Consider the following 71,314-nt stretch of genomic DNA (forward strand, 5'->3'; position numbering starts at 1 on the left):
ACTGTCCGTCCCTGACGAAGACGGACAGGAGCACTTGGTTTTGCCCCCGGGCGCGGCCCATGCACGCTGCCTACTGTCTGCTCCCGGCTGTCCTTGGGGGAAGGACGCCAGGATGGGTTAAGAGCAGAAAATATGTTTCATTGGTGGATGCTGCAACCCTTTTGTGTGTGTGTGTGTGTGTGTGTGTGTGTGTGCGTGTGTGTGTGTTTCACCGCCTACACCGTATGATGTGTCGCCTCTCACTGTGTGACAAATAAAGATGTTTGTTTTTGTTTAAATATATGGTTATTTTTAGTATTATTGGGTAACTATAGAACCTGATCTGCAAGGCATCCAGACTGACATGGGCCTCCTGCACCACACCACTGGCTACCTTGAACACCTTCTCAGTGTGGACACACGCACACACGCACGCGCACACACACACACACACACACACACACACACACACACACACACACACACACACACACACACACACACACACACACACACACACACACACACAGGAGGTAGGAGACAGACTGCCATGATATGACCTCACTTTACTACAGAGCAAATTTGGCTTGTATTTCAAAGATAGCGTGCTGCTCATCACCTCAGATGGACTTTAGTCACATAAGCACAAGACACCAGTAGAGTCCCATACTGTACATGAAAACACAGTCTGTGCTTGTCAGAAATATTGACTTACATATGTGACCTTTGCCTGGGCATCTCTGACTTCACTGAGGCCGAACACACTCCTCATAGTTCTCCCAACAGAAGCTGTCAGTAGCGGAGGCTGTGATGATGGTCTTCTGCCTCCACTGGTTCCACAGGTTCTGTCAGGTTCTGGAGCGCGGTTGCAGTCCTCTCTCACACCACCTCAGCTGTACTAACATACTGTAGTCCCGTGGACCCAGGGGAGAATCAGCTTTCCTGCACCTCATTGAGCAGGTGCGTTTACTGTAGAGGTCACAGTACCATCATTGGGTCGTCCACAGACGGGCCTCCAATCTTCGTCTCCAGTTATCCCGGTCCTCCATACACCTCCTAACGCGTTCCTGTTTTTTCCACCTCAGAAATATTGCCAAACTCCGGTCCATTGTATCACATACTGAATTAGAAATGTCTGTCCATGCATTTATTTCATCACGACTTGACTACTGTAATTCACTGTTTACCTGCCTCAACAAATCCTCTGTGGGACAACTTCAGCTAGTCCAAAACGCTGCTGCAAGACTACTCACCAGGTCAAAGAAGACATGCCACATCACCCCCATCCTGGCCTCCCTGCATTGGCTCCCAGTTCACCTCCGGATCGAGTTCAAAGTCCTGGTGTTTACCCACCGAGCTCTTCACGGACGGACCCTGGCCTACATCTCAGAACTTTTATACTCTCACTCTCTGAGTCGGTCTCTGAGGTCATCCGACCAGGGTCTCCTGGCGGTGCCCCGGACCAGACTAAAAACCCAGGGTGACAGAGCATTTGAGGCGGTGGCGCCAAGACTCTGGAACGCTCTTCCCCAGGCCCTGAGAGAGCCATTCACTGAACTCATGTTCAAAAAACCTCTTAAGACACACATGTTCAGGCAGGCCTTCGGCCATCTATAACGCCTTGCTGCTCGCAATCTTGTTTTTTTTCTGTTCTGTGTCGTTTTAATCTTGTCTCGTGTTCTATTGCCATTTTAATGTATTACTGTAAAGCACTGTGCATCCGTGCTGTGAAGAGCGCTATATAAATAAAGCTTACTTACTTACTTACTTACTTACACCTGGTGATCTCATCTGTGGTCTCTTCTCCCGCATCCATCTTAAGTATGTCCACGAATGTTTTGGTAGGACGTCCTCGCGACTTGCATCGCGCCATGGAGATGGCTCCCATAACACAAGCTTGCTGGCCGGAAGCTCACTGTGTCTGTACATAACAGACATACCATTAGTAATTTAGCAAACGCTTTTATCCAAAGCGACTAACAATAATTGCATTTAACGTAGGAAAAGCCAATGTACTACTACAGTACTTGCCAGACCTCACAAGTGCATCTCCTTTCTACAACAAGTGTCTAAAACAAGTGACTAAGAGCATAATCCAGCGCTGAAGGCAAAGTGCAAGAATACTAAATACATAAAATACAATCTAAAATAGAGGGAGGATTGTGGTAATACTTCTTGAAGAGATGAGTTTTGAGCCTGTGAGAAAAGATGGGCAGCGTCTGTAGCAGTGCCCAGCCAACCTTATTCTCCTTGCTGCTATCTTCCGACTCACCCTTGGCCTCTCTCCGTACAGATCTTCAATCCCGACGTGCGCGTTATGACTTACATCCAGTGCTGCGCGTAGCATTCTGGTGTAGCATCCGGTACCTACCTGCAAATTGGGCTGGCACCTGTGAAGAAGACACTAATGAGTTTGATTTTTCAATTGACCACACACCTTTTTAATTTTAATTCCTTTCACTACCGTGTCTGTAGATCTATACCCCCCTCCAGGGGCATTTTTAGGGTTCTAAATAGGCAAAGTTAACTAGCCTACTGGCCATAAATATAGGGTGACCACATTTTCAAAACCAAATGTGGATGGAAGGGTCTATTTTGGAATGTTTTTACCAGAGCAGCAGAAGGCATGCATGATGCCAGAGTGCTACGCTTGTCAGGGTCGTGGAGTCTAGTGGATAATGGTCTGTTACTCCCTGATGAAACAAAGAACATTTGTGGAGTGTAGGGTACCACCTCCTTGATAAGGCAGCTTATCCTCTGAAAAGCTGGCTAATGAAACCGTTCTCTGGCAATGGGGGGCTGACACCCAACGTACAACCACAAAACAAGCAGAGCCAGTGTGGTGGTGGAGAACGCTTTTGGCTGATCCACTGAGATGTGGTTGCCTGCTAAAACGCAATGACTGCAACGTACGCAAGGCCAAGTCCATGGTACTAGCATGTTGTGTTCTGCATAACCTCTGTGAAGTATCATGTGCATTTTCACATTTTCCTTGATTCAATCCATTTGATGTAATACTGTAAATATTCAGCAGTAAGCAAGAGTTACATTATTGTTTTTACATTCACGATACACACAGATTTGGTTCCACAAGCATTATTTTAACTGCTCAAGCGCACAAGAAAAAACAGATTGTACACTGGTTTCAAATGAAAATGAGTCAAAAATGAACAAAATACAACAAAAGTATTAACACCAGGAGCTATAAAAGACCCTTGGTTGAAGTGAGCACGTAACACAGGTGTTTCAAGTTCGACAGGTACACAGGCAATAGTTAGGCATTTGGGCCCAGCCACAGAACACAGGCCTCCTTCACAGGGCTATAAAAATGAGGTCGAGAGCCTGAAACATAGACAGTAAATCCACAAGTCCGTGAGTGTGGACATTGAGATGCAATTGGAGCTCTAGAATCTGATATTGTAGATGTGTGTTTGGATGTGTATGTGCGTGCATTGACTGTCAGTAAAAAGGCAGCGAGTGAAACTGAGCCAATCAGTTCTCTAGTCACAGTACAGCACAAACCCAGTCTGTTACCTGCTGTTTGGAACAAGCCAGGTGGCCACAGTGGTGCGTGGAAGTGCGTGCCAGACACAAACCTACATAGAGAAGATAAACGGAAATGTTTATCCCCCAAAAGTAGCCTACCTGCCAGTCGTAAAGCCCAGGGACATATCCCCCTCACATTTCAAAATATAGTCTTTATAATATAGTCTCTAGTATATATGGTCTTTAGTTGTTAGTATATAATATAGTTTATAAGATGTTTGCAAGGGTTTCCTTCCTAAGAACTCAATAGGACAAACATGCAGAAGAACAGAGGCTCTTCAGTTCTGTCCCTGACCAGGATTTGGACTGAGCACTTGGACTTAGTTAGGCTGCCCATCGCTCCTGGCTGCTGCTGGAGGAGGACGGCTAGGATGGGTTAAACGCAAGGAAGAATATCCACCAGCGACCGCAGATGCATGTGTGTTTGTGTGTCTGTGTGTGTATGGTTATCGCCGCTCATTCACTGTGTGTATTTGTGTGTTGATCACTGTGTGGCAAATAAAAGAGGTCCTGAATTATATTATACAGTATATTATAATTATTTTCAGATTTGGCTGTTCTCACGCAATGAAAGCGGAATGGATTCATTTGGAGATGTGATCTTTTTTCTTACCACTTCATCAGGATATATGCTAGTAGCTAGTTCAGATAAGGAAAAATAGAGTTCCGCACACCAGATAGCTCCCATTAAAAATATTTTTTTCATGCGAGTGCAATGACGTTTCGAGCAGGTACAACTTTATTTTGCTCTGTCTTGTAATGCTGTTAGATTGTGACCAACACCAGAGTAATCCTAAAATTCTTAAATAAATGAGCATTTAGTAACACAGGTATTGGACATGACTAGGGGCGTTAAGGCATCCAGAAAACCGTCCTGCATTCCTGCCTGGCGCTGGCTTGTTTCCTGCTCCTTGGCGTGTCTGGCATCCAGCTGGAGGAATTCAAACTCAAGTCTCCTCGTCTCAGCCTCCATCTGTATCACCTCCATGAACTCTTCATGCTGCTCCCGTCCGCGCTGCACATTAGCATCATCCAAGTCCCTCCGTGTGCCGAGGAACTCAGCAGTGTCCTTCCTCTTCCTCTTTTCTAAGGAAAAACAACACCCTAGCACACCACAATAAATACACAAGCACAGTTTGAAGGAGCATAGAACATCACTGTGTGCGCTGACCTGACTCCGTCCATGCTGGCCTTGTAGGGCTTGGACACAAGGGTCAGGGTGGGACAGGGTAGTGTGTGTGTGTGTGTGTGTGTTGACCTGACTGTCCACATCAGCCTGGTAGCGGCTGGACAGTCTCTCTCTCCCTCATGAAGATAGTTGAAAGTCCATGCTGCTGTGGGTTGATAATGCAGGGATACAACGAGGTGATGCTATGGTTGGGAGGGGACACCTTCACCTGGGAGATGGCACAGGAACAGATGTTTGGGTTGTCGCTTCTGCTGACCTGGCACTAAAACGCCACAGTCATCTAAGGCAGGGAGAAAGGCTGTGTTCTAGTGCTAGAGCTGGGACTTTAGAATGAGGCCATTTGGCAGTTTTACGCAGAGATGAAAATCAAAATGGAGTCAAGCTCTTTAACTGGCAAAGACAGTGTTCAGGTCCTTATATCTCTATTGGCTTGGACAGCTTCTCCGGAGCGCTGAGAAGGTTTAGACCTGCAGGCTCCCCTCTGGCCATAGAGACACGGACGACCCGTCCTCTTTCTTCCTTCTCTCCTCCCGCTCTGACTCACAGCCCTTAAAAATATCTCTTAGACGTCTCTCCTTCAGACACCAGAGGTGAAAGCAGAGAAGGAAACGAGCTTCGTGTCAGCAGCCTGGCTAATTCCCCCATCCTACACGGGTCTGCGTTAATCCGGCCGACTCCATCACAATCTGTTTACTCACGTTCCTCGCGCGCGTGTTGAAGAAAGCTCTCTGCAGACGATCGATCTTTTACAGAGAGGGAGAAAGAGGCCGAAAGAGGAGGCTGTCTGCGCTGGTTTAAACAGCTCTCTCTGAACGAGCCGCTAGTTCTTCACACAGCACCGGGACTCCAATCAGTATTCATTGGACCTCTTCAGTGCCCCCCATCTCAGAGACTATCATAGAGTAGAGATAGGGGTCAGGGGGGCCGTGCGTTTTAACAGCTCCATAAAGGAGTATAAATTGGGGACAGAGTGTGAGCTTGTCCAGGGCCATTGTTTGGAGGCTGTGCTCTGATTTTCAGCAATATCTTTATACTGTCAAGGAACTACCCTTTCCAACCTGCTGACGACCTCCTGTCCTGAGACGCCTCATGTCCGAGCCAAGATTAACCCATTAGAAGTTGTCAGCTGCCATTTCCTGGTCTCTCCCAGTCGGCACCTCTAGTAATGGAACACTTATGTCAGGTTATAAACACATACATGTTAGGACAGGATGGTGATTATGATACATTACAACAGGATATGATATGTTATAATGAGATGCATTGACAGGTTATGGCAGGTTTATTGTTTATTGATTTATTTTAAAAAAGGACAATGCACATTGTTCAACAGACATGCTGTAAATGAGCCAGAGTTAGCCTAGCAGGCTAGTTTTCATCTGCTGTCCCTGGAGAATTTAAAAGGCAACCTAAAGTATCATGGACAACAACAAACAGAATTACCACAGCACAATAAATGACAAACTAGAGCATGCTCAAACAAAACAAACAAACCCATAATTAACACAAAAGACACAATAGCACAATACTGTACAATTAGCAAGATGGAAGGCTACTGATGTACACATGACTGGTTGTCAAGCAGCCATATTTATGGCTTATGGTAAATGGTAAATGGACTGCACTTATATAGCGCTTTTCCACCTTAGCGGCACTCAAAGCGCTTTACAATGGCCTCTCATTCACCCATTCACACACACATTCACACACCAATGGCGGTAGCTGCCATGCAAGGTGCTAACCTGCTCATTGGGAGCAATTTGGGGTTAGGTTGTCCCAAGAGCCTGTATCCTCGGCCCTCTTCTCCTTCATCTGACACTCCATTAAACCCAGCCGAACAAACAGCAGCATTGAGGCCAGCCCCAGTCTGCCCAAGGTTAATGTACCGAGTGAGCCTGCACTAAAAAGGCTCCTGGTTAGAGGACTGGAGGCTTTAGGACCCTAACACATTCTGCCTGAGACCAGAGCCTGATCTCTATTCTCCTTCAGAGGAACGCTGTCAATATTACAACCGTATGTAGCGGCCTTTCCACCTGGTAGGTGTTACTCTCAAACTTTCTTGCCTGTTCCAAGCGAATGGCAATTTTAAAAAGTTACTTCTTGAATTTCTAATCTATCATGAGAGTGTTGTAACTTAATAACACAACTTTCCTGGTGGAATGCTACATTTTTCAAGCAAGGTTTTGCTCCCTAACCACAACTGACAGTTTTGCCGAGTCATCCTGTAACTGTTGACTCAGGAAATTTCCGATGGATTAAGAGTGAAATCAAACCCTGCCGACAAGACACTGCTCTGTCACCATGTGATGTGTAACTGTGGAGGGAGACACAAGGGGCTGCTACTGTCTGAATTATTCACAGGCCGTGTTTGTCCTCAGAGGGCTCTCCAGGGATACGCACCTGTCAATCTCCTTCCAGCACCAGGTAATGGAATACGTCTACTGTAAACTGTGTTTATGAGCACTCAGACGGCTCTCTCTCTCAACCATATTATGAGTCCGCCGAGACACACACACACACACACACACACACACAATCAAAGAAATGTGCACACACACACACACACACATACACACACAGACAAATACTCAAACACACATACGCGCGCACGCACACACATACGCACACACACACACACACATAAATCAATATGCCTCATGAAGAGAGGCTCTTAACTGTGTGTAATGTATGCAAAGTGACTCAGCAGGAAGTCATGCAGCCCATGGCGATGTTACCTGTGAGCTATAAGAGGGCACACACAAGATTTGACTGAAAGATGTTTGATGGTCAGATACAGTTTAGTTTCCTTCTATTGTAACAGGTAGAGTAGGGCAATATGCACACATTTGTGGTCATGTTTTCGCCACATGCAGATAATCTGTACATGCTACCAGGGGAGAGTCTGTGCATTTGAACAGCTCCATAAAGGAGTATACATTGGGGACAGAGTGTGAGCTTGTTAAACAGGGGTTCATTATAGTCAGGGATATTCAGTTAAGGAGAGTTTTTAGATGATTCAGGTGTCAGGACATGTCAAGCTAGATGATAATTGGACAATCCAAGATGCCTGCAGATTATCGCAACCTACTTTGCATTTTGTAAAGCACGCCATTCCTTAATATGTTCCACTATTCGCGTGGCCATACTGTACCTCAGCTAAATCTCCCAACCTTTTTACTTTTCTCTGTAAGAAATGTTCACTTGTAACCTACAGCACATTGACACTGTGTCTATGAGTCACCATCACGCACCAGCTGCCGATCACCATGGGTCTAAACCAACCAATCTTTTTGCTTTTCTCAGTAAGTGATTTTCACTATATAATCTTCAGGTGAATTGTGTGACATTTAGGTAAAAAGAAAGAAAACCCAGCACAGTGTAGTCGGCACTTTGAATATTGTGATATAGTGATTATTCACTTTGAGACTAGGACTAGTTTAGAGTAACCTTAATAAAAGTAACTGATACATTTATAAAGCATTTAGAAGTGCTGGAAAAAAAACGTATTACATCCCCATCCCAAATGCGCTATAGCTAACAATAGCTAACAATAAACCCAACCCATAACGTTAGCTAGCTAACACAGCCAATTTCAACTTGCATACATTAACAATAAAATTAGTATGAAAATTTAAAATCTTTTACATTTAAATTAAATTTAAAAAATTTAAAACACTGTGGCACACAACAGTGCTCATTGGAGCCGGAGTCACGGCGTTGGTATTTGAACAGACGTTTTTGTTTCTTTTGTAACATGGTAGCAGTCTGCTAATAATGCTAATGTTTACGAACGAATGAACGAATGGCCGGCGACCGGAAACTCTTATGCCAAGCGACGCACCCGGAAGTTCTATAGCGCTACTTAATGCACCCAGCCTATTGCTGCCGGACGAAAAATGCGGCCGCCATCTTGGTCCGGTACGGAGCTCCGCAAGTAAACTAGTGATTCAGTCAGTCGCGAACGATACGGCTCTATGTGCCGGCTCTTTTAAGTGAACAATGATAAATACATAGTTGTTAGCTGATAGATACAACTAAAACTGTTGGATGCTGCTGTTTTGCACTTTGTAATTTTTTATTTTATGTATTTATTATTTATGTTATTTGACTGTTATGGATAGTTCAAAGACAAAAATATTTGTTTCTACTTATCTTTTAGAGTTATCTCTTGATGCAGGGTTACTTTTACTGACTGAAACTGATGAGGAGAGCGGTTGTCACGTGACAGCAGTACCGGACCAATATGGCGGCCGTATTTTGCGCCGCTCAATCCATTATGAGTCATCTCGTGTTCATATCTATGGTCTGGACTTCAGCCGCTTAGAATTTGTAAAAGGAAGTTCTTAAAAAAAACGCATCACTTCCGGTCCGGTCTGTTTACTAGTCTCTACGGAATTTTGACGGGATAGCCGCCCGTTTTTTCCCCAACTTCCTTCAACAAAATTTCAGCACCTGAATACCAGACATAGTAGACAATCCGGACCGGAAGTCGACTCGTCTGGCCCGCGAGACTAGCTAGCCATGCATGTAGCTGCTGGGCTGCACCAGGCCCCCAGGATTCGAAATCGAAAGTGAAGCCCTATTGAACCGCGTCATCTTTGAAAAAAACACGTCACTGATACCTTTGACATGCGCAGTCAAAGGTATTAATGACGCGTTCTTGTAGTCCACGAACAGATTGCATTCATGGCTCTCCCTGCTCTGAGTTAGCGATGAAAAGCGGCTTGCTTATTAATCTACTTTCATCAAATATATCCGTTGGAAAACATATTTTTTTATCCAGGCATCTTAGTTTTAACAGTATAATTGTGACTGAACATGTTTTGTTTGCTAGTAGGTGGTATTCATTCTGTTCACAACAACGCGATGGGCAGCCAGGCAAAATAGCTCCAGGGGACCTGGGGCCTCATTTATAAAGCTTGCGTACACACAAAAGAATGCGTACGCCACTCCTGAGCAAACTTTGGGATTTATAAAAAACAAACTTGATGGGAGAATGGCGGAGAATGTGCTCACCTCCAAGCACACTCTGCGCACATTTCTGGCGAAATGAGAAACTGCGATCCTAATGGCAGAAAGGTGAAACCTGAGAAACGCTTTGAAATTGACACCATTGTGAACAATAAATATATCCGATATTGCAAAATAACCCCTCAAATATGTTGCACAGTCCAACCGGGGATCATAATCAACTGGATCTGTCAACGCTAATCAATTGATTCATTTATTTATTCTCATAAATAATTCTTGTATTTATTTATTCTCATAAATGATTCCTTTATTTGTTTATTCTCATAAATAATCACGTGGACAGTGCAAACTATGTGCTCGAAGCAATCATTATAATTCAAATAGACCTACTGTTGTGAATGACTTGTGAACGGCCTTCATATTTACACTGCTATGTGAATCCCAATTTTGGTAGAGCAACAATCACTCTAGTCGTAGAGAAGGCCCTCTCACCGCGGGGAAAATGACAGTGCCAACATGCAGCCTAGCCTTCTGCAACAAGAAATCTCTAAGTGTGCACTGTTGTGCATGACATATTTACTCAAGCAATGTGTAGGCAAACATAATTATAAGGATAGCCTAATATGATTCACTGTAAACTGTGTTACACTGAAATAGGCTGTGTTTGTTGGTGGTGTTTCATTGCCTCATTGTTTGAATCCACATTCAAAGGGCGCCCTATTTAGAAATCGCCATGCATATTTGATAAATGAAATAGGCTAAACTGATCCTGTGTTCAATGCCTCAGTCGGGCAGATAAGAGTGTTGTTAATTGTCTTAGATGTTATGGATGTTATGTGTCATCGGCTGTTCTGTTTTCATGACATCCACCATTGTCGGTAATAAGTGCCCTCGCCTGTACATGTCATCACTGTATCGTCTCCTATACCCAGAAATGAAATCAAACAATCACGTGCGTGGTTCATATATTGTCAATGACAATCGCACCTGTTCCATATAATCATAATCATGTCCGTGGGTGGGTATAAAAAGGCATGCAATTACAATGCGTAATGATGCACAATGGCTGCTTTATATGTAGACTATTGCTTTTGGATGATGTGGATGAAGGAATTTGGAGAGAGCAAGTCGCAGGGACCGGCTGGCCAATGACGACGAGTGGCGCATGAGCAGCCTCCATGTTTTTGCTGCCACGTTTGCCGTCATGTTAGATTTGGGCTGTATCAATTTCTGTGAATGGGAGGCGTTTCACTGGCCATTTATAGGCATTTATGGGCGTTAAGAGGGTGGGACAAAACGCACGTTCATGTGCGCCAAGTTTAGAGTTGATTGAGATTTATAATAGGAAACCGGCGTGGGACATGCGTGCGCACTTCGTTATAAATCGGAAAATCGTTGTGCGTACCTTTTGGAACTTGCGGATGTCCGCAACCTTTAGTACGCAAATCCTGAGCAAGGTTTTATAAATGAGGCCCCTGGTCCCAGGCGAGTTGAACAGCTGTCCACCCAGAGACGGGATCTCTCGTTACGGCATGAAGTTCGCAGCTAACCCGCCTAGCTCAAAACAGAATGAATACCACCTACTAGCAAACAAAACATGTTCAGTCACAATTATACTGTTAAAACTAAGATGCCTGGACTGCCTGGACAAAAAAATATGTTTTCCAACGGATATATTTGACGAAAGTAGATTAATAAGCAGCTTTTCATCGCTAACTCAGAGCGGGGAGAGCCATGAACGCAATCTGTTCGTGGACTACAAGAATGCGTCATTGTATCAGTGACATGTTTTTTTCAAAGATGGCACGGTTCAATAGGGCTTCACTTCTTCGAGCAGTCAGTGAATGGAGTGACCTTATCCAGTTCTATTAATACATCCATGGGCGGCACGTGCCCGCTACTCGCGGCGATTATACTCTTTTGTCATGATTTTATTGATTAATATGTTTTATGTTTTGTTACAGAAATTATATGCAGTTGCCTCGCACACCTCACTGATACGAACTGTGTGCTGTTTGGTTTGATCCAGGTAGGCTTTAGTAATAATAGGGGTTTCACCGTGTTCCATTTAGAATGTGTACAGTATGTTTCAGAATGTTGAAAGAGAATGGCTCTCTCTGTCTGGGTGTATTGAAAATGATATTGTGACCACTATACGATCACTTGGTTGTTACTGTATGTACTGAATGTGTATGTAATGTACATCTGTATTCATTATTATTTTGAAAAGGAGAAGCAGTACTGTTCCATGACGGAGAAATTATATGCAGTTGCCTCGCACACCTCACTGATACGAACTGTGTGCTGTTTGGTTTGATCCAGAGAATAAAATACCCAGAGAGAGCCCAAGTACTGTGCGCCTGCCATCATTCATGCACCCTAGACACAGCCTCTGAGGTCAACCTAAGGAACCCATCCGTTACACTGGTACCACTGCCGCCACCTGCTGCCCAGACACTATTGGACCCCATCCCTCCTGGTAATTAAAAGTGTGGTGCTTGTGCACAGTGCAATTGCACACAAAAGTTCCATTCATTTAGACACCCTCAGATGGGCAAAACAATCCCAATGAAACATTGCTTGCTCCACAAAACGGCTAATATACTTGATTTTTTTGTCCCTGCTCAAAATACTATGTAGGAAAGACATCAGGTGAGTTAAAAGTGAGGATTGCGGAATACCGCAGCACTGTAAGATGTAAAAACCTGACCTGTCCAGTTGCTGCCCACTTCATTGAAGCTATCCATCCTGTTTCCTACGCTACATAGGTATCGAAAAAGTCAACCGACCCAGGAAAGATGGTGATTTTGAGATCCTTCTGTTGAGAAGAGAGGCCGATTGGATTAATTATCTTCAGACTTAAACTCCTCGCAGCCTTAATGTACACTTTGATCTTAGGCCATTCATCTAAATGTCATTATCTTTCTAATTATCTGTATTATGTTCTGTACTCTGTAATAATAGGAGTTGATTGTTTTTGTAATGCAATTACGACTCTTCGCAAAATGTAATTGTTGTCATTGTAAAGTATGTAGCCTATATTCTTCTATTTTGATCCTTAATTGAAAATGTAATCAAAAGTTGTGCAATATTTAGGATTAGATGAATACATTTTGATATGTAGCCTACTAAAAAGCTGTTGATACGATACGATAGAACTTTATTGTCAGCAATGCTGAAAATGGTCTGAAACATTTTAATACTATTGTTGTAATTCAATGTCTTTGTCTATTGTCCTGATTCACATGTTTAATTATTATTATTATGAATTGTGCTGACCTGATTGATTCTGTATGATAATTGCTATACTATTGATTGCCACAGGTGCAACACATCACTTGATTGAACCTGTGTTTTTAACGATTTCAGGTGCAGAGCCCTCCTGTGAAACCCCTGAGGAAGGCAGCTTGCTGCCGAAACGTTGGCTGAATAAGGTATACTATTTGCATTGAAGCCATGGAGTGTGCGACCCTGCCGTCTTAAATTTGAGAGTTGTATGATACTGACAGCCTTGTCATCAGTCACCACCAAGGCCCAGCCGACTGCTGTGTCGATCACCATGGTTTTATTCAGAGATATTGATCACGCTGGCTGATCCGTAGACCCCCCAGGGGACTGATGAACTCTTGGATCCATACTAGACCCTGGGAGGCGTGTAGATCAGGCTGTAACATATCAAATCAAAGATCATATATCAAAGGATGCTGTCAACTCTCCACAGCTTTCCAGAACCAGAGTGTAAATCAAACCAAAGCATTCTCTAGGTTTGGTCTTATTTATTTACTTATTTAAAGTTTGTGTGATAGGCTATGAACTCTCGGGAGAAGTCTTTATGAATGCTCATTTATTAATGTGCTAACTCATTTTGGCAGTTTAGCATTTGTGCTAATCCATTTTGGCAGTTTAGCATTTGTGCTCATCCATTTTTGCAGTTAAGCATTTTAGATGTCTAAATGTTTACACTCTAGACTTCTCAATAAACTGCACTCCTGTGGTTTATTCCTAGACAGTAAAGAGTCATGCTCACACTTTTGTTATGTCAGTAATAGCTATCAATATTGTCAACTTCAAGTCTCAGGGTTTTAGGTCCCTTGTGTACTAAGGGGAAAACAGCACCAACAATAAATCCTGTTGATGAGTTGTGGTAAATAAACAAAGCACATCTGTGCAAACCATCTGTGAAAGTAAACTCCCCACTGTAAACACAAATATATTACTTTATAATCCTTTTTGATTCGGGAACTCCCTTATTCCCCTTCTTTCTTTGAATGACTGGTTAGTTGAGCATGTTCACAAGATGACACATCTCTTTCTATGGCAGACAGGATATTCAGGTACTGCAGTCTGGAAGGTCAGACCATTGCAAATCCACTTTGATCACTGTTCCATTTGCGTAATGGCTCTTCATCCATTTAGACCATTGGGCTGCCTGTTTTATGTGGATAAATTGTTTTTATTATGGCTTTAATATTTAGATGGTTTTTTTTGTTGCTGAGTTGGTACTTCAATCTACTAGTGTTTATAGAGAACAGATGCAAAGCCTCGTTAACTAGATGTTTTACATGACAATATGGAAGACATAAATAATACAACATCCACTGTTTACGCCCACTATACATAGCGAATGTTCTGGTGAGTGTGCCGTTTATCTGAGGATGATTTACTGTAAATTGGCATCACTGACACACTTCTGAACTCATATGAACCTGTCAACCACTCACCAAGCAATTAGATGCTAGTCAGTTTGAGAGGACAGGCTAGAATAAATAATTAAATATCATTTCTACTGTTTGTGTGTATAAAGAAAACCATGATATGTATTAGGGCTGTCTGCAATACTATCCATCACCATGCTGTGACAGCTCATCATACAGGAAGAGTCTGCTTGGGAGGAAACTCTAAACCCTGACCCTTCAATGTAGATTTGAATCTCTGTCAGCCAGCAGAATAACAGAGTAGGCTACACGCACAACAAAAAATGAAGTGACAATACTAAAATAAGAAGTGACTGTTCCAGAGCTCTTCATAAAGTGATGTTTTTTTTTATTGCCCACTGTCTCAGTATGACAGATATGCCTTCAGCACAATGTTTCCATCGGACAAGAACATCGCTTCCCATTTGGCCTCCTAAGGCCGTGTTCACACTAGACTTCTATTTTTATTTTTTTGCCTTCTGCGCCTTTTCAGCACTTTCTGCGCGAGTGTTCTGTAACCTTAACAATGAGAATCATAGCCTACTTTCTAGCCAACGTTGACTCAACCGTTAACGTCAACTGAATTAGTAATATTATATATGGCCTAGCCTACTATAAATTAATAGCCATCAGCTAAAATTTTGGCAAATTAATTAGTACTCGCATTGGCTTTGGCATTTGAGAGGGAGGAGGAGGGTGTACCTGACCAACCAAGGCTCCGTTTGTGGGTAGCCTACATGATATCATCCGCGGCCGACAGCAGTAGGCTACAGGGCATATCACAACCTCGTATAAATGTATCGTTTTTGAGTCATGTTACGCGTACGAATTCTCCTCGTCCTGATTGGTCAGCTGTCAGAAAGGTGCTTGACATCGTAGCGCTTTTCTGAAAAGTTAAACAAAATTCAACTCAAAAGGCGGTGGCAGCTGCGCTTTTTAAAAAGGCGTCCCGTCTCTTGCCTTTTCCCATAGGGTTGCATTTAAAAAAGGCGCCGGCTGTTAAAAAATGCAGGCGCGTGTGCGCACACACACACACACACACACACACACACACACACACACACACACACACACACACACACACACACACACACACACACACAACAACACACACACACAGCAGCAGTAGGCTTCTGATCGAGGATCAGCCAGGTCTATGAGTGTTTGTGTTATCCTGAGGGCTCTGTATGTCACTCAGCTACTCTGAGATCAGCACTGCAGAAGAGCCCATTCGCGGGGGGACCACAGGCTGATTAATAACAGAGAGATGAAGAGAGGGAGGGAGAGGGGAGGAGAGAGGGAGGGAGGGAGGGAGGAAAAAGGACAGACTTGTGGGAAGAGAGCGGGAGCCAAAGAGGAGGCGGGAGGGGAGGGAAGTCTGAGGGGAGAGGGGGAGGAGGGCGAGGGGAGGGACGGAATGACAGAGGAGGGAGGGAGGTCAGGGGGGAACTTGTGCATTTCCATCAGGTGAAGTACTGATTAGCGATTTTTTTACATTTTTTATTAACTGTATTTATACTCAAATTACACATTGAGGTGTGAACCTCATTTTCAAGTGTGTTGAGTTCACAATAAACAAATACAGTCAGTAATACACAGTCACATACAGTACATAGACAAAAACATTATGAGATAAAATATAAAATGAAGTAGTAACAAATTAATTAACTAAAACAATTACAAACAGAAACACAATAGTCCATAATCAGAGTCCTGAATTGTCCATGAGAAGGAAGTGATTCCAATCTCAGAGAGTCTTGTAGGCAATTCCAAGAACTAGGAGCCAAAGATGAGAAGGCAGACCTTCCCAGCTCTGTGGTCACATGGGGTACTTTAAGTGTGAGCCAGTCACTAGACCTAGTTGAGTACGGACTAGGTTTCTGGCTCAGCATCGAAGAGATATAAGGAGGCAGCTTCCCAGTAAGAGCCTTAAAAATGAACAGGTACCAATGCCTTTTTTGTCTTACGTCTAAAGATGGCCAACCAACTCTGTCATATAAAAGACAATGATGTGTAGGATAACTTATCACCTGTGGGTAAATCTAATCGCAGAATGATAGACAGAGTTGAGAGGTTTCAGGGCAGAAGCAGCAGCATTGCCATAAATTATATCACCATCATCTAGTACTGATAAAAATATAGCTTCCACAATTCTTTTCCTACACAACATGGGGAAGCTGGATTTGTTTCTATATCAAAAAAAACAATTTTCTGGCGTAGTTTACCTGCTAGGATGTCAATATGATATTCAAAACTTAACCAAACTCATTAACCAAATGCCAAGATATGTATACTCTGAGACTCTCAATGCAAGACCCATTTACTGTATTTATAGACTGCTTACTACAATCAACATTTTTGGCTCTAGTAAAAAGCATAAACTTTGATTTGTTAGCATTGAGAACCAATTTAAGGTTGGCAAGAGTTACCTGCAAGGTGTTAAAAGCATACTGTAATTTCTCAATGGCTAGATTTACAGAGTCAGCAATACAATAAATAACAGTGTCATCAGCATAAAGATGGGCTTGACAATGAAGATGGGAGACAACATCATTAATGAAAATGGTAAAAAGTACAGGGCCCAAAATTGAACCCTGTGGAACACCCTTTGAGACAGGTAAAAATGTAGACCGAGCATTTCCCATCTTCACACATTGACGCCTCTCAAACAAATAGTCTTGGAAGAAAGCACAGGCCTCATCACACATACAAATTCTAAATAAAGTCTGCAATAATAATTGGTGATCAACTGTAACAAATGCTTTAGATAGGTCCACAAACAGAGTAGCACTATGTTTCTTTTTGTCTAGTGCCGATATAATGTCATTAGTGACCAAGGTGACGGCTGAGATTGTACTATGATTCACTCTAAAACCAGATTGATGCGGGCTTAATATAGAATAACTTGAAAGAAAAAGCTGTACCTGGTTATTAACCAAGGTTTCCAGAGTTTTAGCTAAAAATGGAAGCTTGGAGATTGGGCGGTAGTTGTTGAGCTCATAAAGGAGTCATACAGGCCGTCTTCCATACCATTCGAAATCTGCCTGTAGCAGTAGAAAGATTAAACATATAAGTTAACTGTTCTAAGACAATAGGGACTGTGACTGACAATTTTAGAAAAAAGGGGTCCAGTTTATCCTCTCCAGTTGGACACATGGGGTTCAAGGATTGTATAACTTCTAAAACTTCATCAGAAGAAAAAGGTTTAAAGGTGAAATGAGGGGTACACTCAGGAGGAATAATAGGTATGGGATCAACAAGAGGGGGGCCATGATATTCCCGGTCAAATAGATGGCCAGCACTACTAAAATGCTCGTTAAAAGATAGGCAGATTTCATTTTGTTTAGAGATCAGGCAGTCCTCTAATAAAATAAGTGTAGGAAATGAGCTTTGCTGGGTCTGAGTATGAGCTACTGTAGTAATCAGATCTAAGTAATGTCATGGAATTTAACACACAGTCTCAAGACTATTCAGATGCATATCCTTTCTATTCATCAAGTCCCCTGAAAACCCCTAGGTTTCAATCTCCCTTTATGATTATAAAGACCCAACCCTCCCTTTTTGTAATTGTAAACAGACTCCTCTGCCTCGCTCTTCATCCCTTCTTTGTTCAAGTCAGAAAGGCCACACCTTGTCCTTCCTGCCCTGACTCAGACCTTTGTCTATATTCAAAGTATATTCAAAGTGAGTTTTCATCCCCCGCCCACTGGGTGATATCCGACTCAGCCAATCAAATGACACCTACTACCTCGTTGGTTTGAAGCAATATAAGGAGCAGTTTGGCGATCTGACTTTGACTTCCCTGATAGAATCACTCTGTGTTTTATTATTTGAAGTCCGTTTGCAACCGTATTGTTTCTTAATAAACCTGACTGAACATATTTTGAGCGAACCCAAGCTTTGGCAAGTACTCTCATTTTTCAAGCAACTACAGTAATAACTAGATTTAGCTTTCCTCACAACACTGGTACACTTATTTCTAACTTGTCTGAATGACAGCCAGTGTGCAGGGTAATTTGACTTCCTGGCAAGAGACCAGGCATAATTTATTTCTCTGAATAGAGTTAAAAGCTCTTGTGAAGCTAAGATGTTACTCTGTCCATCACTCTGAGCTTTTTAAATGGAGCATGTTTATTAACTACTGAGATAAACCTGCTTGAAAAGAAGTCCAGAGCAGTTAGAGCATCCTTGATCTCAGATGTGTGACTATATCTGCTAAAAAAGCTTGATCATCAAAGTGCTTGAGATTCGTCCTTGTAACTATATGAGATCTAGGTTTCTCCATACGTGTACATCTAATGCAGGCTATGGGGCAATGATCACTAATGCCCAATTCAAATATTCCACTGGCCACAATTCTCTCGACTCGGTTTGAAAAAACAAGGTCGATCAAGGTAGATTTTGAATAGTCTGTCAGATTTGGTCTTGTAGGTTCTGTGATTAATTGATGAAAAGCCAAATTACCACACACTTCCTTAAGATAGTTTGAGTTGTCATTCAACCAATTCAAATTAAAATCACCAATTACAATCAGTTCATCATCTGAGTATTGAGAAATTAAATCAAAAAGTGCCCAGATGTACTCTTAAAGTCGCACTGAAACGGACGTTTGAGATCATATAACTTCCGTAGTTTGACGTATTTCCGACGCAAACAAGCTATGAGGGTGGGACATGCGTTTAGAGGAATTTGATTGGAACTTTGACAAGTGGACGGGTTTTAAGAACTTTAGACAAATTCGATAGAAGGATAGCGTTGATTGACGGGTGGATGTCGTGAAATTATTGGCCTAAAATCTAAGGTAGGCTACCTGTTGTCGTCACGGCACGTGACCTACCGTTTTCCAGGAAGTAAGAAATTATATACTTTGATATAAGATTACAACAAAAGTCGAATTTAGTAATTTTTTTGGCATACATCGTTGAATAGGTGAACACTATGACCAATTATGTGAACCAAAATGGGACAGAATGCTTTTTTCATTTCAGTGCGACTTTAAGCATATGTATTCAAAACACCTTGGCTTAGTAACTGAATCCAAGACAGTAACTGAGAGACCAGTTTTAACATAAGCTATAACACCTCCTGCTTTCCCAGTTCTATCCGCTCTGTATAGATTATAACCTGATAAAGCAATCTCAGAGTCAGCAATGCTTTTTTTAAGCCATGTTTCGCCTATAATAAGAATATCTGGATCTGTCTGTTGGACTAAAATCTTTAGATCTGTTTAAGAATGTTCTAGATTCTATTATTGTCGGAGGTGCTCGCCTCTCCTTGTCTCGACGGCAGCTCTGTTGCCTGGCAGCGCCGCGTGCAGAAGAGCTCTTAAAAGACTCGCCGAGCCATGCGCCAGCTACTGAAAAGGGTGGCACCCACTAGCACACTCTCACACACACGTGTGCGCAAAAACACACGCTCCTCTCATCCCAACAGCGTACGGTATCTTTCCCGTCGTTGGAAGGTAGCCGACCTAATTGAGTCAGACCCCTGCTCCTGCTCACTGGCCTCCACTCCTCCGCTGTCCCTCCCCTCTCCTCTCCTCCGCTGTCCCTTCCCTCATCCCCCTCTCCTCTCCTCCGCTGTCCCTTCCCTCATCCCCCTCTCCTCTCCTCCGCTGTCCCTTCCCTCATCCCCCTCTCCTCTCCTCCGCTGTCCCTTCCCTCATCCCCCTCTCCTCTCCTCCGCTGTCCCTTCCCTCATCCCCCTCTCCTCTCCTCCGCTGTCCCTTCCCTCATCCCCCTCTCCTCTCCTCCGCTGTCCCTTCCCTCATCCCCCTCTCCTCTCCTCTGCTGCTGCCGTACCCGTTCTCTCTGCTCTACTCAGCTCAGACAATGGAGGCTCTGAACAGTTCAGTCTGCAGCACACAAACACAGAGCGTACTCCCAACCGCAGCTACAGTACTTGAAGCGGGATGTGGATGAGTGTGTGTGTGTGTGTGTGTGTGTGTGTGTGTGTGTGTGGCTGGGAGGGCATACACAGAGCTGACCCCCACCTGCCAGTGCCCCCGCTGGTGGCGTGGTGATTAGGAGGGGACGGCACCATCACCCTGCAGGCCTCATAGAAAACCCCTGTGGATGTTGGAAACACACTGCATCTCCGTCAGACACACACACACCCTCACCTTGATAGACTGGTAGACGTGATACTGTGTGTGTGTGTGTGTGTGTGTGTGTGTGTGTGTGTGTGTGTGTGTGTGTGTGTGTGTGTGACGATAAACAGAAAATGTGATTTACTACGGAGAGGCTGAGAGAGAAACATGTGGGCTATGTGTGTGTGTGCATGCGTGTGTGTTCCTATCACCACAGGGAGAGGACTGTTATGTCCATGTTCCTGAGTAGTGTGTGTGTACCGGGCCCAGGGGATAGGAGACCGCTCGTCTCAACATGGAGATTGATCCTGCGCTTCAGGTAGACCGCCTTACCGCTAGCACTTGATTTGTATCAGCGTTGTCACACTGTCTATGTGCATTCCTCTTACTCACTTTGTTTTCCCCTTTTATTGCGTGTGTGTGTGTGTGTGTGAGTGAGTGTGTGTGTGTGTATGATAGGCTAAGCCTTCTGCTTTGCTTATGACTGATGGCCTCAAAGATCATATGACCTTTCACCGCTCACAGCACAAACATCTATCAGAGTAAATTATGTAATAATGCTATCTGAACACCATCTGTAGGACTTCGTTGTCTGTGGCATGGTGTGAGGTCATTCTTCAGTGGAGGTCATTAGGAGAGAGCTGTATGCTCTTCATCAACACTACTTGTTCACCAAGCCCAGTGTAGCAATGTTCGGCTTTGTTGCAAACAAGCCTGTTGCTTTCCCTCCCTGTACGCATGTAGTGCACACATAAACCGAAGCACACTCACATAAACAGCAACATAAATACAGCATACGCACACACCTGACTGCACGGTAGTTAACCCTTTCGATACGACCATGTCAGCGGCAACATTTTAAAAATATCTAACAAATATTTAATATTTTTTTTAAAAATATCTAACAAATCTAAAAAATTCCTCACTCCAACACTTGCTGAAAGCTGAGAAACTGCGCTTTCTAGTATTATAGGGAAAATCCAATAAATGTTGTCACTGTACTTTCAGGGTTAAAAGGGTTAATTAAAGTGCTTTAGCACATATGCAGTCACACTGCAGATTGGAGTGTGAGGAAAATGGCTATTTTCAGAGAAATGTTGTGGTTTAATCCGATCCTGTTAGCTGTTTCTAATTATGATGTTAGCTCCTGTTAGTGTGGCTGTCAGCCGGAGTTTTGTGTCTCCCTTCCATAGACTTATGAGATAAGGGTGACATTCCATGGTTGGTACATTCTGTGGACAACAGCAATTGTTGTGGTTAGAGATAGAGACCTGGGCGCCGAACCATCGCTACAAGGCCAGAAGCTGCAGGAGAGACCAGACCAGTCCAGACCAGTCTGATCGGGGGGGGGAGGGGGGGTGAAACGCCCCGAACCATAAGAACCGTGCTCGAGCACAGATGCTTTGATTTGGGTTAGACACCCATACAGACAGGTCAGCTGAACATTAGACTAGATGCCATTGTCTTTTGTATGCTATAACCTTCTGTAATTAAACAGCTTTTGATTGTCGCTCAAATCCCGTGTTGGAGAGATTAATTTGGAATACATCAGAAAAGGGACACTGGACTGTATGGTATTGTGTGAGATTGGGGGCCGTCTTTTATTGAAATCAAAACATCGCAGAGCTGAATAAAGACAACAAAAGTCAACAAGTGGAAGCAAACAGCTCCGCTCTAGCTGTTTAGGCATCAACCCAGTTTAATCATGGTTAGACTCATCGCTGAACACAGCTGGTAGAGGAGGACGTGGACTATGTGTAAGAGCGCAAAATCACGATAACCAAACAAAGCTTCTGTCTGCAGATATTATGTGGTCTGGTATAGCAGCACCTATATGACGTGACATCTCATGAAAACGCATGAACATTTGATGAGTGTCTTATATAAGTGTGCTTTATGATAGCAGGCTGTCTTCCTGGAGCTGGTAGTATAAATGAGTAATGTCATCCTGGCAGCAGCGCAGCAAGGACCAGGCCTGTAGGCTAGTGCATGTGTACCAACTACACGTGAAACCCAGTGATATAAAGTATTGATTCTGCCCCATCTTTGAACCCACAACCTCAGACCCCAATCCCGGCCTCAGGCCTTAACCCGAACCTGAGTCCCCAGACCTCAACCTCAGCCCCCAACCCCACACTGAGCCCCCAACCCCACACTGAGCCCCCAACCCCACACTGAGCCCCGAATCCAGAACCCCAACCTACTCATGTTCTTGTTTAATTGTTATTATTGAGTCTATTTCTACAATACTGCACAAATGGCTGTTTATTCATTAACTAATTGCTCAGAAGACAAGGCGAACCACAGGGGCTGCGTTCTACTGGGGGGAGAACATCAGTCAGAACCTCCCAGTCCCTGATTGGCCCAGGTCAAAGCGTAATATTGAGAATAATCGTTGGAGATAGGGGGAAGTCCAGACTGATCTGCGGAGGCAAACTGAAAGTGAGCTCATGAGATCAGGATGGTCTCACGTGGCTACCCAACCCCAGCCTCAGCCCCCGAGCCAAGTGTGTGTGTGTGTGTGTGTCTGTGTGTGTATCCGTGCATGCGTGCACGCATGTGTGAAAGTGGTATCTCCCCCTATTGTTCCCTCTCCTGTCAGGCCTCTCCTGTTGTGTTATTTTAAAGACGGGCTGAAGGTGACCTCTCCATGGGCTAGTTAGAGAGCCTGACCCAAGGTTAAATGGCCTCTGCTCTGAGAGAAATTGTCTGGTATACCACCGCTCACACAAACTAGACTCTACCACACAGAGACAGGGAAAGACCACCACGCCATCGGATAGCTACTGTAGCTTTCATGGACGGGCAGCTCTGGGCCTTGAAAGTCCTTTGTTATAGCAGAAATCACACAGTAATCTGGTTCTACCTGGTCCCATACTGTGCCCGCAGTCACACTGGCATCAGTCGAAGGTCATATCATATTACTAATCAGTCTTTCCTCACCCCAGCTGGAAGAGACTGGCAGCTAGCTCTGGGTATCATGGTAGTTATTGTCTGTATTCTGTGTCAGGGCACCATGTTCTAGTCCAGGCATTCCCAAACTGTGAGGCGCGCCTCCCCTGGGGGGCGGCAAAGAAATTCAGGGGAGGCGCGGAGGTGGTTAGAAAAAAAGGAAGAACATGTTTTTTATTTTTGAATTTTCTTTGTTTTTTATGAATGAAACGTGATTTTAAAGGTCAGAAAATCTAAATAAATAATTGGAGAGATGTATACTACATTTGTGGATAGTGCAGAGAGAGCCTCCCCCAGCAGGCATGAATGAATTGTGCGAAAACGTCATAACGTTAACTAGCAACAGGCGCCACTGAGCTAACTTAGCTGTGTAATGTTATGGGCTAGCTAACGCTGCCTTGCAAAATGGACACATTTGGGGGGTTGGGGGGGCACGGGTGTGTCACTGTTTTCAGAGGGGAGGCCCAAATTGATGGAGTTTGGGAACCCATGTTCTAGTCAATGGGTACACCATCCCATCCTACCCATACTCAGTCTTAAAAAGGGATTGTGTCGTTGAAGTCTAATTAAACACCATGCCAGCTCATCTACAGTGACACTAGCCTCAGTAACCCTGTCATGTTCTGGTTCAGTCTTACAACACAGCATGCTGTACAGTCTGACCAGAACCAATGAAGCGAAAGAGAGAGGCCCATCAGTCTGTCTGTGCAGTCCAGAGGGGAGCAGACAGGGGGAGTGGTCTCCTCGTTAGCACATGTCTCGTCTCATTTATCTGGGCTGTTTGCGCTGGACAGAGACTGCTGTCAGGAGTTAGCGCCGGTCAGTCATTTCTATGGCCGTGTTAAAGAGAGAGAGATATAGGGGGACAGAGAGAGAGAGAGAGATCTTTAATATCCTCCTTCCTCTCTTCCTGCTTGCGCCAACTCAAGATCCCCAAAATCTGGAGAAGAGCCCTAGTTGCCGCCAAAGACATATTACTGAACGGGTCTACTGGGCCCAGGCCCAGGGGCCCAAGACCTCACGGGGCCCTTTGCATTTATTGTTGCAAGGACACCAATATAAATTTAGGGTGAGATTCCTTACACAAACATTAAAAAAAACATTAATATTTTGAGCAGTTTATAGGGGCCCATGTCTTAATAAAAAAGAGAAGCTTGTGTGGGCTACATGCAGTATTTTCTATAGCCTACTCTTTACTCTAATGGGTTGGAATGTAGGCTACCTTTCCATAGATAAACGAGTAGGCTATAAAACTAGTCTATAGAGGGCACTCTTAAAGTTTGTGAACTCGAGACAGATCACAATTATTTTTGAAAGAAAACAAACGCTGAGAACAACAGTGTTGCGGCGGAGGCTGTAGGGGGGGGAGGGCCCTCTACACATCCAGGCACAGGGGCCCATTTTTTCATGATCCGTCTATGGTTGTCGCCATCCCTAAGCCAACAAAAACAAACCTGAAGGGGACCCCAAGAGTTACCGCCCCATCTCTCTGCTATGTATCCCCTTCAAGATCCTCGAGCGTCTCATCTACGCCCACGTCGAACCAATCATCGGGCGCAGGAGCACCACAGGAGCAGGCCGGGTTCCGACGTGGGAGATCGACCGTAGATCAAGTCACCTTGATGACTCAAGACATCGGGGACAAAGGGGCCAAAAAGAAGGCCGGAGCGAGCCGTTGTAGTAGTCTTTGTAATCCAATTGAGTAGTAGTATTTGTAATCCAGTAATGAAAGAAACTGGCAGACAACAGAACTGCCAGTGAAGCTTGGTGGTTTATTGGTAAAGCATCAATAGCACTTCGTCCCACACGGTACCATGCAACAACTTTGATCAAGTACAATCCCACATTAATATATAATTTGATAGTGACTTAAGGACACAACATGATTAGACTACATGAGAGGTGTGATAGTCATGAGTACACAGAAACCAGACCCAAATTGGGGTTTTGATCTTAGTCTATACAGAACTGCTGATGTGTATTCATACAAAGGTTACATAAACAGAGATCCATTTCCAGTAATCTGAGGATGAATCGGTCCAACATGTCAATGTGACCAGACAGGCAGGCACTTGCCATTTACCTAAGGCACTTCATCAGAAACTAGTTAGAATGGTACATCCGATAAAGGTCGAGGGCTTGATGCGTGCCCACAACACCGTCTTTATAGACCTGACGGCTGCCTTCGACACCGTATGGCACCGCGGCCTCACCTGCAAGCTGCTCCACCTGCTGCCGGACAGGCACATGGTCAGCATGACCATGGAGCTTGTCTGAAACCGCAGCTTTACCCTCACCACCGGTAGCGGACAGCGAAGCAGGTTGCGACGCTTTGAGAACGGCGTCCCCCAGGGATATGTCTTGGCCCCCCTCCTTTATAACATCTACAACTACGACCTGCCGAACAGTCTCCAGGAAATATGCCTACGCAGAACACCTCGCGCTGGTGTACTCCGTTGGAGGCTGGCAGGCCGTGGAGGAGAGCCTGAGGCAGGACATGCAGACCTCTGGAAATAGAGATTGAAGCTCAGCAAGGCAAAGACGGTGTCGGTGGCCTTCCACCTTAATAACAAAGAAGCCAAACGTGAGCTTCGAACACACATCGATGGAACACTCCTGGCATAAGGGGGTCATGCCAAACCGTCTTTCCAAAATAACTGATCGTCCTAATTCTCAAGAATTCTCTCCAACAGCACTTCTATTTGGAAAAGGCAGTTCCCAGGCAGTGACAAACACCAGCAAAACACCAACTGACTCTCTGTCTGTTTACAACTGAGGCCGATATGATTCATTTTAATATGCTCAAAAGTCAGTTATAAGCCAGTTCCATAATGGTTATTCTAAAGCTCTATTGGTGCTAGTCCCTACCAGCCCGCACCAGTCCTGCCTGCCCCCCTCCCACAGCCCCAGACATGGGTTTGCTGTGGCATGGGCTGAGATGATGACACCCTGGGATGCTGGGAGGCCATCTAACGTGAAAATCAGTTTGAGGGAGATATTGTGCTATAACTCAGAATGTATACTGTGCAGCAATCAGAGCATATAAAAGCATACCTTGAAGCGAAGGACTTGAATAGGTTTAGGCCAACGCAGAGCCTATACCCCCCCCCTTCACAGGTATCTGGATTCTTCCCCCAGGGCAGCGGAGTCCACCATACTACTCCACACAAACTTTAATATCTGACTCACTGAGGATGGATTTTTTTTTTACAAAGGCGTTATGGGTCAACTGACCCTGACTTCAATCCTTCTTGTGAAACTTGGATTTCTGTTCTCCACACTGACTTCAGTAGGCTTGGGAGATACATATGGTAGGAGTGGGAGGAACTCATGGTCAGATTTGGGGCACTTGGCTGCCTCAGAATAGAATATGATGTTCTGTCCTAAGCCAGTAAACCCTGTGTTAGACCCAGCAGTGTTGAGCAGTGAGTTCGTGTTATCTCAGTCCTGCCTGCGGGGTCACTCTGGGTCAGTCAGGTGAATTTTCCCTGCACTCATCTCCCCCGGCGATAAGTTCTCTTTCACTTGACCTAACTCCTCCTAAAGCCCTCCGTCACCATAACGACCTTCCCACTGTGTTAGCTGAGATCGGGTGGAACACCCGACGACTCCAGACACGCTGGGCTTCTGGACTACACTTCCCACAGGTACAGGTTTAGCCCTCTGTCTGATAGTTCGGCCTGGCTGCGTTCCAGGACTGTGCCGAGGACGTACAGGGGTCCCCAGGTAGAGTGGGTCAGATCTGGCAGAAATACCTCTACACGCACATATTACGGATCTGGGAAAGAGTGTGTGTGTGTGTGTGTGTGTGTGTGTGTGTGTGTGTGTGTGTGTGTGTGTGTGTGTGTGGAGGGGGGGGGGGAGATGTATGAAAGTAGAGAGAAAGAGAGAGAGAGAGAGAGACATGTTGACAGTGTGGACATGATTGGATTAAGGGGGGTCATGCAAAACCGTCTTTCATGTGTGGAGTTCATTGGTTCTCTCCACAGCCAAACAGCCATTCTTATGTGTGGAAGTGGAGACGTGGAGCAACATCACCAAACGGTCATTACCTTCTCTGTGTAAATATCCATCTAGCAACATGGTTTCATCTCAGCTCATCTACATTCAAACACCCATTAAGCTCATGTAAATATGACCGTCTAATCCCCTCAGTCCATCACTACTGCATTCACGCAACACCTTGAATATCAATATCACAATGGAAAGTGTGGGAATACCAGCTAGGGGGAAACTCTTCCAGATACAGATACAGACTTTTAACCGCTATGGGAAACTTGAAAACCTGTACTTGATCTATGCTGCTTGTCATAGCTTTGGTAACTAATGAACTCAGCACACACCAGTTCAGTAGCAGGCTGGGCTACCACTGCAGGGAGACCCCTGCTCCGTTATGCTGCTTGACTCTGAAACAAATATGGTCAGCAATTAGAACAGAGTTGCAGATGCTTGCATCACACACACACTTACATGGTTCATGCTTTACCAGCATACAACTGACACCCGAGCAGGGGGAGGGGGCCATGAGGTGTTGCCTGCTGTCTCTCCAGATCATGTTGTCTGTCCTGATCAAATATGATCTAGAAAAGTTCTGTATTCCTGCGGCACCTTCATCCTCTCCAACAACAGCCCTGTAAGAGCTGATAATGTAACAATGCATAAAAATGTTTTTTTTTTTACTTTTAAACTTTAAACTTATAAACTTATAACTTATAAAAAATATTGAAATATCTGACCGATAATGTAACAAAATGCTTATTACGTATTACATTTTGGGTCAGTTATAAAGCTAGTAAAATACTTTTCTCCTAAAAGTGTCATAATTTTACTACATTAAAGGGATAGTTCAGAATTGTGGACATAAAGCCTCATTTGCGACTTACCCGTAATGTTGTTGATTGATGGAGAACATTTCCAGCTGATTCCATGCTCTCTCGTTCTGGCGTTAGCATGCTAATCTTGCCCTACCACCACCTCACCTACCCAACGCCCCAACCCACACTCCCTCCCTCCAGGCCAGGGTTGAGTGACAGACAGTCAGTGTTGCTACCTAACACTATACAGGCTGTAGGAAACTAGGCATGAGTTATTAGGTGCATGTGAGAGAGGGAGGGAGGGAGGGAGGGAGGGAGGGAGGGAGAGAGAGAGATAGAGAAAGAGAGAGAGAGAGGAATATCTGTGTTTTCTCTGGAGTGTTGGCCTTTGTTTTTATATTGCAGCTGGTTCATTTTAACATTGATTCTACATCCTTCACCTTCATCAATATCTGCCATGGGACTAGGTTAGTAGGTAAAGTGATAGCCTAGATACATCTAGTGCTTCCTGCTCAAACAAAAACCTATTTCCTATTTGGACCTATTTCTGTGTTGGTCCCACAACACTGTGTGTGCATGTATGTGTGTGTGTGTGTGTGTGTGTGTGTGTGTGTGTGTGTGTGTGTGTGTGTGTGTGTGTGTGTGTGTGTGTGTGTGTGTGTGTGTGTGTGCGTGCGTGTGTGTGTTCAGATTGATTGTGCTTCGGCTTCCCCAGGGTTCCAGCATGCTAATTGTCCTGTCAGCCCTGTAACAGAACCTGAGCATTTCAGCTAGTCATGTTTCAGTACAGCAGAAGCTGCCACAACCACTGGCAGAGCAACAGAGTCCCCTAGTGGTCGTAGGGGGAATGGCAGCACTCACCATGGCTGTTACACAATTACAAACAATTAGGTCTACAATTGCTTAGTTTCTAACACATCATTGCCAAATGTATGCATCTCTGAGTTGACCTTCTCTCTCATCTAGGAGACACCAACATTGGCTACAGTTTATTTTCAAAGGATTTCACTTCAACTATCCTTGGTATTTAAAGCAACTACTGGTACCTTTTTCCTCTAGCCACCTTCTGTGACATTCATCACAAGTCTTTTTTTCTGTTCCTGCCGTTTCCAAGACTATAGCAAAGAATGCATTTATGCACAAAGTTCCATCCGACTGGAACAACTTACCGGTCAATATTTGTCTCATCACTCTACCTTTTCAAAAATGCTCTCACTTCCTTCTATGCAACTAATTGTACATGTACCTGATCAAATATTGTGATAGAATGTCTTAACTTTGTATTATCTTTGTAGAAACACTATCACTTACTTTACTTTGTATTCAACAGCTATCTACTAATTTTGCATGCAAGATTCATGTTTAAGCGCATATCATGTATGGGTGTATGTGTGATTGTTGTCCTGTGTTGTCATTTGTTTGTGTCTTGGTGTTATTTGTTTTATTGTCTAAATGTGTAATTATGGAATGTTCTGTTGTGTTGCTGTTGAGGGACTCCCTTGAAAATGAGATGATTAATCTCAAGGGGTTATTCCCAATAAAGAATTTCAATCAATCAGTTTCATAGAACCACAAAGAAACATATTATAAAGAAAATACCTTTGCTTGCCTCAGCACTCTAAAGATTATTAGTTTTAACAGAAGTTTGAACTGTTGGGGTGTTTATTAAGTTTGAGGTAACAGACATGAGAGGCAGGTTTTAAGGAGAGGATAGTGTTAACAGCTCTAAAGTAGAGTTTGAAATGAGGTAAATGTTAGGCCTAATATAACTACCATGGTGACTATGAAGTAATATACTATGACAATGCACTTAAGGAAATATACACCAGGCAGAGGCCGCCTCCAGTATGAATCTATGGTATGAGATTTGAAACTCTCATTCACTACCTTTCATATTCCTCAGCTCATTCACACGGCTCTGTGTGAGCTGTGTTTAGCTGGTGTGATAGTATGGGGTGAGACAGGCCATCTCAGAAGACTGCTGCTGGAGGCCACAGGGCTCATTAGCAGAACTGCTATCTGATCCTCCCACTCCCCCACTCTCCCAGGAAAGTGCCAGTAATGGAATTTAAATTAGTTTCCCGGCTGAATTAATTTACCGACCATGAACACACACTTGAGTTGAGAAGGCAGGCTAGGCAGTTACATGCTGAGGACACAGCATGTGTGTGTGTGTGTTTGTGTGTGTGTGTATAAATTCCTATCTATGTAGAGTACAAATGGCAATTAACGAATAAACATTCTGATTCTGATAAAAGAGAGAGAGAGGAATGTGTGTGTGTGTGTGTGTGTGTAAAATTTCCTATACAAATTCTGATTCTGATAAAAGAGAGGAATGTGTGTGTGTGTGTGTGTGTGTGTGTGTGTGCGTGTGCGTGTGTGTGTGTGTGTGTGTATGTATTACGGGCTGCTCACACGCTTCCTTTCCGTCAACGTATGGCGGAAGGCGTGTCTGCTGCACGCAACAACAACCAAATCCCGCCTTGCGATGACGTCTTTCTCCGTCAAGACATCTGGGGCCTCATTTATCATTGAGGTACGCCATATTTTACACGGTCTTTTTCGCGATTTCAGGCGTACGCCATTTCCCCCCCCCACATTGCGATTTATCAAGCCGAAAGGGCGAAAATTTAGTCGCCTTTCTCCGCGCTTTTGTACGACACCTCTCAACTTGTCCTACCGATTTACACGGTGTTCTACGCCCTTTTTGAACACAGGGGGAACTGGCGACGCAGGTGGTGCGTCGGTGAATTACTATGTTTGACGGAGAGAATAAGAGCGACAGTTCATGAACGCACAATCATGTAGGCTATAGCCCAATTCAGCACTAACATATATCGCAATGCAAGATTAGACGTGTCCTCTAACCGGCTCATTCATGGTCCGATATGGATTTGTTCCCCAAACTGAACCTATGCGCTGTCCCAAACCTTTCCGCGCTATATGTCACACACCTAATGCAGGCACTCCATCAAACGGCAATAATTGACCAATTAGATTGTCAGTAATATGTGATCATGTGGACCTGTTTGCTGTTTGGTAAGCATACAAATGACATTCCTCCTGTGCGTAATGCGAGCCTAAATGAATCCGGCGCTACTCGGCCTACTGGCCGAGATAGAACTCCAAAGAGGTGACGGCGATGGCGACTGCACCCACATAAGGGTACCATCAGTGAATGAATACGTCTATGTGAATCGCTAAAATGTGCACACTATAAATACCCAAATCATATGTGACATGCTCATCACAAGTGTAGTGGCACGGTGGCCTGGCTCCACGCATGACTCATTCATCCTGGCGCACAGCAGGGTAGGGGCTAGACTGGAGGCAGGCGCTGCGCGTGACGGCTGGCTTGTTGGTGTGTGCATAGCCAAGATACATATTCTTTGTCTTATTTACTTTAATCTTTATTAGCATTTTCCATCCATACAACGACAATACAATAAAACATAAAAACGAGGAAAGAAAATCATCTTCGGAAGGTAAGCTATTTGTACGAGCCTACATTTGTCTGATCGCTCCTACAGTTTAGGTAGCCTACTGTACGTTTCGTGCATCCTGTATGTGGCGTAGGCTACACGGACATGCTGTATTATGTGGCTGTGAGGAAAGCAAACATTCCACACATTCTGTGGTAGGCTATGATTGATTCAGGACCAAAAACAGGGAACGATAACACAGATGACCACTTCATAATGTTAGACCACATCTAAATCACCCGGTAAATCACGCTTAAGCATTTATTTGGCTGCCAACAGAAAAACATATCAATTGAATATGGCTACACAATAAAATGTTTAATGCATAATCAAGTTAACAGACAAACTCAAAGAAAATGACTGAAATTGTTTCTCCAGACTCTGACGTGGGGTGGGACTCAGAGGAGGGGGAGTCTGCAATGATCCTGGACCTGACGGTCGTGCCCCCGCCGGTTGCAGCCTCTACATCCAGTGCCACGACCTCCAGTGCCTCCACCTCCAGCGCACCGGCCTCCACCTCCAGTGCCATCTCCACCACCAGTGCCTCCAGCGCCTCCGTCTCCAGCATGGCGTCCTTCACCGCCCACGCCTCCACCTCTGGCTCCACCGCCCGGTCCATGCCTCCACCGCCCGGTCCACGCCTCCACCGCCCACGCCTCCCCCGCCCGGTCCACGTCTCCACCGCCCGGTCCACGCCTCCACCGCCCGGTCCACGCCTCCCCCGCCCGGTCCACGTCTCCACCGCCCGGTCCACGCCTCCACCGCCCGGTCCACGCCTCCACCGCCAACGTCCACGCCTCCACTTCCCGGTCCACGCCCCCACCACTGGCTCCAGCGCCCCGGTCCCTGCTGCCAGCGTCCCTGTCCCTGGGGAAGACCGTCTGGGCTACATCTCTGACGCGGTGCTGGAGGCCCAGACGGACGCCCTAGGGGCCCAGAGGGACATGGCAGAAGGGATTGGGGCGGTTGTGCAGCAGTTGGTGGAGGTCACAACAGTTCTCCACCAGGGCCAACAGGACATTCTCACTGCACTTCATACACTCACACATGCTGTCACGGCCCACACACAGTCAGTCACTTCCACACTCACGGACCTCACACAGTCACTCACTACCACACTCACAGACCTCACACAGTCACTCACAAACGCACTCACACACCTCACAGTCACTCACCAACCCCCAATAAAATGGTTAATGTGAATCTTACTTGTCAGGTGTTCATAGTTGTTGCATTGCCTCAGCGCGGGCCCTTTGGCCCCGCTGGTACCCCTCATGACGTGGAGGGGGCTGAGGGGCTGGGTCCACATTCTGGCGTGGGAGGAGGGCCGGAGGGAGGTGCACTCCGCGCCGTACTGCCACGTTGTGGAGGATGGTACATGCCCGGATGATGGTACAGACTTTGGTCGGGTGGTAGAGGAGTCTACCACCCGACGAATCTAGGCAGCGCCATCGGCCCTTGAGGAGGCCGATGGCGCGCTCCACGACATTGCGTGTCCGGGCATGTACCTCATTGAACTGGGTCTCCTGCTCATTCTGAGGGGCCGGGAAGGGAACCAGCAGCCACTCCCTCAGGTAGTAGCCACTGTCGCCTGTGGGTGACAGAATCATCAGTCAGAACTGGTTCTCATTCTTATCAGGTTTGAATATGTATATTGGCATATGCACTCACCGACAAGCCAGCCGTCACGCGCAGCGCCTGCCTCCAGTCTAGCCCCTACCCTGCTGTGTGCCAGGATGAACGAATCATGTGTGGAGCCAGGCCACCGTGCCACTACACCTGTGATGAGCATGTCGGCGTCACATATGATTTGGGCATTTATGGTGTGCACATTTTTCCGATTCACATAGACGTATTCATTATTGGATGGTGCCCTTATCAATATGTGGGTGCAGTTAATGGCCCCAATCACATTGGGGAGACCGGCCATTGCTGCAAATCGCCTTTTGGTGTCGGCCTGCTCCTCCACAGAGTAAGGGAACCGGATGTACCTAGCGTGCATCCTGAGGATGCCATCCCAGACTGCAGGCATGATGGCGCTCAGTGACGGCTGAGATATTCCAGACCTATGGGGGAAATATTTAGCAGGATTAGATCATACCCAGCAGGGGCTTCGGTCCCAAGGATGAGCAAACTAATGTTGAGTTATCAGACACATTACACACCTGTCGGCTAGTTCCCGCTGGTATGTCCCGGTTGCCAGGAAACCCAGCGTGGTCAGTACCTGTGCCAGGACAAGTGGATTTACATCACGCATTATGTCCAAATGTTCACAGCACATTCTTCATTATTATTGGGAGTGCTGCCTTGGCATCATTATTCTATATGGTATGTGGTCCGTAGGCCTACCTGTGTTGGCACGGATGTTGCGTGGGTGCGCCGGGTGCTCCGTTCCAATGCTGGACCCAGTTCAGCACATAGCTCCAAGAGCACGGCTCTTGATAGTCTATATCGGCTTATTAGCCAGTCATCATCATGGGCCAACAGATCGTGTTGGTCGCGGAACACCCGCTCCCTCCTAATCCTCCTCCTCCCACCATCGGCGCGTGCATGCTCAACTAGCAGTAGTAGTAGCGCAGGATTCATGTTGTCTAGCTTTACGCACAGGGGGACTGTCATTTATATGCCTAGCGGACAGCAAACAGCTGCACATGATCACATATTGATGACAATCTAATTGGTCAATTATTGGCGTTTGATGGAGTGCCTGCATTAAGTGTGTGACATATAGCGCGGAAAGGTTTGGGACAGCGCATAGGTTCAGTTTGGGGAACAAATCCATATCGGACCATGAATGAGCCGGTTAGAGGACACGTCTAATCTTGCATTGCGATATATGTTAGTGCTGAATTGGGCTATTAGCCTACATGTTTGTGCGTTCATGAACTGTCGCTCTTATTCTCTCCGTCAAACATAGTAATTCACCGACGCACCACCTGCGTCGCCAGTTCCCCCTGTGTTCAAAAAGGGCGTAGAACACCGTGTAAATCGGTACGACAACTTGAGAGGTGTCGTACAAAAGCGCGGAGAAAGGCGACTAAATTTCCGCCCTTTCGGCTTGATAAATCGCAATGTGGGGGGGTGAAATGGCGTACGCCTGAAATCGCGATAAAGACCGTGTAAAAGAAGGCGTACCTCAATGATAAATGAGGCCCCTGATTGGTCGGCAGCTCCAGCAACGCAGCTGAAAGTTGAACATTGCTCAACTTTCGACGCTAGCAACGCAACGCACCGGGACAACAACGGAACCAGAATGCCATTCGGCTGCAGCCATTGAAAGTGAATGGCATCCGTCAATGTTGACGCATCAAACGGAAGCGTGTGTGTGTGTGTGTGTGTGTGTGTGTGTGTGTGTGTGTGTGTGAGGGGAAGGGGTACCCTTGTGAGTTCCAGCATTAATTGTCCTGTCAGCACGGTAACAGAACCTGAGCATTTCAGCTAATCATGTTTCAGTACAGCAGAGGCTCCCATAACAACAGCCAAGGCTGGTCAGTGCACTACACTGACTACTGCACTGACTCTTTTGTAGTCCAATTGCACTGCTAGTTTTTGCACTTTGTTTGTATCTTGCACTGTCCTATCTTGTCCTTGCACTTGTCCATTGCTATATTACTGTAAAGCACCGCGGTGTTGCAAAAAAAATCCTCTATGTATAGTACAAATGGCGTACAAATGAATCTTCTAATCTTCTAAACTCTTGTCACTCTCACACCGGTCGATGACATTCTTCAATCTATCTCCTGTCTCAGCTAGGAGCTGTTTTGCCACTGTCTGTCATAATGATGTTTGTAATTGATCTATATGGGTGGAGGAACTCCATAAGCAACAACAGATTATAAACAGGATGGCATCCATACAGCACTAGGATTTTGAGTAGCTACATGGGGGGGGGGGGGGTAGATTATTGACAGCAGGAGATGGAATTAGAGACAGAGGGGGTGTTAGGCTACACCAGAATATTATGATTAACTCCAATGCAATTAGGAGAAAATGCTTCAGTTCTTCTAGCCTGTAGTCTGTGCATCTATTTTCTGCACTAAAATTAAGTACTTGAACATAATATACTTGCATAAATACTTTGATTGAAGAGTGGATTGTCTCAAGCGCCAAATTGTGGTATTTCCCCCCAAAAAAGAAAATAATTGATAAACATGCTTTGCCACCTGTTTTTTCTTCATTATTGTAATGTCCAGTCAGGAGGAAGCGTCATGGGTCCTGAGGAGCATGCAGGCAGCAGATGTGGAGCAGCAGGAGCTGAGCCGGGCACAGCATGAGCGACATTTACAGATGGCCCTCGATGATGCAGCACGGAGAAGAGAATTGGAAGCGGCCTTGAAGGGGGAGAGGAGAGGTAAACATTGTCAGTGTTATCAGTTGACACAGAGAATGCCAGTGTCTGTGTTTCAGTAAATTGGTCTAGACTCAGACACAGGCACAAGGTAAGGCTGGCTCTTTCAAACTCTCTCTCTCTGTCTGACATTTATTCATTCAGTGTAATGCTATTCATTTGTTAGGACTGGCTAAAACATCACATTTTCTGTCCTTGGGAATGTCTGTAGGACACAATTCTGGAAGCTAACAGGTCATTTCTAAAGCCTGCAGTAGAGTGACTGTGCATTTTGTGTAGGCCTACTATAGCTACACAGCTTACCTGCTTATTTGAACCTTCATTGATTTTCAACGATCAACGATCGATTTCAACCATCTTTAACTTGGTCTTCTATTCTAGTTTATGAGGCAAAAACAAAAGGCAGGAGTTTATTTTCCTTGCAGAAGGCAGATAATCTGTCAGTAAAATAGTGAAAAAAATCAATGGTTAAAGGTCAACACATTTCTAAGGAGGTAATTGTCTGTGCAAATTGGATGATTCATATGAATATAACTCCTGCTTGAACCCAATGACGCGGTCACCAGACCACTTTAAAACATTTAGTATTCATCAGGGACTTGTCAGATCATGTGAGAATGACTGTTCATTTTCCTTGTGTTTTGGTATTTCGATAAAGCTGTAGTGTGTAAGATTTAAACATTTAAATATCAGAATAACTCGAGAGGGAAAAGTGATTGAGCTCCTCTGTGAAAACTGTGTCTATAGACAGCACACTGCTGCTTGGCTCTGTAAAAAAACAAAAAAACAAAACAATTGGGCGTTACAGCAGCGAGAATAGATCAGAGTAAAAAATATATACATTAGGACAGCCTACAGAATTTCCATTGTGTACACAAAATATACAGTATGTATAAAATATAGAATATTACATAATACAATCTGTATAATGTAAAGGTCCCCAGTTCGATCCCTGCTCCCGGCAATGTTCCAAAGTGTCCTTGAGCAAGACACTGAACCCTAAAATCACTCACGTGCGGCACAGTGGCGTAGTAGACTACTGTCACCTCACAGCAAGAGGGTCTTCAGGCCTTTCTGTGCGGAGAATTGCATGTTATCCCTGTGTTCGCAATGGTTTCCTCCCAAAGAAGCCATGAACAATGGCTGCCCAATGCTCCTGGCTGCCCTTGGAGGAGGACAGCTTGGATGGGAGAAATGCCCCCGGCTATGTGCCGTGTCGCCTTACAATGTGTGTCATGTGTGGCCGAATAAAGCCCCCCCACCCCAGGTCCTGATTTGTTTTTTTCATTTAAATAATATATAATATACATGCACACATAATACATGAATGTGTATACACGCATAGGCCTACACCCACAATATAGGCTATAAGGGTAAAAGTAGTGATGTAGCGTAAGGTGACAGCTAGCCTCAACGCCAGACCCATGAGAGTTATTTTGCTGATACACTACATAAGCTAACTACGTTACTGCATGCTGCAGATCTCTCTATGGGTCTGGGACACTTGCAAAAATCTGGTGCTCAAATCCTGGCAATTCATTGGTTAATCTCCTCACAGCTCACTCTGCCCTTTCATTTACTCCTCTACTTCATGTGGATCCTTTTTGTTTGCTTGTTTGTTTATTTATTTATTTTACCTGACATTTGATTTTGTATTATTTTTGTCACTCAAGCACTGTTTAGTCTGTAGTAGGGTGTATCTGCAGAGCCGCAGAGCAGGGTCTACAGCTTGATGTGGGTCTACAGCTCGATGTGGCTAGTGCGCATGACCGAATTTGGGTTGCCAGGTTCTGTTAAATAAGAACCACATATGCTGTATTATTGTTTTGATTTTGAACATTCCATGAAATGTTCTAATAGTGTAGACAACAACAATAATAATAATCGGGTTGCCAGATTCTGTTAAAGAAGAACCACATATATGGTGTTATTGTTTTGATTATGAACATTCCGTGAAATGGTGTAATAGTGTAGACAACAACAATAATAATAATACCTATTATATATCTATATTACTTTTCTATATGGTCTATATTGGGTGGTACGTACACAGATGAGATTTGTGGTAGAGTTATAACTATTGCTATTGGGTTATACGTACTATATAGAAATGCAAAGGTATGTACAGAACACCATTTACAGCAGGTTTTTAAATAGCATTGATTTACAGCTGATTTCCAGTGTATGGAATTATGTGCATAGTGTACAGTTGTGGTGGGTTATGTACAAACTATAAATACTCACAGTGAATTATTTAACATCAATCATAAAAATAAGGTGCTGTTAGTTCAATTTTGCTGAGGGGCAGGGGTGAGATGCACCCTGATGAAAACTGGCAGTGCATTCCACAACTTCGGTGCACAAAATGAGAATGCAGCCTTCCCAAATCTTTTCTTGTGAATGTGTAGAATACAGAGAAGGTCAGCATCAGAAAACCTGATGCTGGGAAGTGATGTTCACTAAGCTGGTAATGGGATGATCTTGCTGGGAGACCAGCTTGGGTATACTGGTAGTGTGATGTAGTAGAAAGAATCCTCATGCACTTCATGTTTTTTTTTTACGTTTAAAAAAAATAAATAAATAAACGTTTTATTTTTTGTAAAGCCTACCTGACACATACACGTAGGTTACAATTTCAAACAGTTACAAGGAAACCAAATGTAATGTAAATTTGAGGATAGCAGGAGGTTAAATTCACACAAAATTACTTAAGCCTTTCCTTTCCAGCTAGACATTATCAAACAGATCTATGAGCAAATTTATGGATGTCTGCCATCTTCATGTCATGACAGCTAAAACTCTAACAAGGTTAAAGGTTAAAGTCCCACTGATTGTCACACACCTGAGTGCGTGAAATTTGTTCTCCGCATTTGACCCATCCCCTGGGGGAGCGGTGAGCAGCAGCGGTGCCGCGCTCGGGAATCATTTGGTGATCTAACCCCCCAATTCCAACCCTTCCAACAATGGGCTGGAGTTAAAATTACATATAGCTGTAGCAAGCTGCTGACCCAACAAAGTGGAAAGATGAAGACAATCACAGGTACTCTGACTTGTTCAGTGCTTGGCGAGGACCAGGAGGACATGTTCAGCTCTGAGGATGAGCCACATACAAGGGGTCTGCCTGGACACATGACATCAGTGGTGGTCTACCTGTCACCTCTGACATGTCACTTTCCCATGACTGCACAGCAATCTGGCACACAACATGCTTCTGCCCATTCCACAGGGTGTTCACACATAATTTTGCCTTCACTGTATAGGAAATATGTCTCACATAGACCCCCCAGTACCTGTCTTATCTACAGAGTGTATTGATGCTCTGCTACAATATATCATTGTAAAGCCATTGACCCCTCATGATCATGATGTACAAATTACCTTCACTTATTACCAGATTTAAAAAATAAAAAACTTCTAAGTTATCTTTTACACTATCCTCTTTATGGTTTATTCTGTATAGATGGTTGGTCAGTAAATGGCTGTGATTGTTTGTGTTTCTTATTGTTTTGATAAGGAACTCAAGGAGATTCAAATAGGTAACAGATCTGGAACACATGATTGTTACAACCCAGCTCTTAAGAGCCAAAACAAGGTGGAGTCACACATCAAACTTAAGTTTAACAATCTATTTACATAAAGCACTGTAACAATAATCAAAGAGGTGGGATGTGAGTATCAGTAATATCAGTGGTGTAGTGTAGTGAGTAATATCAGTGGTGTAGTGTAGTGAGTAATATCAGTGGTGTAGTGTAGTGAATGGATGCAGTAAGAAAGTGAGTGTGACTTGGGGAGAGCGATGGGAGGCGGTCATGGGAGCTGTAGATGGACAGCTCTTCTCTGCTGGGCCATGGTCAAGGTCAAGGTCAACTTTATTTATAAAGCACGTTTAAAATCAACCGAAGTTGCACCATAGTGCTGTACAATATATAAAATAAACTAAAACAAAAAACAGAATAAAGTGCACATAATCACAGAACAATAAAAGGACAGGACACAAAACAGGACAAGGGTTGTAGGCTATCAGGCCTCAAAAGCCAGTGAAAACAAGTGCGTTTTAAGCTGAGACTTAAAGAGCCCTAGGTTCTGTGTGTGTCTAATGTGTGGAGGGAGGCTGTTCCAGAGCTTTGGGCCAGCCACCGCAAAAGCTCAGTCACCCTTGGTCTTAAGCCATGGGTCGGTTTCCACCTCCGCTGTCGCGTCGGGCCTAACAACGCCCCGTAGCTGTGGTAAAATCCCCTGTAACCCACTGCCTCTCGTGGTCAATTGCTTAATTTTACTCTGCAGCCTTCGCAAAGCCCTGTGGGTGTATTATTTTTGAAAAATGTTTATTTTAATCCGCATATAACATATTATACCTTTAAAACCAGTAAAGATTACTTATATACAAAGTAAAGTGTTTTCAGACAGGTCAAATAAAATGCAGGTAGGCTACTCTCTACTTACTCTCTATTTAATACATTAAAATAAAAAAATTACACTTTCACAAAATAACGTGATCATACCAGTGGGCCTCACAGGTAGGCCTACCCAAAACTGAGCTTTTAGCTGATCAAATTTAGTCTGTAGGACAGCTGCCATTGCTAATTTGTAGCTAGGACAGTGTCCATGAACTTCTGACCTGAGTGTCTGAGTGTCATAGACATCTTTGCGTAAGTATCCCAACCTAATCTTTACCTTTCCACTCTACACACACCCAGTCTCCATTAGTTTACTGTTTATTGTCCCTTTTACTGTTCTGTCTGATTTGTTGTCTGTGCTTTCTTTGTCGATTGTCAATTTCCTGATATGTTTGTAATATTATTATTATTATTATTATTATTATTATTACTATTACCTGTCTGTCCCCCAACATCAGCACCAGAGCAGCCTTGAGCACGTAAGCCCCTACCAAATGGACAGAGAAGGTAATGGATTTCTCGTATCATTCAGTCAACCTGTTCATTCTATAGGGATTAAAATATTGTGTTAATATACATCTCTTGTTCAGGTCCCTTATTGGATGATGCATATGCATATGGCCTATCTCGAGCCCTGGTGAAGGTGGCTCCTCCCTCCACTGTGGGGCTGTTTTCTCAGTGTCCCAGCCGTACAGAGACCCTGCTAAAGAAGATCAAGAGTAAGCCCTAAATTACCATGATAATAATATTATGCCATTTAATATGCCGCAGTAGATTATCCATGAAATAAACTGGAAGAGCAGAACCATCTAATCCCCTAAATGTTCAGCTTTGCATGTTAAAAAGTTGAAATCTACGTTGTTGTTTTCTTTGTCTGTCTGTCTGTTCCCCTGCCAGTCTACATGAACAGAGAGGCAGATTGGAGAGAGCAGAAACACAAGATGGCTGCCGCCTGTCTGCCACGCCTCAACTTCCTGTACCTCCTCCTCTGCATCCTTTTCCTGCAGCCTGTGTGGACTGAGGAAGAGGAGCGCAGGAGAAAGAGGGTCCGCTGGATCTTTGTGCGTTTCAATGCCTGGCACTTTGCTGGCAGCGACAAGCTGTGGGCTGGGCTGGTGGTCCGGCTGTTCAAGGCCATGCAGAATGACTTTGGGTCTCTCCCCCTGGGTTTGTACCGGGCCAGCCAGGCCCCCTACCCTAAGAAGGTCCAGAGTGGACGGTCCGCTGGAAGCTGGAAGACCAGGAGGCTGCTGTGCATGCCTCTGTGGCTGGCTGTGCTGCTGGCTATTTTCCTCTGCCTGGGAGCCTGTCTGCTCCTCTTCGTGTCAGGCCTCCAGATCATGAGACAGCAAGGGACCCAGGTCTCGCTGACTGCTGTGTTGGAGTCCCTGGCGCTGGCCACGCTGGGCCCGCCTGCCCTCCTGGGCCTGCGGTTCTTCCTGAGGACAGCCAGGAGCCTGCTGCACTCCCAGGGAAACAGCATCCTCCACCTCCTCAACCGTTCCTCTGTCAAGGACCAGCTAGGCTTCATGGACAAGGTCAGAACCAGAGCCAGAATCTGAACAGAGAGTCAGAATTAAAGTCAGAATTAGAAAATGATTGTACAAGTGGGTAGATATCATGCATTGGCTATGCTTGATGTTCAGTGTGTTATATGGTATTTATGGTATTATACATTATGCCAGATATGTTATATTACTCAGTATCTATCCTTCTCTTCCAACCAGGTGCGCAGGGAGATTGGGGTCCTGGTGGACTTCCTACACTTCATGGAGGTGTTTGAGAACCGGAGGATCCGAGTGGTTCTTGAGGTGACCCACCTGGACCGCTGTCCTCCGGCCCGGGTGGTCAGTACCCTCCAGGCCATGAACATTCTGCTGACCGGCGAGAACATCCCCTTCGTCACTATCCTCGCCGCTGACACCCGTACCCTCGTCAGCTGCCTCGAGGCGTCGGCCTGGCTGACCCCGCCCATTTCTAGTGGCTACGACTTCCTGAACAGGATGGTGACACTGCCGTTCTCCGTTCCGGACATGAGCCCCGACGCCAAGCGGCAGGTTTTCAAAACCCTGGTGGATAGCCATCTTGAGATCTGGTCGGTAGAGGAGGATGGAAAGAGGACTGAAGGAGGGAGGAGAGAGGGAGGGAAGGCTGATGGAGGGAACCCTGCTCTAGAGAAAGGGCTGCGGGGTAAGACAGTAGTTCCCTTCATAAGTAGATCCAGGAGTGACTGGTTGGAGGATGGTCTGAGCTGGGTCATCTGGGCTAAGAGGGTCAAAGCTCACACTTACCAGGCCCTGCAGGTGGTCTGTAGCAAGGACAACCCCCTGCACCTCTACCTGACAGGAGACCACATCCATATGAGGCGGGTCATCAACTCCATTAGGGTGATGGTGGTGGTGATGGAGGCAGTGTTTCCTGGTGGAGAGTGTCCAGCCAGGGAGCTAGCAGCCTGGGTAGTTCTGGCTAGCCTGTGGCCTGGTAGGCTGAGCTGGCTGCTGCTCTGTCTGGAGGACGAGCAGGGGGCGGACGTGACAGGACCAGGCTGCGACAGCTACCGCTCCAGAACGCTGTGGGAAGAGTACAGCCGCACCAGGTTGAAGCTGCACATGCTGAGAGGGAGGCTGGGAAAGGTTCTGGAGCAGGACGGAGGCCCAGAGATTTTGGAGAGGTTCCTGAAAGTGGACTTCAGGCTGACAGTTGAAGATGTGGAGCGGCTCAGACCGTGTACGATCAACCTGGACCCTAGCATCAGACAGGAGCTGGCCAGGGCGAGAGAAGGGGCTGACCTCAGGGTCACAGACACAGCTGACCTTCGACATCTTGCTATGGAGACAGCTGCCAACATGAGCTCTCAGAATGTTTGCACTGAGGTGAGTTCAGCATCATTGGATAAAAAAACAAGTGTTAGAGTATAGGTGTACTGTATCAGAATCAAATTTATTAACCAGGTAGTTTTTACACATACTAGGAATGTGCTTTGGTGAATGGTGCATAACACTGATGTAGACAACATTAGACAGGGTGCAGGGACTAGACAGGATAGTGCAAAGACAGGATGGAAGATTGCAGCCAATCCCCTTCTCACCGGAGTGGATGATGCACTGAGGTTTTTTCGGAGGCCTTTTCTTTGGTTGGTACATAATGCTTCTCGTGTTTTATTCCCAACACCAAGCAAATCATATTTCCCCTAAATAGGTGTGGTGACGGATCACTATCTAGTCACCAACATACAGTACATCAGCCTACAGTATATGTTTGTTTTAATGGTCTACTGATGGAACCTCTTTGTAAAATATGTCTGCTGCCATAAGCTGCCTGTCTGGAAGTAATCTCAGAATAAAGTATCACTAGAATCATACAGCATCTTACTTTGAGTGTTTATTCTATGACATCATGTTCTGTATTTAAATGTGACTTTTGAAAACTCATACCAAGTCCATTAGCTGGCAAAATAATGATAGTGCAGTGATCCATTTCATATAGCTCGACGACCCCATCAGACCATCAGTTAGGCAGTCAGTGGTTAACAGCTTATCTGCTGGAGCTAAGAACACAAAGATAATGTCAGCAGACGAGGATCTGAGAGTCTCCGGGGAGATGTTATTACTGCAGTATAGCCTACTGTACAGCTCTGTAAATGCACCCTCCCAGCGACAATGCTGCATGTCCTCAATTACTCTCCCTAGGAGCCGCCCACACACACTAACCTCGTCCATTAACCCTCCGTCAAACAATTAGAGCCAGCCATCAGAGCAAATCTGCGGCTAAAGGCATCAAATTGTAGTATAGAACAAACATGATGCATCTGAAAAGGTCTCCAAATGTTCTCTATCTTGAGCACACTCGGAGAGGCTAGTGGGTGCAAAGCAATCATCATGTAAAGCTTTTTCTCCACTTAGGCCTACATAAAAATAAATGCATGAAAACAGACTTTAGCTTAGCATCACAAGGACACCAGTCAGCGGCATCCAGACCGGGACCTAATGAAGATATTAGGCATATACTACCCTGGAAGGCAATTTTTAAAACTGTTTTGAACACTCACTCAACAAACTGTCCGTGTGGCGTCTGTCCTGTACTTCAGATGGTGAGAGACTCTGGTGGCTGGTGAGAGCTGCAGCTAGATGGAGCCTTGCTGGTCAACATGAGCAGAGATGACCTCCAACACAACCTACACATGACCCCAGAGGAGTGGCTCACTTTCAGACATCACTTCCTGGGAGTCCAGCTTCACAAAGACCCAACTATCTGCTTCTGTCTGAAATGACTGGTGCTATAGCTCACAGAGAAAGCTAATCTTTTTTGACAAACATTTGTTCACACATTCGTTCTTCTTGGTCTCTGGTAATATCCACCAATTTACCTACACCATGCTCAATTAAAGTGGACTTTATTGAAATTCAGTGGACTGTTGTTGTCTTTGTTTCGGTTCAAATACATTTTATGAACATAGCCTATACAGTATATAGGGCATTTAACATTCTGCATCTTCTCTAATGTCAGTGGGATCATCATACTACGTTGTTATATTATACCACTAAAGGGATAGATGCACTGATTGTAAAGGCAGAGGGGTAGTCATATGGCACAACAATGTCATAGCTGAACCCATGACCAGGCATTTCATACCTTTTCTTTGTTAACAATACACTTCAATTAGTAGGCCAACATTTCATACTTTCTGTTAAATAATACATTAAAAGTTTTAAGTAAACTGAATTAACCCATCCATGCCCAGCCTGCAGTAGCCTGTAGTAGGTAGACTTCATTGTCCGTGTAGGCCCACAGGGCTAGATATAGTGATGTCTGGCAGCAGGTGACAGCTGGTGATAATGTCTATTTTCTCGGAGACAGATTTGAGGTCGTCTAGGATAAGCCGGATGCTGTGACTGGCGTTGATGATGCCGCTCTGAGAGTTGTTCAGGTGGCCAGTGGCCACGCGGATCTCTTTGGTGGCGTTAACGTAGACCTGTCGGACACTCTGGGACACGTCGGTGCACAGACGCGCGTTGCTCTCCTGTAGTTTCTGCTGAAGTAAGGTGTTGTACTGTCCTGTAGACTCTGCCCTCGACGCTGGGCGGCCCTCCACCACCGACGGGATGTCCGGGTTGTCTCTGATCACGACGAGCGGGGGCAGATCCCTCCGTAGTATCTCGGTACTCGCAGCTATAGCGACTTTCCGTGCCTTCTCGACTTCGCCTTCGCTGTCGGTCTCCGAGGCCTCGCCGGGAACCTTCCCCCCCCCGGGAACCTTCCCCCCTGCAGCGGCGGAGGGAGCGGAGAGGGAGGTGATGTACACCTCGTCGTCCGAGTCCGTCTCTGAAGCCTCACCCTGAACCACTATCTGGTATTTGTTGCTCGCCATTCCACTTGGAAACCAAGTTACTATAAATGTGATAATAATCTGATGCAATTTATTTTTCTCAATTGGAAACAAAGTACTAGTTTGTAGCTAAAGAAAAACGTACCGTCACTAACTACAGTCACGAGCAGGAAGTGAAGCTGCTTGTGAGGGAAAAGCCAATCGGACGCGGAGTAGGATGACATGTGATCAGAGGAATGTCAACAAACCCCAGTCAGCTGACAGCTACGCACGCCGTCGCCGTGGACCTTTTTTGACGCATCCCTGTGTCCTGCGTAAAATAGCCTACTGTACATTGGAATGGGGTCTCCTCTGTTGCTGACATCGTGCCCGCTTTTTGTAATTATATTGAAAATGGTAAACCAAACTAAAAAATAATCATGGCCGCAGAGTGCCATACCTTGCCGAATGGTATACGTTACCTCTTCTCGTCATCAGTCACCTGTGATGGCCGCTGCAGTCACCGAGCCTCCGCTGGACCTTCCGTAGCTACCGTTAGCTAGCCACTGCTGTGACTGGTCAGTCTTGACTGACTAAGCATCAGTCCTGGTCCTAGATCAGATGAGTTGTTATGTTTGTGATGATTTACTTTGGGCAACATGGGGACACCAAACTTTACATGCGGATCTTGCAATTGAGATTGTCACGTTGTAAGGCGACGTGTGTGTCAATGCAGTCAACAATGCAATTTCACGTAGGCCCTATCCTAATAACAGAAACGACATGCGAGGTGCAGAGCTGTCAGATGCATTCTTTAGAGAACATGGTAATGAGCTCTTGGAGTTGCTTGTCACGATTCTTTTCTCATTCTCAGCTCTCAGGATGCTGTGACATCTTCTCTAGGGTGAGTTAGATCTTCTTTTCTGTTGCACAAGGCAACTTGACTGCTGCTGCCTGAATATATTTCACCTGGGTGTGAGTGTGTAATATATATATATATATATAGAGAGAGAGAGAGAGAGAGAGAGAGGTGGACAAAATTGATGGGGCCCTTCCGTTAAAGAAAGAAAATCCCACAATGGTCACTGAAATAACTTGAAACTTGAAACTGACAAAAGTAATAATAAATAAAAATTCTCAAAAATAAGCCATTACTTTTGAATTGTGGTTCAACAGAACAATAAAAAAAATTAAAAAAAATAACAAACTGGCCTGGACAAAAATGATGGTACCCTTAACTTAATATTTTGTTGCACAACCTTTTGAGGCAATCACTGCAATCAAGCGATTTCTGTAACTTTCAATGAGACTTATGCACCTGGTCCATAGGTATTTTGGGCCATTCCTCGTGAGCAAACTGCTCCAACTGTCTCAGGTTTGAAGGGTGCCTTCTGCAGACTGCATGTTTCATCTCCTTCCACAGATGTTCAATAGGATTTAGATCAGGGCTCATAGAAGGCCACTTCAGAATAGTCCAATGTTTTTGCTCTTAGTCATTCTTGGGTGTTTTTAGCTGTGTGTTTTTGGGTCATTACCAAGCTTTCAGACACTGGGCAGAATGCCTTTATAGTCTTGAGATTTAATTGTACCCTGCACATATTCATGTCACCCTGTGCCAGATGCAGCAAAGCAGCCCCAGAACATAACCGAGCCTCCTCCATGTTTCACAGTAGGTACAGTGTTCTTTTCTTTGTATGCTTCATTTTTGTGGCTGTGAACATAGAGCTGATGTGACTTGCCAAAAAGCTCCAGTTTTATCTCATCTGTCCAAAAGACATTCTCCCAGCAGCTTTGTGGCTTGTCAATATGCATTTTGGCAAATTCCAGTCTCACTTTTTTATGATTTGCTTTCAACAGTGGTGTCCTCCTCGGTCGTCTTCCATGAAGTCCACATTGGCTCAAACAGCGACGGATGGTGCAATCTGACACTGATGTACCTTGACCTTGGAGTTCACCTCTAATCTCTTTTGAAGTTGTTCTGGGCTCTTTGGTTACCATTCATATTTTCCGTCTCTTCAATTTGTCATAAATTTCCCCCTTGCGGCCACGTCCAGGGAGGTTGGCTACAGTCCCGTGGACCTTAAACCTCTGAATAATATGTGCAACTGTAGTCACAGGAACATCAATCTGCTTGGAGATGGTCTTAAAGCCTTTACCTTTAAAGAGGTAGTAAAGGGGGAAATCATGTTTAGCCCTATTTTAAGGTTACTTATGATCATATACAATGGTTCAGATCAAAAAGTTGACAAAACTAGCACTTTTGAGAAAGTTGATAATTGCTCTACCACCGTTTAGGTCATATAATGGATGTGGGTGAAAAATCATTCAAAAACATGTTAAACTCTCGATTTCAAAGACAAGAAGCTCACCGAGGGGGTAATTGGTGTCCGTTGGTGTTCTGACATAAAATTCGCCGCAAAGTATGAATCCTGTAGGGTTTTATTGATCATTTTATGAAATCCATGGACTTTTATTGATGTGACCGTTGTATATATGTAGATCAATCCGCAGAGGGGATTCAGGAAGCGGAACTACTTACGGTAGCTATTGTTATTGTTTATGTTGCTAGGCTACATAGTTTGCGGAATTTTACACACGTATGTGCTGCGACTAAATAGTTCTATGCTAAATATTTTTAAAAAAGCCTTTCCAGATGAACTAGAATCTTACTTTATGGCGAATTATATGTTAGAACGCGAACTAACACCTCTGTGAGTTTCTTGAGAGTTCAACATGTTTTTTGAATTATTTTTCACAGTGCCCACCAACATCCATTGTATGACCAAAACGGTGGTAGAGCAATTATCAGACTTTATCAAACGTGCTAGTTTTGTCAACTTTTTGATCTGAACCATTGTATATGATCATAAGTAACCCTAAAACAGGGCTAAACATGATTTGTCCCTTTACTACTCCTTTAACATGCGTGTCTATAATTTTCTTTCTAATCCCCTGAGACGACTCTCTCCTATCTCTGTGTTCCGTGCTCAGTGTGGTACACACCATGATACCAAACAGCACACTGACTACTTTTCACCATCAATCTTTTCTAGGGGAAATCATCACCATCATTTTTGTCCAGGCCAGTTTCATTAGTTTGCTTTTTAAAATTATTCAGTTGAACCACAATTCAAAAGCAATGGCTGATTTTCATTAGTTAATTTTCAGCAAATTTTTTATTTATTATTATTTTTGTCAGTTTCAAGTTATTTCAGTGACCATTGTGGGTTTTTCTTTCTTTAACGGAAGGGTACCAACAATTTTGTCCACGTCTGTATACACACACACACACACACACACACACACATACATATATATATATATATATATATATATACCAACCACATATTTTACTCTAACTCTAAACCCAGAAGCCTTGGAACAAGTACCAACGGAGATAAATCCAGACAGTCAGGAGAGAGAGCAGGAGACCAGGGGGCGCCGCCATGGAGAGAAGGCCCAACAAGTGGTGGACGGAGTCAGACACGTTCGCCATGCTGACGCTGATCCAGCAGCTAGACCTGGTCCATGAGCTGGACAAAAAACGCCAGCGCAACCACTCGCACTTCCGCCGCCTGCGCGGCGACCTGGCCCAGAGGGACATCCACTTCACCGTCAACCAGATACGCAACCGCTGGAAAAGCCTCAAGCATAAGTACCGCAAGATCAAGACGGCGGGCTACCGCTCCCCTGCGGCGAGGTCGGCCGCCATCGAATCTTTCCGCTACTTCCGGCTGCTGGACCGCATGCTGGCCAGGAAGGCCCGGGTGTCGGGGAGCGCCGCCGCTCCAGAACCGGGCTCCGCAGAAAGGCACAGCATGGTGGAGCGGCCCCTGTCGGACCTGGAGGACCACACTGACGATCGCACTGGTGATTTGCGTCGTCTCGTCCGCTCCCCTCCTCCCCTCCCTCATTATCCTCCTTTCCTCCGCAACCCCATTCCTTTGACCCCTGTATGTGCGTCCATTCGTCCGTTTGTCTCTCTATGCTGTGCACACGCCCTTCACACATGTACCAGAGCCCCCCACCAGAGGAGCGCTCGCCACAATTCTTTTTTCCATTGCCAGGTACATTTTGCTCTGTACATAAAAAGCTATGATTGGTCTCAAAAAAAGTATATTCTGGATGTCTTAAATGTAGATGCTTCGAATGAGATGAAATGGAATATAAGCAAAAATGCATCAATCGATATCAACACAGTTGCATACACACCGCGTTCTGTTGTATTCATACACGCTAATTGTAGATGTTTTGAATGAGATGCAACCATAAAAACACAATAGAAGACTGAAGTGGGCTATAAACTAAACTGCTTTGATAAAAGCAAAGCTATTGCGTACAATAAGGGACAGTAGCATCTGCAAATTGCAACATTGTCACTACAATAAACAATGGATTATCGTACCATTTTATCGCATGGCTTTTGTTCTTTATGTGGTGCTAGATCAACGGCAAGATGGCCAATTTCGTTCAGCATCTCTACATAATGATGAGATGCATCATCACAGGTGCGGGACGACAAGTTCACCGTGCGCTCGTTATCTTCTCCTTCCCCAGGTGAATTCGTCCCACCGTGGCAGAGTTCCTTGGCCCCTCCACTGGGCCACGATGATGAACCCCAGACCTCCCCAGAGGAGGGACCGGCTAGCCCCAGGGCTCCAGGCTGGGGGGTGCATCCCCCGGAGGAGGCCTGGGGGGAACCTGGCCTAGAGGATCTCAGCTTCGGTGTCCCTCGCTGGGCAGAGCAGGGGTCGGAAGAGGTCATGACCCTGGGAGAGTCTGGGGAGTACCTGTTTCCTGTTAAGACAGAGCCTGAGCCTCTATCCTGTCTGGCTGGAAGGGAGGGAAGCAATGAGCATGTCACCTGCAGCCCAGGCCTTCACTCTGGTTAGTGTTGTTTGATAACTGATATCTGAAGTTATTCATATCCTGTTTTTCACCCTGACTGCACACCATTACATTACATTAAAGCCATTTAGCTGATGCTTTTATCCAAATTGACTTGCATTTAACGTAGGAAAAGCCAATGTACTACTACTTGCCAGAACTCACAAGTACGCCTCCTTTCTAAAACAATTGACTAAGAGCATAATCTAGTGCTGAAGGCAAAGTGCAAGTGAAAGATGGGCAGAAACTCTGCTGTCCTGATGTCAGTGGGCAGTTCATTCCACCACTGCGGGGCCAGGACAGAGAAGAGCCATGACCGTGTCGATCGACCGCAGTGGCCTCGGAGTGACGGGGCAACCAGTCGCCCCGAGGTAGCAGAATGTAGCGATCGGGAGGGGGTGTAGGGTTTGACCATGGCCTGGAGGTAGGAGGGAGCTGTTCCTTCAGGGAGCTGTTCACTTGCCCTGTAGGCTAGTACCAGAGTTTTAAACTGGATGCTAGCTGCTACAGGGAGCCAGTGTAGGGAACAGAGAAGGGAAGTTCTGTGGGAGAACTTGGGGTGGTTGAACACCAGGCGAGCAGCAGCTTTCTGGACAACGCTGACGCTGGGGCCCCAGCACAGAGGGAGTTGCAGTAGTCCAGGCGGGAGAAGACAAGGGCATGGATGAGCACCATTTTGTCAGTGAGGAACGGGCGAATCCTCCGTATGTTGTAGAGCAGGAATGTGCAAGAGCGTGTGACGGATGTGATATGTGCGGAGAACGACAGTTTGTCGTTACACCCAGATTCCTCCCAGTCCAAGTCGGCGTCACCACTGTGTCACATTTCCCTTTTGGACTATCAAATATTGAAAAAAAAAAAATATATATATATAATATTGAAATTTGAATCTTAGTTGATGCTGGTGTATTATGTCCCTGCAGGCAGCTGTGAGGACAGCCCCAGCCTGGTCCTGCAACAGCTGAGCCTGTTGAACCAGCAGGTGGCAATGCAGCGAGCAGAGCAAAGGGCCTTCCACTGCAGCCTGCTGGACCTCCTAGACCGGCAGACCCGCCTGCTGGAGCAGCTCACAAACTGTAACTCAGACCGACCCACCGGACACTACACGGACCAGCACACAAACCATTCGCCTGACGAACCTACCGACCGGCCTGCCACCCGCCAGGTCAAACCCGACCCCGACCGGAGTGTCACTGCCATCAAACGACAGACTGCCTCCTCCCCACAGTCCTCCACACCTGTGTTGCAGACCGATCCCTTGTTGCAGGCTGAGCCCCTCATTTCGCAGATTGACCCCCCCCTGCAGGCTGAGCCCGCACTGCAGACTGACCCGTCCTCCATGGTCCTGCAGGTCCATAGTGCTCTGGTCCAGATCCTGAGGGGGGTGGAGCAGGTCCAGACCCAGAGACAGCAGCCCTGCTCCTGCAAGACCTCTCCATCTCAGCCCCCGTCTTTGGTACCTTCTCCCTCACAGCCTTCGAGTAAGGCCTCCCCTTCCCGGCCCAGCTCCCCCTCCAAGCCTCCCTCGGAACCCTCCTCCCAGTCCCCCTCCTGACAGATCTCCCCCTCCAAACCCTCCTCACCCTTTTGAGACAACTCTACTGGCGGTGCCGCAAGACCTCAATCCACAGGGAAGAGAACCCAGCTATAGAAACCTCCAGTGCCCTGGCCTTGGATGTTGAGAGGCCTGAATTGGACACCTCGGACCTGGGGTGATGGATCCCCATACCCACTTTCAGAGCAGCTGCGGACATATTGTAATAATGTCATGGGGCCATTATGGACCTTTGTTTTATTTTGCTGGCTATTGGCTATTTACAGTTCCAATGACGAGAGTATATGTGGCTCTGACCAGTGAATGTTGTAATGTTAGGTCATGGAGGCACCTTTTAAAACAAGTCAAAATATGTAAAATAGAAGGACCCACACACACACTTGATTCTAACTGTACAGCAGAGTATGCTTATTTATGGACTGAGTTGTGGAAATTGTTATGGAAATTAAGTTGTAAAAAAGAGAGAGAGAAATAAAAAAAAAATACTATTAGAAGGCAGCATCATTGTCTCTGTTTCCTTCGATATGAAATCCCTCTTTTGACATTTGATAGTGCCGAGTACGAGAATCCTTCGCAGCTTCCGTAGCCAGGAACCACTTTGTTTACATCGCTGACGGTGCTAAGAACCCCACTCCAAACATTCAGGTACACGTATGTTATTGCATGAATTTGTTTGCATTTTCAGAAATGAGAAAACTCGTCGTTCAGAAGAAACGTTGCGAGCAGTTAATCGGTGCTAAATCATTAGTTAGATTAGCTAGCTAGCTAACGTTAGCTAACCAGCTAGCTAACGTCACAGTTGGCCTGCCGTCCCTTGTCATTTTCATTTATGTTGCATCTCGTGGACGTCAAACGTGTAACGTTAATACGTTTTAGTTTCAAATGTATAATCTTTGTCATTCCAGACATGGCAGACGACGCCCTGTTTGAATTCCTCCACATGGAGATGGTGTCCCATATTTACAAAGAGCAAGCTTCCAGAGGAGAGACGGAAAAGGTAGCTAGCTATATTTCTGGCTGGTTGATCACCTCTCCTAGCTAAGTAACCATAATAACCAAAGACATTCAGATTACAACATGCATGCATAGCCATCTGATCTTGCCAGGTCACCATTGTATCATATCACACAGCTATAGCTAACTCTGCTCTGTACAGTGTCCAACCTTTCTGTTGTCTTTCCCACCTCTCCACAGCACGACAGGGCTACGTGTGTCTCTATCCTGGAGGGCATGGGCTTCAGAGTGGGCCAGGGCCTGATAGAGAGGTACACATAGGTACTATGTCATAAGTACCCTACCATATGCTACAGCAGGCCTGGTTGGGAAGTAGGGTAGGGCCTAGAGACAAATGTATAGTCTACAGTCTGCAGACATCTAAATCTTACACATGGGGTGTCTGATGATCCCTCAGGTTCACCAAAGACTCCCCCAGCTTCAAGGACGACCTGGATGTGATGAAGTTCATCTGCAAAGACTTCTGGATCAACGTCTTCAGGAAGCAGGTGGACAACCTCAGGACCAACCACCAGGTGAGCCCCGGACACAGGAAATAGCACCACGTCCCAGAAACACTATTTCCCATACTGCCCTTCCCCTTCCTGTTCTCCCTGACCACTACATGTTCTTGTTCCTCTACAGGGAACATATGTTCTCCAGGACAACAAGTTCTCTCTGCTGACCCAGTTCTCCAGTGGGAAACAGTACCTGGAGGAAGCACCTAAGGTAACACACCATAGGCTCTGCTTTTTCACCCCATGTTACCGGCTCAATTCAACTTGACCCTACTCGTCTTTTTTCGTTTTCCATCGGCAACAATTGTGGATAGTACCTGGTACATAGTACTTTTTTGGAACCTCTCCATCGAGGTTCCAAGCAGGTTGAGGCGATACCAAAGGGTGACATGAAAACACAGCAGACTACTGGTCAAAAGTTGATGGACAAAAACAAAGAAGGAGGCTTGTCTTTGTGGAAATATAGTACAAAAGTTATGCTTATGTTCAATACAATTTACAATGTGTGTTCAATACACATGACAGAGAAAATAGTACACTCAGATCAACATATACCTCAATATCACTTTGTGATCATATTGCTGCTGCTGTTGTTGTTGTTGAGGATGTGTGTTCTGTGTGTCTTCTCCACAGTACCTGGCCTACTCGTGTGGGCTGGTGAGAGGAGCTCTGTCTAACCTCGGGATGGACAGTGTGGTCACAGCAGAGGTCTCTCTCATGCCCTCATGTGAGTATAACTTGTAGTACTACTATAGTTGTCTGTCTGGAATCTGAATCTGTCTGTCTCTGTGTGTGTCTGTCTCAGTTTGGATCTGTCTGTCTCTCTAACTAGATCATGGGGGCCCTATGGGGTCTCTATTACTAAACTACACACCAGCTCAGGCCTGTAGTTTACCATGTGAATAACCACCAAGCCGTATCTCCCTCCCAGGTAAGTTCCAGGTAGTGATTCAGAAGATGTGACCTTATCTGGACCTGGGCTGAGCTGACCTGGGCTTACTTGGTCTGGACCTGAACTAACCTGGCCTGGACTCCTTGTGGACAGGAGAAAAAGATAATAATGTGAATGTCAACCTTTAGCTCCTTGATTGTCCTTAGATCAAGGAGGGTTTACAACATATTATTTTTATACGCAGATGGCTTATTTATTTTGCTTTATATGTCAACAGTAGATTGTAAAGACAGAAAACACATATATTAGAGTTTTATAGTATACCTGAAGCAACAGTCTGGTATCCTATTCAATTTCATGTGGAACCTGTAGTAATTTTTCATCAAAACATCACTGCCATCTCCTGTTTCTTAATAATTTTCAGAATCCCAAGTAGTAAGTAATTTAATTGAAAGGCATTTTCAGGGTATTTTTCTATCAACACAAATAAGTGTCAGTTTACTTTTGCCGCTTTACATGGCTTACTGTTTATTGATATAATTTCATTGATTTTATGTTCTTGATGTTAACCTCTTTGCTGGCGAGTTTATTTTGTGGGGATGCATGCCCCTTTCCTACCACTAGATGTCTGTGTTTTCTAGATCCTCTCAGCTGCATGCCTTGTAGGTCAGCAGCAGAAGCCAGTAACATGTTTATGCTGTGTCTGTACAAGAACTCTCTGGGCTGAGTTTCCCAGAGGCATCGTAGCCCTACGATGAACGCCGTAGCTTACGATGAACGTAGCGCTACGATGCCTCTGGGAAACTCAGCCCTGGTCTTTAAGGTGACTGGCAGGGAATATCTGTCTGTAGGTCTGCTTCAGTGTCCATCAAAGCAATATGCCTACATTTTAAACAAGATTTACCATGTTGTATAGAAAGCCTTGTGAACAAAGTTGTCTTAAACCCTGTAGAGGCATAGTTTTCAACATTTAACGGATGCAACCCTAGGTCTGCTAGTCTTATTATACCTGGCTTAACTAGCAATCATATTGCAGCCTGGTACTTGTATAGGTAGTAATTGCTTAAGAAAGATACAGTTTCCATTTATTCCCTTATCACAGAATAATTATGGAGAGCAGTGGGAGGTGGTTGATTAAATCTTTGAGTTGTGTGTGTGTGTGTGTGTGTGTGTGTGTGTGTGTGTGTGTGTGTGTGTGTGTGTGTGTGTGTGTGCGTGTGTGTGTGCGCGCGTGTGTGTGTGTGTGTGTGTCGGTCAATGTCAACTTTGTCAATGTCAACTTTATTTGTATAGCACATTTAAAAACCAGTGGTTTGCCAAAGTGCTTTACAATAAATAAAACAATAAGTACACACATGATATATACAAACAATACAATAAGCGTGTGTGTGTGTGTGTGTGAGTGAGTGACAGCACTTTGCTAGATAAGTCCTCCCTACAGTTCAGGCTTCATTCTTTTGACATCCATTTCAACATTTCTCACTTAACTTTTTACCTGCATATTTTTTTTTCATATTTTTTTCATATTTTTAATTATGTGCCGGTTATTTTAAACAACCGCGCTGGCATTTAAAGTAGAGGCATTCAGAGGAGCACATGATTAATGTCTGTTTCCTCTTCACCACAGCAAACGCTGTTGTATTATTCCTTTATTTTTGTGAGTTTAATCTCCGACCTGAACTTTAAATCTGCTACCACTACGCCATCCATCACTGAGCTGAAAGGAGCTTTTTTACCTTTCTGAGGAGAAACGAGCGCGGAGCTTCAGCTGTAAAGCCGCACAATGGAGAGCGGAGCGGAGCAGAGCTGCCTAGGGTGACCCTTTCATTACCTCCTTTTGTAGAATACTTTCAAACGCTCCCTCCCTCCATCCCTCCATCTGGGGCTGGGCCGTGTTCTGGTAAACAACCTCCACGGCTCTCCCTCTTTTCTCTCTCTTCATTCATCTCTCACTCTTTCATTCATTTCTCTCGGTTCAGAGGGAGGTCTGCGAGGTGCTTTTGGGAGACTTTCCCAAACGCCGCTGTCTGTGCAGAGAAGACTTCTCTCTCTGAGCTGCTGAACTCTACTCTGTCTCTGCTATGTCTCAGTCCCATATAGTTACTTTTGACTTTGTTCGTTGTTTAACTTTTTAAGTAACGCGAGTCGAAACTACTATGCAAGTTTTCTAACCAAAGTCTGTTCACATTGCTATTTCACATGTACATCTGACCACTGTAACAGCCGTGATGTCATTGTAAATCGGATTTGTTTACCTCTTATAAAGATCGCTGATGTAACTCTGTCTCAGTCAATGCCTCTTTGTTCTGCAGTGTAGCAGTGTGACCATAGCAGCGTTCATCTCTGCATGTAACTGATAGGCGAACTCACCGCTTGCACACACGCTCTCATAGATGAGCCCGGAGAGACTCGGGAACAAGAGGACAGTCTATGAACGACCCATAAACAAGATGGGTGTCATAACATTTACACAACAAAGTGAGAGAAACAGACAGCATCATCTGGGAGATGACCGTCCATCCCCTGGACACTCTCTTTCTCCGGCCTGGGGGAGGAGAGGAACCGGATGGAGGGATGGGGGAGGAGTGGAGGAGCCCTGTTCTGGTGGATCCGGGGGCAGAACCAGCGAGGGGGAGGATGGGAGGAGGGAAGAGAGAAAGTGGCGATGGAGGGAGAGGCTGTGGCCTGCTGGAGGTCCAGGTTGAAAGGGGGATGGCCAGGGGGAGGGATGGAGGAGAGGCTGTGTGGGACAGCTGCTAGTCTGCATAGCGCTGCATGGCCCTCTCTCCCCGAGCCAGGCTGCCCCGCCTGCATCACAATGTCACCCATAAACCCACGAGAGGGAGGCGTGGGGGGCGGGGGTGTCTATTGGTTAGGCTTATTACGAAACAAACCGCCCCCTCCCCACCCTACACCTCACAGCAGGCCCAGTCAGGGGAAAGTAACCCCCCCCCCTCTTTTCTCTTCATCCTACTCTTCTTTCTTCCTCCCTCTCTCTCTCTCTCTCTCTCTTCAGTATCCCCCTCTCACACACTCGCTCACTCACTCCCTCACTCGCTCACACAGACACACTCAGGCTGGAGTTGGGAGATTTAATCTCAGTATGGGAACAAGAGCCCTAGAACCACTCTGCAGCTGGGGAGTGAATGAGAGAACACGGTACTCCTGATACAAAAGCTGCCCCCACCCTACACACACACACAGACACACTCACAGACACTTACACACACACACTGCTCTGATGCTGCTGGAGTTTACTGATTGGCATTGCTGTTACTAGTTCCCTCAACAAACCGCTCTAACTGATGGCAGAGGAGGAGAAAATATTATTTTCTGGGCCCTACTCCTCGTAATTGCTCTCTCACTCACTCTCACAGCGTGTATGTGTGTGTGTGTCTGCGTGTGTGTGTCGGGCTGTCACCGTTCCTGCTTTACCTCCAACTCGGTGACATGTGACATATGGCCTCTCTCTCCAGACCAGGAAGAGTTTCCACAGGCACACAACACACACATAGACATAAACACCCCTGTTTCCACTCTTTGTCTGTGCTATAACTCTTGCCCCATAGGTTTGGAGCGAGTGAATGAGTGAGAAGGAGATTGGGTGAGAAGGAGTGAGAGGTGAGGGAGCGGGGTTGAGGTTGGTATCTGAGAGCGACGTCGCGAGGGCGCCCCTCCCTCTCCTGCTCCTGCCAGGCTCATACGGCCGTTTCTCTGTGGCTCAGAGAGGAAATCTGGCTACAATACCAGGATGCCTGAACAACACTCCCCCCCCCCCCCTCTCTCTCTCTCCCTCTCTCTCTCTCTCTCTGCCGTTGGTGAAAGGATTACCATTCTTCTTTTCTTGTTTTCTAAGTAGGAGCTTGCGGCTAATCACTTCCCTCAGAGGGAGAGCCTGGCCTGATTAAAAGGTGGTGGTGGTGGGGCGGGGGGCGTAGCGGGGTATCAAGGGGAAGTTGGGTCTTTGGGGGGGGGGGTGGTACATGAGCACCCTACTGCATGGGGTAGGAGCTAGTGTTACACCTGGCTAATCAAAGACTTCTATAGTCAGCGACCTGTTTAGAGGACTCAGTAGAGCAGAGACTGACAGACACCATCGCGCTGTAAAACATGGACCAATAAAGATCACTCCTAATGATGAACTAAACACCGAAACATCTGTTTTTGATTGCCTGAATAAAGCAACATAAAACCCAACTTTCAATCTTTGTCTAGCAATTATGTGATTGCCTTGCTAATTCAGTTTAGACGTCAGCCGATTATAAATCCTGATCCTCCACAACAAACCTGGATTATCTGATGTATGTTGGTGCGAGTGGTCACATGTGGTGAGCCTGCTCCCGCTAATGCAGGGATTGTTTAGGTCGTACCACAAGCCAAAACGCTAACAGCAGAGATTAGCATTCACATTGTTTGGAGTCATTTTGGGTCTTAAGACAGTTAGGCAGTTATCAGACATACAATACAGTATTGATATTCAAGTACATCACTGTAGAACGTGTTTATGGATGTTTATATGCACCATATCCTCTCCACATGGGCTTGGACAAAGAGCTGGTATGGTTAGTTTTGAGTGTTTGGGTCTGGTGGGTTGGGGTGGTGTGGCCTGGGATCAAGCTACAGGCCACTGGGCTAAGCCGGGGCGAAAAGAACACCTTTTCTTTCAAATCACCTTAAGGCGAGACACGGCAGGTGAAAACATCGTTTTTCAAAGCTCTGGTCAAATTTGAGATTTTGTGCTATTTTGCTTCCATAACATGTCTTCTTTCAGACTAGTGGAAATAAAACATCAAAAATACGCATTTAGATGTTTATTTTACTTCATTTAGTCTGTTTGCATCTGTAGATTCTTCCTAAAATCACCAAAAGTTAGCATTTTTTCGCAACGAACCAGAGCCCGGCCGTCTTTTGGATTCGCTCATGTGATATATCGATAGAGAGATCTCTCTCTCGAGCATGATGTTATCGCAACCAAACCTGATAGTTTCATTTGTATCAGCAACCAATCGTGGAAATACAAAGGCGGGTTTGATGCTAAACGTGAAATCTCATTGGCTGTTGTTGATTTCTGAGAACGTGATTGGTTCAGATTCGTCACGTGACGTGCTTGACACTTCCTGATAGCTTTCAGCGGGACCTTTAAAAATCTCAAGATGCCGACGCCAATTAGTGTAAAACGCTCACAGAAAAGATGACAACAGTTGTCACTTGCAAGGTGTAATCGGAAAAAGGGAATGGAAGAGAAGGGAAAGCAATCGAATGAAGCAGACGGTGAAATTACTTCACAAAGTGCATCGATGCGCAAGCTGTCAGCCGGACAACAGGAGAGAGATAGCGGGAGTGACCAACGCGCCGCACAGCAGTGGCTCATTCATGTCGCGCGTTTGAATGAACTGATCGCCGGGTTGATTTGTCCCAATTGTGCAGGGACAGGGCTTAAAATAAACATTGATCCACAGAATCATGGGTTCTGTTGCAGTTTGCTTCTAGAGTGCAGTTTGCGTGAAAGAGATTGCTACCGCAAAAGTGTGTATACATCTCCGCGCCTTGAAGACGCAACCAGGAACGATGTCGCATTTGATGTCAATGTGCGGATGGTGCTCTTAGCACACGAGTTAGGATTGGGATATGCAGCTCTCAACAAGATCACTAAGGTGTTGGGGATTCCCAGGCTTCATCTTAAAACCTACCAGAGGCATGACAAGAAAGTGACAGGTAGGCTATGGAAACAGGACTGAGATAGATGTCTCACTTTCTCTCTCTCTCTCAAGGATTTGTAGCACATTTCATACATAGCCTACTGTAATGGCAACACAATGCACTTTATAGATAGAAGGGAAGGGGTGTGTGCATACTAATCATACCCCTAATAGGGGAAAAGTAAAAAAATAAAAAGAAGTTCTCTCTCTCTCTCTCGCAGTAACATTTGGCTTTCCCCGCAGTGTAGGCTATTTGTCTATATTATGGCAAGGCTCCACTGTTGCGTGTTGTAGGCTATAATATGGATGAAGTAATGACCCACAGAATAATATAGTGAATAAAATTTCATTCAGTATTTTGTGTATTGTGGTCAGTTTTACTTTATATCAATAAAACACAACCAGATGAAGAGTTAGTGATACACTTCATTTTAAAATGTATGAGACAAATATGACATGACGAGAGTGACGGGTAGTCTATGGAAACAGGGTTAGATAGACCTCTCTCTCTCTCTCTCTCTATCTCTGTCTGTCTGTCTGTCTCTGTGTCTCTCAAATCAAACTTGATTTATACAGCACATTTCATACATAATGTACATAATGGCAACACAATGCACCTTAGAGAGAGAAGGGAGAGGGTAGGCTATGTACTGTATATACTTATCCTATATCAGTATATTTTTGTCTTTTTTGAATTGCATCAATAAGGCTTGGTCAGATGAAGAGAATCACTATACATTCCATTTCAGTGGCAGAAATTGAGAGAGGGCTGGAGTCACTGCACAGAACCAGGGAGCAGGTCAGCAAAAGCTGAGGCCATCACGGTCAGTGTGAAACGTAGGCGCAAGAGCATGAGCACAGCTAAGAAACTGAAAAGGCATCAGCAGGAAATGGATGAGGGGCCTACATATGGAGCAGGCATGGAAAACTAGGCTGTAGACAGGCATGGTCAACTAGGCTGTGTTATAGAGGTAGACATACAACAAACTAGGTTGGCAGTTCTACTGGTGGCAGTGTGTGTGTGCGCGTGTGTGTGTGTGTGAGAGAGACTGGTTCTATTCAGTTCATAAATGCTGTGTTATTGTCATCAGTTTTTATGTTTTAGATGTTCAATATTGTTGTTTCTAATGATTTGATTAGATATTGTGTCTGTAAATAGTGCTTTCCAACAAAATGTATGGAATCATATTTTAAAAGCCTGTTTTCTCTAAATGAGTTTTTTCTCATACTCTGAGATCGAAATCTCCACTTCAGTAGCACTTACATACACCAAACTTTCCAGTTGTACTTCCATCTATGTTCTGAAGGCTTTTACAGAGGGGTTTGTTCATATGTCATTCAAAGCCTGAATGATATAACATTTTATTACTAAAAACATGGCGAAAATAGATTTTCTTATGGCTGTTGAACTATTTTCTGCTTTATGGAGTGATAAAAAGAGATATCAAAAATCTCCTCTGTAAAAGCCTTCGACTCTAATATGTCAACAAAATGAAACAATAATTTTTAATCTGGCTTTATCCAAACTTCAGATTTCTGTTCTGGAAAGTTATGCAAATTAGCACATATTTGATAAGATAATGCCTAATTTGCATATTTAAACATAACATTTCATAAAACTTGTAATACAAAAAAACATTGTCTTATCATAAGTAATCAACTGGGTAATTATCATGGTGATACCTATTAAATCATTTTTTTAGCCTATTCACCTGGGGTGTCTCGCCTTAAGTGCTACTTTCTCAACTCCCAGACGATTGTTACACACACACACACACACACACAAACACACCTAACAGTGGTGCCAGAGTTCTACATGTCTGATGGTTTCAGGTTTCTCTAAGCTCAGGGTTAGGTTAATGGATTGTTTTGGTAAATCAGACCCTCTCCTGTGGCACCCTTATTTTCATCAGCAAGAGGACAAAGCCCCTAGTGCCACAGGCCAGAGAGGTGTGTCCCCATACCTTTGAAAGGAGCATCAGTCTATCTGTAGAAAGGTGTGTCCGTCTGACAGATATGTGATTAGAATGGCCTTTGGAACCCGCAGAAAAACTGTAGCCTACAGCAGGTAGCTTTGATGTTGAGTAACATTTTGAGACCATGGTGGGATTTACAGTGCAATAACTATGAGTGAGAGAGGTCAGCTTCTGTTCCTTTATCATCCAATCAAACTGCGACCGGATGTCTCAGGATCAAATCCGGAGAACAAAGGTCTAGGAAGGATTTAACTTGGTTGTGTTGCCTATGTTGCCCCCCTCAGACCACCTCAACATGATGGTATCCTTGTTTCATTAAACGACTTGTATCAAGTTGATACGTTTTGTTATGAAATGTCGTTTTGTCTGTCAAACCTTTGTCTGAGTCGATAACAAAGGACTTTGTAAACTGTAACCAATGTATTCAGTGGCTAGCATCTATTCAGTTCTCGACCTCTCGTTGTGTTTTGGGTTAGGGTTAGGGTCTCCCATTGTTAGCAGGCTAACCGAACCACAGACCCTCCTCCTGTCTTTTCTCATTTTCTCCTCTCCTCTTTTCTGCCCTCTTCTTCTCGGAGCTGACAGGGTTTTATGGAGGGTCTCCTCCCCCAGAGTCCCTCAGCTGCAGTGGACCCTGGGTCCTCTCCTCCATGTTCACCTAATGTCATGTCCTGCCAGGGTAATCTGTCTATTGGTGGTCAGTCGACCTCACACAAGCCTTCACAGCTGACTCACCCTATGTCATCGCTGCCAAGGAACCAATGGGCTGCCTGCTGAAGAATTACCCCTTAAACTTATCCTGCCCCGCACCCCTTAGCCTCATTCTACCACCCCACCCTGTAGCTCCCATCTCCCTCCTCCTCCCCCACCTCGCCCCCTGTTTCTCTGGCTGATCACACAGCGTTTGTATTCCTGAGCCTTGCTCTGGCTGATCCTTCAGCAGCCTCTCCACTTAAAAGCTAGCTGTCCCCATCATCTCTCTCTCTCCCTCTGTCTCTCTCTCACTCTTTCTCTCTCTCCCTCTCTTTCTCTCTCTCTCTCTCTCTCTCTCTCTCTCTCTCTCTGCAGTCTGATGTTTAATTGAATCAACAGGGCTGTTGTTATGAGGAGAGGAATGGCCGGGGGTGGGGGGGTCGGAGTAGAGGAGGGGTCATGTCAGGGGTCAGAGGGCTGGTTGGTGACCTCTGCCCTCTGTGTGGTACCTGCTGGGCCTGCCCGGTGGGGGCTGGGCTAGAGAGGGCTGGATGAAGCTAGTGTGTGTGTGTGTGTGTGTGTGTGTGTGTGTGGTGTGTGTGTGTGTGTGTGTGTGTGTGTGTGTGTGTGTGTGTGTGTGTGTGTGTGCGTAGATAGTCCTAATGGAATCCAGCTGGATGGGGGAGGGGGGAGGCGCTTCACCCTCCACCTCTGGCCTACTCCTCCTCTACCTCTCCATCTCTCCTCTTCCTCCACCACTCCATAACATCAGGATGACCTAGGCAGCCCAATCACCAGTGCTTAAGGAAGAGAGAACATAAGGTCTGAGGTGAAAGAGGGAGAGAAAGAGAGAGAGGAGTGATGCTTAAGTCTCAGGATATATGAGTTATGATTTGCAGGGGCGTGACCACAGTGAGCCGCAGGCGTGAGTGACACTGATGCCTGATATGAATTAGCATATCTATGCATCGTACATTCCATTGGTCGAACATCATGCATTCCTCCTCGGTCACTGACATTGCAACAGGCTCCCTGTGAGGCCTGTGGAAAATGTGAAAGTTGAAGGAAATGTATGTAGACATTACTATGCGCAGTAATTGTTGTGCATGGAGGCAGCCTAAATTATACTCTCAGAAGATTATATCTAGAACAATTATTTTGTTCTCTGGTTGTCCCTGTAAAGGGAACCCTCTGCGACATTATTGGTGGCAGTTAGAACTATTAGTAGGTTCTAAGGTTCCAGCTTGCACAATTTCATGAATAAAATGTTCTACCAGGAACCAAAAATGTTCTAAAATAGTTTTTCAGAAGGTCCCCCCACCAGCATAAGCTGCAGAAGCCTTTTGAAACCCGTCTTTCTGAGAATCTGAAATTGCAGAATGCAATATCTGTGATAAATGTTTTGTTTTTTTGTGTATGACATGAGTCACAAGCACGACCCACTCTTTCTCATGCTTTTCTCTAGGCTCCACTTTCGAGCAGAGCCTTTCCTCTGCCAACTCAGACCAGCTCTGGGCTTCAGGATGACTGGATGACAGGGTTGAAAGGAGAGGGGGTGGGGGTGAAAGAGAGGGGGAGGGGAGGGGAGTGGGTGGAGGCACTGCCTTGTTCACTAGGAGCAGATGTTCAGCAGCCTCCAAATAACTCCAGGCCCTTGGAAAATCCCCCTTCTCTCCCTCCCTCCTCCCCTCTCAATAGGGTTTTATACTGAGGGCCTTGTTTTCAACCCCCCCCCCCCCCCCCCCAGTACCTCCTCCCCAAGGGTGTGCTGCTTAGTTTAATGCCCAGGACCTACATGTGTTTTAGACATTACAGGATATGGCTATGACATTTGTGTGTCTGTGTTTGTGCGTGCGTGCGTGTGTGTGTGCGCGCGCGCGTGTCAGAGAGGATAAGGGCAGTGAGAGGGGCCATTTGCTCAGCCTCTGTCCTGAAGTAGAGTGGGTTCTGGTTACCTGAAATGTAAACAGGCTGCTTGACCATCAGATCAAGTGTCTAGAGAAATCACACACACACACACACACGCACAGCCTGGGGATAGAGGGTGTGTTTACCTGTCGTTGTGCCCTGACAGAGAAGTCTCTCCCTTAGGAAAAGAGTTTGTTTAGGCATGTCTCAGGCTGTGTGTGTGTGTGCTCTTTATCACTTGTTAATGAAATCACAACAAAGATACGGTGGAGAGCAAGCAAACACACACACACAGACACACACACTCACTCACACACTCACTCACACACACAGTCACACACACACACTCACACACACAAACTCGCACACACACACACTCACTCACACACACAGACACACACACACACACACACTCCATGCACCATGTGCAAACAAACGACGACTTGCTGGCTCATTCATGTGCACAGTTGGAGCAGGACTTGTATCTGTGCAATCCTTATACATCAAACATACAGTAATGTATATTTTGTACATAGAGCAAGTATGAACTGTTTATGAATGTGATGAATAGGCTATGCATTATGATGATAATCATGTTCAGTAGAATTCATCAACAGACATACATATGTATAATGGCCAGGCCGACTGGGTCTCTATTCTTAAAGCGATTGCAAAAATGTATTGTGTCAAAAGATTTCCCACGTGTTGCTCCTGTACACATGATATTAGCATGACAAAGCTAGCTGACTCTACAATGGCTAACAGAAGCTAGTAGGGGATGACAGGCTCGCTGAGGCTGACAAAAACTGAGATTGACAGACAGGCTGAGGAAAGGCCAGCTTTTCATGCAGCTGTGACGACCATCACAAAAATTATCCTCATAGCCCAGCACAAAAGAATACGTATGTGATTATGTGATTGAGGGAATCAACCACATGTAGCATTCTGTTCTCTATTGGTATTTCTCTGTGCTTCTCTCCTGTGTGCCGTTTGGGTTCTGAGAATAGAACTGGGCTTCATTAATAATTTGGGTGCCCGGCAAGAGATTTTGCAATATTGCCACTGGGATGTTTATGACCATGTCATGATCTCACATTCCTACACACCAAAACATTTGCAGACGCGCGCGTGCGCACACACACACATACACGTTAGCATGAGTGATGACGGGAGGTGGAGAGGTCTGGTGGGGCGTGGCTCTGCAGTGCCTCCTGACACTGTTGTGATTAAGGATTAGAAAGGGGGGGGGGGGTAGCTCGCCCTCTCCTCTCCTGCCTAAACAATCACCCCCCCCCCCCTGCTCCCCTTCCTCCCTCTTTGCCCTCCCTTCCCCCACCCTCTCCCAGCCTCTCCAAGACTCCCCCCTCCCCTCCCCCGATTCCTCGACAGGAGAGTGGTCATTGTTAGCCAGGTCTAAAAACCCTTACTCATTATGCTCTAAAGCCCCTATTACCCCAGCTGAGCTAAAGAAGTAGAGACCCCCCCCCCCCCCCCCCCACCCCTCTCCCTGTTTTCCTCTCCTAACCACACAAACTCCCCCGGCTTCCAGACTACATGGCATCAAACACAGACAGCTCTAACGCTCCCCTCAACACCGGTCTAAACAAACCCTAAGCAAACTCACAAATGGTTGTTTACCTCACTAATGGCTTGTTGTGAGGACAAACAGGTTTGGGGTCCGGGCTGGGATTGGGCAGCGATGACACCGTAGAATGACTGTATATGTTCACAAATTGCTGCTCTTACAATCTGGATGGTTAACATTCGCATTTCTCTCTCAAGCAGAAATGAAACCTGTAGGTTATTCCCCTGCAGTATGGGGAGACTAGCAGTTGAGCAGAGTTTTGGTGTTATGGTGAAGCTACCAAACCTCACACCATCTACGGGTATTTCCAGTGGTGGAAATGGAAATAATTTACTGGGGGGACTATAGGGTTCTGAGAGCCAAACCCTTCTAGGGGGTCCGGGGCCACTGTGGGACATAGACAAATGCTGTATTTTTGTCCATTTTAAAGTCGCACAGAAACGGACGTTTGAGATCATCTAACTTCCATAGTTTGACGTATTTCCGACGCAAACAAGATATGAGGGTGGGACGTTTGGAGGAATTTGTTTGGAACATTGACAAGTGGACGGGTTTTAAGAACTTTAGACAGATTCGAAAGAAGGATAGCGTTGATTGACGGGTGGATGTCGTGAGATTATTGGCCTAAAATCTAAGGTACCTGTTGCCGTAATTGCACGTGACCTACCATTTTCCAGGAAGTAAGAAATTATATATACTTTGATATAAGATTACAACAAAAGTAGAATCTTGTAATTTTTTTGGCATACATCGTTGAATAGTTTCAACGTATGTGAACCAAAATGGGACAGAATGCTTTTTTCATTTCTGTGCGACTTTAAACCCGTTTCAGGACTTTCAATTTTTATGATTTATTTTGTTCTGCGTGTGAAGAACTATCAATTGATCGATGATAATTAATTTACTATTATTAGGTGATGCAGAATTTAGTTGCTGAGGCCAGGGGACTGATACAAATTGCTCATGGCCAAACTCCGGAGACGAGCCCTTACCCCAACATGAGGTGGACATGGAGTATGTGCTTTTTTCCACCTTCCACCAGTTATGTAACAGGTCAGCAGTCTTGGACCACGTAGACAGATAATTCCCGTTAAACAGGATACATGATGAGACTTCTGCAAATCCTGTGTCTGGTTCATGGACAGCTTTGCCAGGAATTTATTAAACATATCTTTCATCGATGACCTTTCATTACATCACAGCGTTCTGAGAAGGGGATCACATTAGGAATGACTGTGCTGAGGCCAAACACAGCCTCTCTGCTGTCTTTGTCCCGGTCTGAAGTTATATTTCTGAAAGAGCCAAAGGGATCTGGATATAAGAGCTTCCACTCAGCCTGGAGCTCTGGGGGTCTAGAGGGCCCTGGTCTCCCCCTCAGGAGGGCTGACGTCCTGGTCTGGTGAACCCTCGGCCCGCCTCCCACATCCTCCACCCCAGCCTCTCCTCTCAGCCCCTTAGACAAAGGAGAAAGCCTAGAGCGGAGCTCCATAATGATGGGCCTTTTGCTCTATGGGCCAGCCCAGTGGGGCTCTAACCAGCCTTGTCTCTGCAGGTTAGGAGACGAGTAATAACTGAAAGTTTCTCCTTCCTTTTTCTTACCGTTGTTATAAAACTGGTGGTTGGCAACAGGATGCCGTCTGCCTAACGTCCCCTCCACCTCACAGTTACCCCATGCCAGCCGGTCCTCGTTTCTGGCACCAAACCCCATGGCTTCAGTCCGTTGTCCCTGGCTCGTCTGTACCTCCGTCTCAACCACATGCCAGCCACTAGACACTAGTCCCCCGGCCGAGGCCGACACCACCAGGCTGTCCTTATTCTTGTCTCACCTCAACGCACCGGTCTTGTCTCACAGTGTCACCTCTGCTACGGGCTTTCATGTCTCTATCTCTGTTCTGTCTTCTCGGGGGGTGTCTTCAACACCTCTAGCATCAAAGGTCTGCTTCAGCCTGAGCTGTCTGTCTGTCTACTCTCTCTCTCTGTCTCCCTGGTAGCCTACTCAGAGATTTGTAGTAGCCTACTGTTTTAAGTGTAGTAAGTGATTAGTGACTGTAGCAGGCTACTCGATGCAAGAAACGACGATATAGAAATATGCAGGTGTGCTCATAACATGGTCTCTTTTCTGGGTTCCAGGGAGAGACCACTCCAGAGAGCCATTCTGTTTTCCTGTTTCAAGTCATTCCCTGAGATGAAGTAGGCTACGTCATAATTTAACTTGCTCCCCTGATGGCATCCTGTGTTTGAAACGCTTCATGCTGTTGGACCACGAGTGTTGCTCTATTTGTTTGTGTTTGCCATTCATATCAGCAGTATACCCTACAGGACTAGCAATGTAGCGACCAGCACGCTCTATGGGTTCGGAGTGTGCGTACGTGGGGTCTGTGCAACGGAAGCAGTTTTGTAGGCGATCTAATACATTTCTCTATCAAACACGAGAGAAGTAACTTCTTTGTTGCATGTGCAATTTACATTGTGTAAAAAATAATCTGCTCGAGATTATCTGTCTTCCTGCATGACTGTGGGCGGGCCAAAATGAAAAGGGTTGGTGTGGAGGTGTGGCCATTCCTTATAGTGTGGCATTAAAACCACGTGTCACGGTCAGAGATTCGCACACAGACAACTTTTGAAACTTTTGAGAGCTGGAGCTCTCTAACTTTTGCAGTCGCTTACAGGATTCTCAACTTCGTGTTGCGGACAAGAAAAATGCCATCATACGCACTCAATCAGTTTCTTGATTTGGATATGTGCAAGGTAATTTGTTGTTCATCACACTGCAATCACAGTTTGCTAACGTCGCCGCGTGCTTGTGAATGTAGATGGTGTTAGCAGTATAGCTCATGTTAGCTTGTTCAGAGACGTTGCAGAAATCTAGAAAACGTATCCATAGCTTTGATTCTACTTTTTGCACAGACCATGGGTATGCATTTCGCAATGCATGACACTGCCATCAGATCTATCAAAATTATTTGAAGCACAAATGCATGCCCATCAAACCGCATCTAGAAACGATTTATCGTTAATCCTGAGCGTTGATTCTACTTTTGCACAGGCCATATCCATTTCACAATGCACAGGTACTCTTCCATCAGATCTATTTGAAGCACAATGAATTATCAGGCTAGATTAAACATGTTTTGTACAAAATTAGTTAACTCCAAGCAGGTGCAGTCACACCTGCGTGTGCGCGAGTTCTCATCTGAGCTAAGATATCCTAACTTTAGCTGAAGTTAGTTAACTAGGCATAATGTTGACTTGCTTATTGTGGAAACCAGCTAATTGGCAAAACGTCAGTAGCCGTGCATACGTCTCATGCAACATGCAACTTGACCGTTCTGATGCTGGTATTGCAAATCCATCGAACACTTATCGCTGTCTAACTTTTGCGAGCCAACATTACCCCCGACTTGTTAACCCAAACCACTAGCTAGCTAATGTCATACTTTTGACGTCTAACGTTATTTTTCGAACTTTTTGGACTGTTTGGGGAGTCGAATACTAACGTAACCGTCTAATTTCTTGATTGAACGCCCACGCAGTTACTGACTGCTTTGTCTCGAGTTGTGAATGCAACTCATGCATCAAGCAAAGTAAACAACTGTGCTAGAGACGTGGTGACGTTAATGCGCACTTCAAAAGTAAACAGTCAATAACCGAACTGCGCGTGTGACTTCAATTCAGTAACATAATAAAAACTTTAGGCAAACTATGATAACGTTAGTCAAATAGCCAGCTATCTCTTAGCACCAGGTAATATCTAATCAGTGGGCAAATACACATTTAGTCCAACGTTAGTTAAAAAATCTGTTGCATCGGTCGATTTCTAGTGGCGCGCCAATTTAGCAGTTTATAGCCTAGCTAGGTAATAACCGCAAGCAACATGTGTGCAATCGGTTGTTTTGCTCGCATGTTGCTAAACATTCCTGCCAAGTTATGCATCTTGCTTGATCTTCCGTTTGCATGCCCTGTTGAGGAGCTGTCAATAGCTGATATAGCTAATATCCAAGAGCTGGATTTCTCAGTTGGTAACGTCGGTCGTTGGTGGGTTGTTTGTAACAAACACTTATGTTATATGGAGATTAGTACCAATGAGATGAACTGACATACTGATGGCGTTATTTCTTCTGCAGCAGCTGCTGAGCCTGGACTTGAGGGAGAACAGCCCAACCCAAGCCTTACTGCAGAGGCCTGTGGGCTACCAGAAGCCCCGAACTCCCTGCTCCCTTTCCTCCTCCAGCTCTCCCCAATGCCCAGAGCCCCCCCCAGCCTGCAGGCCTGGCCTCCAGACACTGGGGGCAGGCCTCCGAGCGCTGGAACAGAATGTCCTTCTGGGCGGAGCGTTCCTTGAGCATGGTGGAGACCAGCTCCAGTGACCTAGGCTGGGCCTCCCCTCCCTCTTTGCCCAAACAGCCCCCCTCCCTCCCCTCTCTCAGCCCCAGCCCCACCCTCTCTCTCTCCTCTCTCCTCCCTCCTCCCCTCTCCCCACCTCCCCTCCCCCCCTCCTCTGTCTCGTCGCGCTACAAAACTGAGCTGTGCCCGCACTTTTGCCGAGAGCGGCATCTGTAAGTACGGGGGGAAAGTGCCAGTTTGCCCACGGCATGGACGAGCTCAGGGACCTGAGCCGCCACCCGAAATACAAGACCGAGCCGTGCCGCACCTTCCACACCATTGGCTTCTGCCCCTACGGGACTCGTTGCCACTTTGTCCACAACAACGAGGACGACCAGGGTCCCCCTTGCAGGCACGGACCACCCCAGGCCCCCCGCATGCACAGACCCCCCCCTCTCAAACACAGTTTCAGCTTCGCTGGCTTCCCCTCCACTCCTCCCCAGGCCCTGGAGCCCTCCCC

At 45.5% G+C, this 71,314-nt stretch overlaps 5 protein-coding genes across 7 annotated transcripts in view; 4 read left to right on the forward strand and 1 right to left on the reverse strand.

Moving 5' to 3' along the window:
* Window positions 1-35,939: 35,939 nt before the first annotated feature.
* Window positions 35,940-44,574, forward strand: LOC311311980 (NTPase KAP family P-loop domain-containing protein 1-like; the record flags this gene model as incomplete). Its single annotated transcript, XM_084441808.1, has 5 exons — window positions 35,940-36,066; window positions 41,051-41,179; window positions 41,358-41,998; window positions 42,188-43,333; window positions 44,548-44,574. 5 exons carry the CDS (start codon window positions 35,940-35,942, stop codon window positions 44,572-44,574), a joined length of 2,070 nt encoding a protein of 689 aa, XP_084297934.1.
* Window positions 44,575-44,872: 298 nt separating this feature from the next.
* On the reverse strand, window positions 44,873-45,921 carry bloc1s3 (biogenesis of lysosomal organelles complex-1, subunit 3). Its single transcript, XM_084442201.1, has one exon. The coding sequence runs from the start codon at window positions 45,826-45,828 to the stop codon at window positions 45,229-45,231; it is 600 nt and encodes a 199-aa protein (XP_084298327.1). The 5' UTR covers window positions 45,829-45,921; the 3' UTR covers window positions 44,873-45,228.
* A 222-nt stretch (window positions 45,922-46,143) lies between these two features.
* LOC311313523 (uncharacterized protein) lies at window positions 46,144-52,633 on the forward strand. 3 transcript variants are annotated; one of them, XM_084443662.1, is made up of 7 exons: window positions 46,144-46,343; window positions 46,640-46,669; window positions 47,385-47,434; window positions 47,623-47,698; window positions 49,137-49,635; window positions 50,323-50,652; window positions 51,576-52,633. In XM_084443662.1, the coding sequence occupies exons 5-7, from the start codon at window positions 49,212-49,214 to the stop codon at window positions 52,205-52,207; spliced, it is 1,386 nt and encodes a 461-aa protein (XP_084299788.1). In that variant the 5' UTR covers window positions 46,144-46,343; window positions 46,640-46,669; window positions 47,385-47,434; window positions 47,623-47,698; window positions 49,137-49,211; the 3' UTR covers window positions 52,208-52,633. The 3 variants fall into 3 exon arrangements, with proteins under 3 accessions (XP_084299788.1, XP_084299789.1, XP_084299790.1); XM_084443663.1 differs by having other exon boundaries at window positions 46,144-46,669; XM_084443664.1 differs by lacking the exons at window positions 47,385-47,434; window positions 47,623-47,698.
* A 148-nt stretch (window positions 52,634-52,781) lies between these two features.
* On the forward strand, window positions 52,782-56,830 carry trappc6bl (trafficking protein particle complex subunit 6B, like). Its single transcript, XM_084448220.1, has 7 exons — window positions 52,782-52,852; window positions 53,113-53,204; window positions 53,402-53,472; window positions 53,619-53,736; window positions 53,846-53,929; window positions 54,352-54,445; window positions 54,650-56,830. Exons 2-7 carry the CDS (start codon window positions 53,115-53,117, stop codon window positions 54,679-54,681), a joined length of 489 nt encoding a protein of 162 aa, XP_084304346.1. The 5' UTR covers window positions 52,782-52,852; window positions 53,113-53,114; the 3' UTR covers window positions 54,682-56,830.
* A 12,341-nt stretch (window positions 56,831-69,171) lies between these two features.
* Window positions 69,172-71,314, forward strand: part of LOC311315377 (mRNA decay activator protein ZFP36L1) — a gene marked incomplete at its 5' end in the record, with an annotated part of 3,428 nt that continues 1,285 nt past the window's right edge. Inside the window, 5 exon segments of the mRNA XM_084446049.1 lie at window positions 69,172-69,219; window positions 70,596-70,699; window positions 70,701-71,001; window positions 71,003-71,035; window positions 71,037-71,314. The exon segment at window positions 71,037-71,314 is cut by the window's right edge and continues 1,285 nt beyond it. Of these exon segments, the coding sequence (XP_084302175.1) occupies window positions 69,172-69,219; window positions 70,596-70,699; window positions 70,701-71,001; window positions 71,003-71,035; window positions 71,037-71,314 (764 nt within the window).

Source organism: Borostomias antarcticus (genome assembly GCF_949987555.1).
Source record: "Borostomias antarcticus genome assembly, chromosome: 1".
NCBI lineage: Eukaryota > Metazoa > Chordata > Actinopteri > Stomiiformes > Stomiidae > Borostomias > Borostomias antarcticus.

What these genes read in the sequence shown, in the direction of transcription:
- bloc1s3 (XM_084442201.1), bottom strand. Translation starts at nt 45,828, where the DNA reads ATGGCGAGCAACAAATACCAGATAGTGGTTCAGGGTGAGGCTTCAGAG.
- LOC311313523 (XM_084443663.1), top strand. Translation starts at nt 49,212, where the DNA reads ATGGAGAGAAGGCCCAACAAGTGGTGGACGGAGTCAGACACGTTCGCC. An exon ending in CCACACTGACGATCGCACTG is followed by an intron (nt 49,636 to 50,322) that starts GTGATTTGCGTC and finishes CTCCTTCCCCAG; the next exon opens with GTGAATTCGTCCCACCGTGG. An exon ending in CAGCCCAGGCCTTCACTCTG is followed by an intron (nt 50,653 to 51,575) that starts GTTAGTGTTGTT and finishes ATGTCCCTGCAG; the next exon opens with GCAGCTGTGAGGACAGCCCC.
- trappc6bl (XM_084448220.1), top strand. Translation starts at nt 53,115, where the DNA reads ATGGCAGACGACGCCCTGTTTGAATTCCTCCACATGGAGATGGTGTCC. An exon ending in ACCTGGAGGAAGCACCTAAG is followed by an intron (nt 53,930 to 54,351) that starts GTAACACACCAT and finishes TCTTCTCCACAG; the next exon opens with TACCTGGCCTACTCGTGTGG. An exon ending in GGTCTCTCTCATGCCCTCAT is followed by an intron (nt 54,446 to 54,649) that starts GTGAGTATAACT and finishes TCTCCCTCCCAG; the next exon opens with GTAAGTTCCAGGTAGTGATT.